At 32.8% G+C, this 71,679-nt stretch overlaps 5 protein-coding genes, 1 long non-coding RNA gene, 1 other non-coding gene and 2 pseudogenes across 7 annotated transcripts in view; 3 read left to right on the top strand and 6 right to left on the bottom strand.

The window, feature by feature from the left end:
• Positions 1-901, bottom strand: part of LOC118039755 (glycine-rich RNA-binding protein) — a 1,022-nt gene extending 121 nt beyond the window's left edge. The window contains exons 1-2 of the mRNA XM_035046550.2: positions 715-901; positions 1-464 (exon numbers count right to left, since the gene is read on the bottom strand). The exon at positions 1-464 is cut by the window's left edge and continues 121 nt beyond it. Coding sequence (XP_034902441.1) covers positions 66-464; positions 715-825 — 510 coding nt within the window. The 5' untranslated portion in view covers positions 826-901 and the 3' untranslated portion in view covers positions 1-65. The remainder of the gene's footprint in view (positions 465-714) is intronic.
• Positions 902-22,226: 21,325 nt separating this feature from the next.
• LOC118039756 (probable LRR receptor-like serine/threonine-protein kinase At2g16250) lies at positions 22,227-28,243 on the top strand. Its single transcript, XM_035046551.2, has 4 exons — positions 22,227-25,042; positions 25,289-25,417; positions 26,389-26,411; positions 27,267-28,243. The coding sequence occupies exons 1-4, from the start codon at positions 23,082-23,084 to the stop codon at positions 27,872-27,874; spliced, it is 2,721 nt and encodes a 906-aa protein (XP_034902442.1). The 5' UTR covers positions 22,227-23,081; the 3' UTR covers positions 27,875-28,243.
• Positions 28,244-28,519: 276 nt separating this feature from the next.
• TRNAQ-CUG (transfer RNA glutamine (anticodon CUG)) lies at positions 28,520-28,591 on the bottom strand. Its single transcript has one exon. It is a non-coding gene; the product is annotated as a tRNA-Gln (tRNA).
• A 3,472-nt stretch (positions 28,592-32,063) lies between these two features.
• LOC118039757 (phenylalanine--tRNA ligase alpha subunit, cytoplasmic) lies at positions 32,064-39,919 on the bottom strand. Its single transcript, XM_035046553.2, has 18 exons — positions 39,634-39,919; positions 39,323-39,448; positions 39,148-39,237; positions 38,077-38,133; positions 37,094-37,149; positions 36,881-36,973; positions 36,358-36,448; positions 35,339-35,376; positions 35,214-35,252; positions 34,650-34,726; positions 34,488-34,572; positions 34,306-34,402; positions 33,723-33,831; positions 33,318-33,389; positions 32,992-33,058; positions 32,789-32,914; positions 32,608-32,662; positions 32,064-32,514 (listed from the first exon to the last, which is right to left on the bottom strand). The coding sequence occupies exons 1-18, from the start codon at positions 39,778-39,780 to the stop codon at positions 32,461-32,463; spliced, it is 1,479 nt and encodes a 492-aa protein (XP_034902444.1). The 5' UTR covers positions 39,781-39,919; the 3' UTR covers positions 32,064-32,460.
• Positions 39,920-44,011: 4,092 nt separating this feature from the next.
• Positions 44,012-45,913, bottom strand: LOC118039759 (uncharacterized). The gene is made up of 4 exons (XR_012169552.1): positions 45,817-45,913; positions 44,649-45,716; positions 44,447-44,558; positions 44,012-44,377 (listed from the first exon to the last, which is right to left on the bottom strand). It is a non-coding gene; the product is annotated as an uncharacterized lncRNA (long non-coding RNA).
• Positions 45,914-47,479: 1,566 nt separating this feature from the next.
• Positions 47,480-48,816, top strand: LOC118039760 (uncharacterized). The gene is made up of 3 exons (XM_035046554.2): positions 47,480-47,726; positions 47,817-47,935; positions 48,512-48,816. The coding sequence occupies exons 1-3, from the start codon at positions 47,578-47,580 to the stop codon at positions 48,529-48,531; spliced, it is 288 nt and encodes a 95-aa protein (XP_034902445.1). The 5' UTR covers positions 47,480-47,577; the 3' UTR covers positions 48,532-48,816.
• A 2,738-nt stretch (positions 48,817-51,554) lies between these two features.
• On the top strand, positions 51,555-53,335 carry LOC118039762 (uncharacterized protein At1g01500-like; annotated as a pseudogene).
• Positions 53,336-53,377: 42 nt separating this feature from the next.
• LOC118039761 (BTB/POZ domain-containing protein At1g63850) lies at positions 53,378-55,539 on the bottom strand. The gene is made up of 2 exons (XM_035046555.2): positions 54,178-55,539; positions 53,378-53,928 (listed from the first exon to the last, which is right to left on the bottom strand). The coding sequence occupies exons 1-2, from the start codon at positions 55,435-55,437 to the stop codon at positions 53,659-53,661; spliced, it is 1,530 nt and encodes a 509-aa protein (XP_034902446.1). The 5' UTR covers positions 55,438-55,539; the 3' UTR covers positions 53,378-53,658.
• Positions 55,540-68,563: 13,024 nt separating this feature from the next.
• Positions 68,564-71,042, bottom strand: LOC118039801 (BTB/POZ domain-containing protein At1g63850-like; annotated as a pseudogene).
• Between the last annotated feature and the right edge of the window lie 637 nt (positions 71,043-71,679).

Here is a 71,679-nt window from a genome sequence, read left to right as displayed (position 1 = left end):
ACCAAACAGAACACAACTAAAACTAAGCTTAAAATCATAAAACAACAACCACGTCTCTCCCAAACCTAATCCCTCCAGCTACCACCTTCAGATCCACCCCTGGAAGAATACCTTGACCCACCATCACCGTAGCCACGGTCACGTCCACCACCATAACCACCACCGCCGCCGTATCCACCTCCACCGCCGCCGTATCCACCTCCACCGCCGCCGTATCCACCTCCACCACGGCTATAACCGCCTCCACCACCTTCACGGCGACCGCCTCCGTAACCGCCTCCACGGCTGTAGCCCCCGCCACCCCCGCCGCCGCTTCCGCGGGATTGAGCTTCATTCACGGTGATGTTACGCCCATCAAGGTCTTGGCCGTTCATTCCATCGATCGCATCTCTCATTGCCTTCTCGTTGTTGAATGTCACAAATCCAAAGCCGCGAGATCTTCCAGTTTCACGGTCATTTATGATCTGCGTACAATTAAAGCCTGATCAGATCTAAAGGTATTATCGTAATAAAGAAAGAAAAATGAACAAATCGATCGATCTTCGAGCCAAAGCACTGAAGATGAACGTACCGATTGGTGGTTAGTGACAGTAACATAAAAGAGAACAGAGAACAGTAACAAATAGTAACACAAACAGATCAAACAGATAATGGATCGCCAGAGCCGAAACCGATCGGGCCGGATCAGATCCGTTTCTGCGAAGGCAAACGGACCTTCGAATCGATGATTTCACCGTACTGGCTAAACGCTTCTTGAAGGGATTGGTCAGTAGTGGCCCATGCAAGGCCACCGACAAAGCACCTGTACTCAACCTCGGCGGCCATTAAAAAACCCTAATATATTTTTGATAAAGACGAAGGATAGTTTCAGAACAGGAAAGGATGAGGAAATGACGAGAGGCTGAATGATGGCTTTATAGATGGAAGCGGGTGCGTACTGCGCGCATTGGGAGTTAACTGGGGTTAAATTTCGAAGCGGTGAATGTGCGAGCTTGTTTGGTTACGAGGGAATCGTTAGCGTCTGGTGTTGAATATATGTATCCTGGCGTTTGCAAAGTTGACTTCTAGTGAGGCTAAATATTAAAAAGCGCTTTTGAAAAATAAAAAATAAAATATACTAAATTTTTCGCTTTTATATGCAGGGTGCTGAAATCAATAGCTATAACATTATATATTTTTTATATGTGCTTTATATAATTTTTTTATTATTAATATAGTTATTCGGGTCAACTTATACATACCTTGACTAATCACACAGGTCTTAAAGTTAACGACCATGTAAATCTTTAGAGGCTATCATATATTAAAAAAAAAAAAATAGTGTTAGCAACCATAAGACTCGAATCTTGAAATCACAAAAGAAGCAAATCTTTTCATTTTAAGCTTTTACTACTAGACCATTTACTAGATAGTTGCTTTATATAATTTTAACACTACATGGATTGGATGTCATATAAAATTAAATATTTTCATGAATGCTATTATTATAGAAAACACTTAAAAGTGTGATATTATAATTATAGATGAAAAACTCAATATTTATTTTTTAATAATTTATTGAGATCTCGAAGGTTTTTGTTTTTGGTAATTTAATCTTAATTAAAGATCAATTGCTTTTGATTTTTTAAGTAATGATGGGATTGAAAGAAGAGAAACCAAGATAAAAATGGCATAAAAAATAAGTGGAGTCCCAATTTTTTAGCAAAAAATATATTTAGATCCTCTATCTTAAAAAATAATATAATTTTTTACAATACAAGTACTTTTAAAATTTTAAAAAATCAATCACGTTACAAAAGTTTATTTTTATTTTTATTTTTTTTTTTAGTCATTAATTTTATAAGGGGAAAGGGAAATTACTGGATTCTAATAATAGAGAAAAAAATAAATGTTAACATCAATTCTAGCTATCAAAATAATTGATTTTTGTGTCAATGAGATTCGTTTAATGATAAGAGTTCCACTTATAAATTTCTTCACCTTTAAATTACATATAAAGAAAAACCATATTTAAACTTAAGAAGTTTTTTTTGTTATGGGTTGATTTCAAGTCTTTATGTGATGTTTTAGGCCATTTATGGGTTTTTGCAGGTGTTTTGGCTCCTTTTCCAAGTGTTTGGGGTCAAATGGGTTGAAAAATGAGTTTTTAGATAAAAAAACATAGACCTTGTTTGAACGGTGTCTCCCGATGCCCTAAAATGACCTTCCACCATGTCATTTGAAGTGTTTTTCAATGTAATCCTCGTTCTTTGGATTTTTAATTTTTATCTCTTGTTCTTTTATAAAAGTTTTAGTGATTTTTAATTTCATCATTCAATTCAAATTAATAGTATTATGTTTTTCAATTTGGTCCTCATTATTTTAATTTATAATTTTTTTCTCAGCCCTTTTGTAAATTTATTTTTCAATTTTACCCTTTAATTACAATGTTATTTTTTTATGCTCATTCTTTTTTTGTCCTTTTACTAAATTAATTTTTCCCCTCAATTTTATCATTCAATTAAATATAAAATTTATTTTGAATTTTATTTTTATTCTTCATTATTTTAATTGTTATTTTTTAAAATCTTTTTGTATAATTATTTTTTTTAAAAAATTTATCTTTAAATATTTAATTGATTGAGAATTGAATTTCATGGTTTTTTGTAGATTTGATGCTCTGAGTTTAATGAATCAAGTCATATATATTTTTTTTAAAGAGAGCTTTATAATCTTTTGTATTTTTGTATCAAGTTATTCAATTTTCTTGATCTGCATTACTAATTTGATCCTGAATTAGTTCGACTCTTATTACTGGAATTCCAAGTTTATTATTATTAGTTTTTTATATCATGTTTTTTCTTCAATCTAGCATCAAAACAATTTAACCCCTTGACGAGCACGTTTACCAAGGCTAGTTCAAACTTCATGCAGTGACTGAATCAAAATATGTATCATATGCACATTCATAGATAATTTACTTTGACATTTGGCGTTGTTAATTAAGTAATTCTCTAAAAGGTGGGGGAAAACTACTATAGCTTTCCCACACCTTTTACTTTCCCCCCATCTTTAATATATTTACTTATTAATATATTATATTATTATAATTATTATTATATTATATTATATAACTGTTTTTTTCTATTTTTTTTTGTTTTTTAATAATTTTTTTTTTTAGATTTATTATGTTATTTTTTTTTATTTAGTTATCAGATTTTTATGATACAGATCCCAACTTTGATGAGTTAATCTGATTTGACGAGTTAACCCATATTTTTTTTTATTTTTTTTTTCATTTAGTTTAGTTTGTCAAAGTTAATTTTCTTTCTATTTAATTATCAGACTTTCATGACACGTATCCTGGCCTTGATGGGTTAACCTGGTTTGACGGGTTAACCCGGTTAATTTTAGGTAAACCTGTTATTTTTTTTTCTATTTAGTTATCAAACTTCCATGACGTGAATCCCAGGTTTTATGGGATAACATGGTTTAAAGAGTTAACTCAATTAATTCAATTTTTTTTTCCTTTATCCATTAGTGTTTTTTTTTTCCTATTGATTTTTTTCATTGTTTTTTTAATTAATCTATTTAATTATTACACTTTTATGACACGACCTTATAGTCAGACCCACATTCAATATTCTTGGGTCCGTTGTTGCAGTCATGCTCACTTAAACTTGGGTCATGCAAGTTTAATGTTATTATTAATATTATAAATATTACTCTTAGATCAGATGTTGCAGTCAAACCTAAGATTTTTGGGTATAGCTTTGCAGAAAAACCCAAGATTTTTAAATTTTAGTTTTTTTTTATATTTTTTATGTAAAAATAATGACCCGCGGCATCGCGCGGGTCATGTAACTAGTAGTTTTATTATGTGGCATGTGGAAACCTCTATCATTAAATTCATTTAGCAACAAAAAACTAAAAGAAAAATAAAACTCTCGGTAATATTTGGGTGGTTATTGCTTGTCATAGCTTGCTTTACTAGAAACGCATCTGATTAATTTATTTTAATTCAGTTATGAAATAATTAATATTATTTCAATAATTTTGTTATTAAAAAATCTAAAATTTAAGAAAATATAAACAAAAAAGCTTAACTTATTAGCGGAGTGAGATCATCAATATTTTATCTGGAATTCACATACATGTTATTTTTATACAGGGTGACACCTATTGAAAATAAATAAAAAATCAAAACAATAAAATCTTCTGTTTTTAATTTTAAAAAAATTGAAAATAAAAAATAGCAAACGGGAATTATAGAGAATACTTGCACCCATTAGTTTTTCATTTGTTGACTTTGTTCAAATTTCAAAGTGTATTATTTTGCTTCATAATGCATAACTCCGCCGCTCATATGAAAAAAAGAAAAAGAAAAAAAAATCACATGACGTAAAGTTACAGCAGCAGCAGGATTTGGTGCCAAAAACAGGAACTAGCTATCCTATCCAGGTTCCGCGTACCCTACCCTAGTCGCAATCATATTCAAATAAACAACCACTTTTGTCTTCTTTTGGCCCGGTAAACCATGGTTAGCGAAACGCGGTGACTTGAGTTAGCGCGCAGAAAGCGTGGGGCCAAGCGGGGTCCACACACGCGCCTGCTAAGGGGACACAGCAACAGAAATATCTACTGATATCTGCAGGCTTCGAAAATATCTAGGGTAAATTTCATTTTCGTCCCCACGTGTCATCAGTGTTTCATTCATGCCTCTATGGCTTTAGAGTTTCTCAGTTTTTCCCATACCTCCCTAAAAGTTAAAGTTTCAATGTGATCCCTGATTATGTATATTATATTTTGTGCTAATATTATTTGATTTTTACGGTTCCATTTTATGATTTTTTCAACGCTCCAGTCTAAGGGATCCAAATTAATATTATAAAATTTATAAGGCTTAAAATATAGTTTCCTAAATATCATACGACATGACAACGGTGCCCCTCCACGCTTGCATAGTTTCTTTGGATAAGAGTACAAGGCTTTAAAGAGCAGCCGACCTACTCGTCGTTTGTGTCGGTTTTTTGTGGTCCCTTGATCATGAACCACAAATATGGCGGTCTTGGCTCAGCGGTTAAAGAGACTTGTTCCCTTCCTCTGTATCCTAGATTTAAATTTCACCGTGCACACCTGTCACCCCCGCGGTGCCTTATATGCTCATTGGGTTTGCAGGATGTTCAGTGAGCCGTGGGATTAGTCGTGGTACGCGCAAGCTGGTCGGGACACCCACGTAAATAATAATAAAATAATAATAAATAAATGTTTTAAGCTAACTTTAATCTACACTTCCAAAAATAGCCTTGCATCGTCCCTGTCAAGAAATTGAAATATAACGCTGATTTCTTTCTAGTTTTCTAAAAATAGTAATAATATCTTTCTTACAATCAAAATATATTAATATCCGCAAATGGAGATTCGAATGATCTGAGAAATTATAATGGTCCATTGATGCATTATATTACAGCCAAGGACGTTGATTGTCTGGGCACAGCTAGTGGACTGCTTGAACAATTGTGGGGGCTATCAAGGGCCTGATGGGCCATGGAGTGAAGCCCACTGTAAATATTTGGACTATTAGCTGGTCGACGACCCGTGTAATTATGAGACCGAAGAAGCCATTGTCCAATAACTGGCCACCCGGGTTGACTTCATTTGGGCTTATGGGCTATTCTGTAATCATAGGCCTTTTTAGTGATGCGGAACATGTATTTAACCTTAATTTAAGTCATGGATCATATAATACACGGGATTGCTTGATGTATGTTTTGATTTCAATGATAGTTAATTGTTTTTTTAAAATATTTTTATTTATTAAAAATATATTAAAATAATATTTTTTTATTTTTTAAAATTTATTTTTGATATTAGAACACCAAAACAATATGAAAACATGAAAAAATATTAATTTTAAAGTGAAAAAAATTAAATTTTTTTAGAATTTTTCTCAAAAGGAAAAAACAATTACTTCTTAGAGATATTTGGAGACTTAGCCCTTATTCATGAATACTAAATCCTTTTTAATCCAATTTTAAATATATCGTCCAATCCCTAACCGATAAATCAATAAAAAGAATAGTTTAATTTAATCATGGATCGTGAGGTAGCCTCATATCCTGGATCAAGTCAGCATTGGGTTGGAGAAAACAATTTATCGAGTGCTGGTTTAAGATTCAACGTTGGAAATTCCAAGTTTTATAATTGTTTTAATTGTCTACACTCTCGCAGTCATTTTAGGTATATTTAGGAGCGGCGTGCCTGCCGACGTTGAGATTCAAAGTCCAAGTTGTTGATTTTATGATTGCTGCTGGAACCTGCAACGGCCGAGAGTGAACATTTTGCGCAAAAAAAAAAAAAAAAAAAAAAACGATGAAGTGCCTTGACCCAGTTATGATGACAACACAGATTCAAGTGTTTGTTTTGCGTTGTTCAATGCAGACCAAAGTGGTGGCGTGTCGCCATTTTCATCTTTCACTGTCAACGAAATTAGCAAAGGCGTGTCATCATCTCTGTTTTTTTTTGTTTTTTAAGCTCGGGTTTAGTTGGATGACATGATTATAAGTTTTGCCTTGCAAGCAATTTTGGAGGACGTCATTGAGAAAATGTCGTCTTCTTCCACACTAAAACTATATATTATATACATATATTTAGACAAATGACCATTTTATGATAATGTTAGAAATATACCCACTTTAATATCTGTTAAGGTTCCGATTATTTTCAATGTGGGAATGATTCAATATAAATTTCACAACTATGACGAGAAGTTGATAGCATAAACATAAAAGAAAATCGAGAATCTATGCTCCCCACCCTTGGGGCATAGCTCTGCACCCAATTTCCACATAAATATTTTTGTAAAGGACTGGAAGAAGATCCAGAACAGAGAGGAGAGGAAATAGCTTCTCAAAAACAACAATCTTTGTTTTTTAATTTTTAGGAGAAAGGCAGGGGAACTAGTCTTCGTCTTCCACGTCCTTTTTTCACCACAAAACGAAGGACATGAGTGTGACTGCATAAATTTTCTCCTTGCTTTACTTCCTCCCAGATTCCCTTCCCACCCAAACAACCCAGACAAGTTATTTTCACTTAACACTTTTAAAAGTATGTTTTTAATAATTTTAACTTTATATTATCAAACGCATGGTTACAAAAGTAAAGGAACGCGTATTGGTGTCCATGATCATGCTTTCTCAGCAACTTCGCAGGGAAAAAACAATCAGTAATTATAGTTTTTTTTTTTTCTCCTCGGTGAAAAACATACTTGTAAACTTCTAATAAAGCTTGTTTGTCTTAGAAATTAGAAATCCTCCTCTCTGAATACTGCTTCTGTTGATTGACATGATAAGTAGGAAGGGCCTCGTAAAACTGTCAAGTTACTTGCCACGAGTTTCACGTTAAAAAAGAGTTAGGCCTAGTTTACCTACGTGTCCTTGCAAGACATGACTTTTCTTTTCTAGTTAAAAACTAGCTAATGATAACTAAAAATAAAATTAAAAGATAAATATAAATATAAATATAAATTAAAATATTTAATTTTATAATATGAAATATTTATTTAGTTATATTTCTCAAATTTATTTCTCAAAATAAATATTTTATTCATTCAGATAATAATAAAAACAAATACACACATAAAATCAATTAAATAAAACAAAAGGAGAAATATATTAAGCAAAATTGCACACCTTAGAAATATGATCTAAAAATAAATTCAATCATAATAAAACATTTATAGATGAATCACAATAATATAATGAAAAACTAAACACATATAAAATAACTAAGAAAAATATTCTAGTAATAAAAAATTAAATACACAAAATAAAAAATCATATAGAATGAAAATTAAATGAATCATAAATTAATAAAATTATTTAAAAAATAAAAGACATTAAAAAAAAGAATTAAAAAAAAAGATAATGATGTTTAGGTGTCATAAGCATTTTCAAGAAAATAAGAAAAACAAATGATTTGTGTTATGGAGCCAATTTCTTTCTTCTTCTTTTTTTTTTTTTTTATAATATTGAATAATAAAATTTAAAAAAAAATGACTGTAAATTTTTTTGAAGTTTCAAGGAAACCGAGTATTTTTAAGGCCAAGTCCATATCTTACCGTATAAGTCTATAGCCCAACATTATGCAAAATTATTGAAAAAACATGTGAGAGGGGCAGAAATATGTTTTTTTTTTTTGGTCGAAAGATGAAGCATTAAATGCTCCGAAAAGATAGCGCCTAAGCAATCCTCTCAGGCCAAAAAGGAAGAAGACACTGAACAGTAACCAAATGACGCGTGTTCTGGTCCTTTTTTTTTTTTTACTGTTTTGGTAAAAAACGATGTCATTTTGTTCAAAATGCCTCGTTCATTTAAATAAAACAATGTTGTTTTGGCTTTTAAGGTTTTAATTTAGGGATTTAGGCAAAGTTCAATTTGGTCATTCTGCTTTTAATTTCTTTCAATTTCACTCTTAATTGACTTTGAACTTTTAATTTTATGCAATTTTATCCTTATCGAACTTCAATATCAGCCATGAATTCTAGCGTCCTTTTCATATTAGTCCTTGATGATCTTGGATTTATGTAGATTTAACCCTTAATTGATCATTAAACTTTTAATTTTTTTCATTTTCATCCCTGATTTCAATTAATTCGGTCTTCAGAGTTTGATGTCTTTTTCAAAATGGCTCTTGGCTTCAAGTTTTTTCAATTTAGCCCTTAATTGACCCCAAAACTTTGATTCTCTTGTGATTTCACACATGATTTGAACCAATTGATTTTGTAAAAATTAAATTTGGTCATTTAAAATTTCAATCTTCTTAATTAAGCTCAAATTGAGCTCTCAAACTTATTGTTTCACCAATTAAGTCCATACCAAAATTAATTTGACCAATTTAAAGTATAATTAAGTCCTTACACCTAATTAAATCATTTAATTGGACTCAAATTAATTTTTAAACATAATTAAACTTTTAATTTGACCCATGATTAAATCAAATTGACTTATTAAAAATCTAATTATATCATTGAACTTAATTTTTATATAGATTTGTCCAATAATTATTTAAGTTGACATATCTATATTGTCTCTCCAGTTTTAGGTATAATGAGACATAATTATGCTCCAAATTTGTTCATAATTTTAGCCCAATGTTTCTGTATGTACTTGGAATCTTCTTCGGCTAGCTTTTGCTACATCACTAGTCCTCTTGCTATTATTATTTTTTTTTTTTAGAGAAAAAGGATAGATTGGGGGAATAACCCACAATATCTTATCGATAATTTTTATTACTGCTACCATTATCATTACAATTATTTCTATTACCATTATCATCATTATCATTATAACAAACTATTATTACCATTACTATCACCATCATTATTGTTGTCATCATTACAATTATTACTAGTATTGTTTTTTTTTTTTTTATTATTATCCATTACTATCACAATTATCATTATCATTACTATTATTATTGTTATCAAAATTACAACCATTATCACCACTATCATAATTATAATAAGCTACTATTAATATTATTAATGTTAGAAAAAAAATAAAAACTTTAAACTTGATTCAAATAAAATAATTAAAAACTATAAAAAACTTTGATAAAATGATCAAGAAAAAAATCAAAAGAAGAGGAATCCAAATTAAAATCATTATTATTGTAATTGAAAAACAAAAAATTAGAAACTTGATTTGAAGGATATAATTGAGAGCAATAAAAACTTTGACAAAAAGACAAAGCAAAAAATAAGAAATTAAAAGCGGAAGAATTGAATCGAAACATATTGTATATACAAATTAGAAATCAATGGTTGATTGAAAATAAATAAATCTTTAACAAAAAGAAAAATAACAAAAATACTAAAATCAAAACTAAAAAGACTAAATTCTAAATACCAATAAAATTAAGGACTCTAGTGCTTTTTCAAGGGTAAGAGAAAGAAACAAATGAGGAAAAAAAAAGTGTTATTGATGATAAATCGATCATATTTTGACTACATGTGCCACCTATTATAGAAGAAAAAATGACAAGGAATAAAATGATATATTGAAAACCTAATTTTTACCACCAGAAGCCTCCACATGCGCCGTCTAACATACAAGGCTCCAACACACCATTATCTTTTCTTGAAGAAAAAAAATATTATTTTAATGTTAAATTATATTATCATCTTTAACCAAATTAATAATTAACAAAAAAACCAAGATAAAAGGAACCTCGTACTCCTATCCTAATGAATTAAATTTCTTTAATATAAGGATACATGTGTAATTGTACCATGTATTAAAAAACAAAACCTAAATATCTCTATCCAAAACAATTAATTAAATACATAAAAATACTTGAAAACAAATCAACAATAACTAATGCAACTTATAAAAATACCAAAGACCCCGATTCAATTACAATCAATTTTTTTTTGTTTTTGTAGCCAAGAATTTAAACATCACTCGACTGTTGCAGTGAGTGAATAAAGTGTGTCTATTATTAGGAAATCACCTTCACCTTTAGCATATTTGTTATAAAAGAATAAACGAGAGCATCGATAATTCTGTCGACGATCACAAGGAGCCAAGAACAATGACGATTTTGGAAGAAAAAAATTGCTGAAAAGATAAGAAGGGAAGCATGGGCCTAATTTTTACCGGATAATAATAAAAAATAATTATCTGTCGGGCAGCCCCTTCCCCCGCTGATGTCACACGCAGGCGGGCACACATGTTGATTGCGTGCAAATCACTTATAACTACTATCTGTGATTAATTTAATTTACTGCTAAGATCTTTCAAGAACTAAAGAGCCGAAAGATCACCCACCTTTTATCAGATGCAAAAAGGTATTACTGAAATATTCAATGATGACGTGTTAATGTGGATCAAAGTTAAAATAAAATAAAGTAAAATAAAAGATGCATCTACTTTTACGTGGGCCTCGCTTGATCGAGTCACAAATCATGAAATATATATTAAAAAAGATTGCCAAACGCTGCCTGGAATCATATCCTAATCAACAAAATACCCTCTCTTTTTTCTTTTTCTTTTTTCCTTTTGTTATTAAAAAAAGACCAATGATCTCAAGTCCACGGCCTAAGAACATTAAACAAATACCGGGGCTGGGCTTATTGAAACTACTTGCCTGGGAGTGCTCAACGGGCAAATAATTGAACGGTCAGGAGGCCTCCATCAAATAGAATAGTTGAAAAGATTGAATCCAATTGGCTATCAATTTCAGCGATTAATGGTAGCTTGACCAGCAAGTGTGATCTTTATGGAAGGTTCTGGGGATCTACTAAAGTTCCTTGTGTGATAATTAAATGTTTGCTTTACTTGGCTGACGCAGGAAGACAAAAGTTTCGTTGCTGTGGTTCCTTTCAAGGGAAATTGAAAGTATCCGTGTTATGTTACGTGTCTAGTATGTTGGTGCATTTTATTTATAAAAGTATTTTTTTTATTGAAAATATTTTAAAATATATATTTTTAATTTTTAATATTAACACATCAAAGCTATTAACAAAATTAAAAATTTGATCTTTTTCAAAAAAATAATTTTAAAAAATATATTTTAATACAAAATCAAACGTTCACATGGTTTGTTAACTTTTCTTTCATTTCAAAACAAACCAATAAAAAAAAAATGGTATTGTAAGTGTGTGTTTGGGATAGAGATACGATGAAATGTGATTAATATTTTTTAAGGTACAATTCCTATAAATCACGCCTGACTAAAAGTAATATATATATATATATATATTTTTTTTTTTTTTCTTATGTTTCCCATAAAATAAAACCCAACCATACCTCACTGTACATCTATTCCAAACACACCTTAAAAATCTGTTTGATATTATAATTGTTGCTATTTTTTAAAGTGTCTTTTACTTGTAATTATATTAAAATAATTTTTTTTTTTTTATTTTTTTAACATCAATATATTAAAACAATTTAAAAATATAAAAAATATATATATTTAAAAAAAAACCATGGGATGTTTTTATTTTTAAAAAGAAAATCAAAGGAGAAAGGGAGATTATTTTAGACAATGACATGACAACCGACAATGAGGGACCCAATGCAAGTGGTGAACCTTAGGACCAAGTCGTGGTTGACTGACTGGCTTGTTGATTTGAAAGAGTTTCATACCCAGAAGCTTTCTCTCTTGTTCAGATTAAGGATGCGATGTTTTGTATTTTGGATATTTACAGTTACTGAGATATCTGTAAGTTCCTTTGAGTTACATGAACTACTTCTTCAAGATTTACAGCTAGTTGTGTCAGGTCATGTTAATTTTAAAATTAGTTCATAAAAAAAAAAAAAAAATCTTCAATCATGTAAGGTCTATTTTATTTATTTATTTATTAATATGGGTATTCAGATCAGCTTTCACTCAGTTCGACTAATTCTACACGCCTTAAAATTAACAATTATATAAGCTTCCAGTAACCATGAGGTTTGTGAAACTCGAATTGATAATCTCTAAAAACAAACTTAAAACCTAATCAATTAAATTACACCCCTTAAAATTAAAAAAGTCTACTTTATTTTCGTAAGAAGAGGGTTTGCAACTTGGAGTCCACAAAAAATAAAAAAACATAATTTATGTGAACTTGTAATTTTTCCATTTTCTAAAGTTAAACCATTCCTTCTTGCTTGCCTAACTTCTTGGTTAGAGTGTGTATGAAAGTGTAGTTATAATTATTTTTTAATGTGTTTTTTATTTAGAAATGAATTAAAATAGTATTTTTTTATTTTTTAAAAATTATTTTTTATATCAGCACATTAAAATGATTTGAAAACACAAAAAAATATTAATTTGAAGTAAAAAAAAAATTAAAAAAAAATAATTTTTTTTTAAAAATACTTTTAAAACACAAAAAATAAACAGGTCTAACATCATGACTTAAATCAAGTATTTTTTTTTTTTAAATCACATTACAAGAAAATAAACAAGTTTGTATGGTTGGCTGGAAATATCCTTCATTGGATGGACAGAATTAAATGTTGATGGTTGTAAAAATGATAATCCGGTCAGACTGGAGTAAGAGGACTTTTTAAGAATAACTTCAGGACTTGCATCACTGGTTTTGCTATCAATAATGAAATCAATGAAAGTGAATGCAAACTATATTCGGTTAGCTAATTTTTTATTGTTTAAAAATTATTTTGACAGGAATCATTGGATTATTAATGACCTTCCCATATATTTATATTCAATATTGTATTGAGTGCACTCTTCCTTGTTTAATTTAAGTTTTAGGATTGTAAGCCCTGATTTTCACACAAAAAAAAAAAAAAAAAGTTGATAAGTCTATTTAAAAGTGTTGTTACGGTTGTTTTTAAAAAAAAATTTCATTTAGAAATGTATTAAAATAATATATTTTTTTTATTTAAAAAAAATTATTTTTGATATTAATACATCAAAATAATTTAAAAACATAAAAAAATATTAATTTAAAATAAAAAAAAAAAAATAAAATTATTTTTTAGAATACAAAAATAAACAGAATCAATCGTATCAACTCTCCACTATCCCTCGCCTGAAAAGAAAAGGTTCCCTCTTCTGTCTGCCGAATGGCCAATTGGATTAATATGGGACATCAGGAAATAATACTAGAATCTAGAATACTAAATTACTAATTAATCATGTAGTTTTAATTCTAATTAATAGGTTGACTTAAAAAGGTTTGTTCCCTTTCTCAAATTTTAAAACTATCATTTAAATTGTGTATTATCTTAAAATTTCTCAAAAAAAATATTTAATTTTATCCATCATGTAAATGGATGTGAAAATATCTCAAAATAAAAAATATCCATAAAACTACTGGGTGTTTGTTTAGTATTTTTGGTATATAATGATTTAAAAAAATATTATTTGTTTAAAAATATATCAATATAAATTTTTTAGATTTTTTTATATTAGTAAATTAAAATTATAAAAAATATTAATTCAATAATTTTTTACAAAATATAATTTTAAAATAAATCCAAACATAATTAAGAAAAAAAACGATAGTTAAGCGGTATACTTTTGGCCGGTGATTATCACATGGTCTTCGTATATCGTACGTTGAATTTTTGTTTTATTGAGCGTGACAGGACGCGTTCTCGACAACTTGGGTGGCCTACTCTTTTTTTTGTCTCCCTCTTGTTCAACTCCCTCCCCCGTTGCAAAGTTTTCCTTGCAAATCCATTTGCTACATTTGACAATTTAAAGTGTTGAATGCAAAAACATATATAAAAAAAAAAATCAAAGTATTAAGTGAGAAGATTTAAGATGGCAAGGAACGTATTAAACGACAAGCAACGTATAAAATTCCACACGTCGGAAACCAGAAGAGTATATACATCAGAAAATTCAACAATTCTAATAAGGTTAAAATTGTTATGGATTTTTCATGACATTTTTGGAATTCATTGTGTGAAATATGCGCAGGAAAACTTCAATTAATTTTTTAATATTGGCAAAACGTGAGAATAATGTTGGAAAATCGTTTGTAAGAAGATAGTGCTAAAGCAAGACATCATGATAAGAAAGTTTGGAAACGCGGTGCAAGCTACTTTTCACCAAAATTTAAATTTTTTATTTTTGTTAATTTTTTTTTATGTTTTGAATTGTTTTGATACACTGATCTCATAAATAAATAAAATATTATTTTAATATATTTTTAAAAAATAATTGCATCTACATAATTTCAATAACTTAGAAACCATTGTACTTTGATTTCTTGTAGAAAAAATATAACAATTAGGATTGCTCAAATTATTATTTTTAATCTATTTTACTTTTATTTTTTTTTAATGGGTGTATGTATTAAGTGATTAAGTGATCATATAATCAAAGTGGAACTTGAATTAATCCCTTCATAACATTTGAGTATTTTTATGTCTGTATAATAAAGCAAGGAGAAATATCTGCAAGTAGAAAATAATGGAATGTTGTGGAAAAACTGTAATGACAAAGTCTTTGTGTTGATTAGCCAGAAAGGAAATTTTTGCTGTTAATTATTATTACAAAAAAACTAAAATTCATCAGTAAAATTATAGTTTTAAGACCCGATCCAGTGGCCGGTCCGGTCCAAGGCCCGAGTTCTGGGTTTTGACCGGGTCACCGGGTCGGCTGGGTCAAATTTTTTATTTTTTAAAAAATCAAAACAACATCGTTTTAGTAAAAAACAAAAAAAATTAAAAATCAACGGGTTTGTAACTGGGTCTTGCCGGGTCAGCGGGTCGTGCCGGGTTTTTCCTTCCTCCGTTTTTTCTTCAACTCGACCTGGCTCCAACCCTAGGTTAGCTGGGTCCTAGGTTGACTTGCCGGGCCGTGCCGGATTTCAAAACTATGAGTAAAACACACATTTTATTGTGTATTAGAACAATAAAATGATACTTTTTTCCTTTTAAAAAAAATGATAAAGCTTGCAATTAGGGTAAAATCATCTTTTCAATGGGATATATTGGACATCAAAACATTAATTGGAGATAAATTAGTTCATACATATTTTTTTAGCACAATAAAATATCTTTGTTGCCCTTGAAAGCTAAAAAATATAAGCCTTTGGTACCAGGGACTTTTTTTAAAAATATTATTTGCTTGGTTGAATTACATTGATGCTCTTAAAAGCAAAACAACCATTAAACTTGCATAAGAAAGTTTCATTTTTTTAATTTTCATAAACATTTAAGTTATGGAATTGCCCTTAAAATAAAAGAATATAAGCATTGTTTCAAGGGAGTTTTCATCTTTCACTTCTGTTTTTTTTTTTTTTTTTTTCCTGGGGTTAACCTAGGGTTGCTTTGATACTTTTATAAAATTAAATATTATTAGAAAAATTGCATGCATTAATGAGTGGCGGCTCTCGTGCCATTCAGGCGGTGCGTGTGGGGCCGTCCAGTTACCAAAATCAATCATTCATGGCAGCATTTGGAGTGATGCATCGTTCTCTTTGTGCTAGTATGATACATATTCGTGGTGGAGACGTGGTTTAGCTTTGATGACTGATTTTTATTTTTCTCTTTCTTTTCTCTCTCCTACCCTAGAAACTCACGCCATCCTTTTCAAAAATTAATTGTGTACTTTATATTTCATTCCTATCAATTTTGGCCATTGTTTTTTTTAATAATATTTTTTTTGCTTTTAATGTTTTTTCCAATTTCACCCTTAGACATTTTATTTCATTTAGTTTTTTTTATCCAATTTGATCCCTATTTTTTTATTGCTTTTTTTTTTGGTGTATTTTACCTTTTTTTTTTTTTTTTTTAAATTTCATCCCTTATCATTTATTTCTTTAATGGTCCTTATTCTTTTGATTGTTATTTTCTTATCATTTTCTTGTAATTGTTTCTCTCAACATTTTATTTCATTTTTTAATCATATTTTGGTCTTTATTTTTTAATTGCTCTTTTTATTATTTTTTTAGTTTTTTTTTTTTTCAATTTAGTCCATCAATATTTTATTTATTTTTATCTAATTTTGGTCCTCATTCTTTTAATTGCTCCTCTTTTTTTTTTTTTGATCATTTTCTTGATTTTTTTCCCTCCACATCTCGAGTTGCGAATTAGTGAAATTAACTCGGGGTGACTTAGGTTTTTTTTTCAATGTTTATTTTATTTATTTAAATTCAATCTTTTTTTTTCTAGGTCATTTAATTTTTTTTAATCCCTATCTCATGTCGTGGATGGTGAATTAGTAGAGTGAGCCAATGTCGATTCGAGTTTTTTCATTGGCATTTTTTTTTTTTGAAAATGGTTCTTTTATTTTCAATTTTATCATTTGAGATTAAATTATTAGGCTTTAAGTTTTGTGATTTTTTTATTTTTCATTCTACGAGGTATCTTGATCTCATATAAAGTATGTATGTTAAGTTAAACTTAGTTAACTTGGGTTATCATCTCCTGTACATCTTTTTTTATGTTAAAATAAATATAACTTGATCCATGGCGTAGCATCAGAAAAAAAAAATCTTCTACATATACTAAAAAGAAAACCTTTTTCACTATAAAATGATAGAATTGGATTTTTTTTCATTTTTTTTTATTGTAATAGTGGAAAATATGTAATTTTTTATTTGTTTTTAGATTCACCAAAGAAATGGCATAATTGATTTTTTATCCCATTTTTTTTTGTTGTAGTGGATACTATACTTGGTGGCAAATCTGTATTTTTTTTTTTTTAGAAAACAAATTTCTTAGATTTTTTTTTTATCTTGGTATATTTATTATTTTATACTTGACCTATTTATTATCATTTTTTTCTTATCTTAATTCTTGTGTAATATTTTTTTAGTTTTACCTTTTTTTCTTTACATTTTTTCTTGAAAAAAAGATATTATTTGTAAAAAGTACATATACTAAAAGCAAACCCTCTTTCAGTGTAGAAATGACATAATTATTTTTTCTTCTATTTTGTTTTTATTATAGCAGTAACAAATCTATAATTTTTGACTTGTTAGAACAAAAACTTAGAATTTTTTTTTATATACTTCGTATATTTATCGCTCTACATTTGGTCTATTTATAACCATTTTTTATTTTTATCTTCATCTATTTGTAATATTTTTTTAACTTTTTTTCTTTACACTTTTTTTTTTGAAAAAAATATATTATTTTTTATTCTTTACACTTGAAATATTTATCACTCTACACTAAACCTATTTATACCATTTTTTTTGTTCTTTTCTTTATTCTTTTGTAATTTGTTTTTGCAATTTTTCCTTTACACTTTTTTTTTTAAAATTATTATACAAAACTAAAAGTAAATTGTGTTTCATTGTAGCAATTATAACATTGTCTCATTTTTCTACTATGTTAAAAATTAATTTGAGATCTTATACGTCTTTATTAATATATATAGTCTTCGCTTTTATTTTATTATATATGTAAGCATCAATTTGTTTTATTCATGATTATATTTTTTACTGGATGTCAGAAAATATGTTAATAACACTTACACATTTATTGTTTTGCATTAGAAAAAAAAAATTATTCGACCCACAATGAGCTGAGTCAATTATATTTTTTACTTAATGTCAGAAAATACGTTAATAACACTTACACATTCATTGTTTTGCATTAGAAAAAAAAATTTATTCAACCCACAATGAGCTGAGTCGAATAAAAACACTAACACTTTTTTTTTTAATCATTTATTGGCACATGTGGTTTTTGATTTATTTAATTAAATGTATGCATAAACTTTTCAATTATAATTATAATTTGTTTTTGTAAAAAAATGTGTTGAAAAAGCCTATAATTTGTTTTTGGAAAAACAAATATTTGACCCGCAAGGAAATGTGAGTCAAACAACTAGTTTTCTTTTATTTCTCAAAAGAAATTCAAGGCAAAAGTGAAACGTCTAATAGGACATATAAAAAATAAAAACTTTTATTGGCCTATTGGCATATAGTGTTAAGTTCGTTGCTTTTGTTCACATATTAATAGAAACTAAGCCCAGTGAAAATAACAATGTAGATGCAAATACTGCTCATCATAATATATATATGCAAATACTATTCACCCTTTCACAAATTACCATGGATTGTAGTAGTTAAAATTTTCAATTTGATCCTCAAACTTTTTTTTAACACAATTTAGCTATTTTAAGCTCAAATTTGCACCCAATTGCATATTGTTTTGGAATGAAGGTTTGGATTTAAACCAAGAGGATCAAATTGAAAATGGCAGGTAAAATAGGTAGTGGCTTCAAACATCATACAAAATTTTTATTTTCATCCTCCATCTTTTTAGTTTTATAGGTGATCAGTCTCTTTAGTTGTCCAAAATTTAATTTTGATATAAAAGTTTATTTTCTTTATTTTTAAGTCTTTATTTTTTGTTGGAAGAAAGAAGAAGAGCGAGAGGATGCTGAACCATGGGTTCGATAGAAAAAGTGGTCATTGACAATGATTCTGATCATCAACGAGGTTAAAATCGGTTTCAATAAGTTTCATTTTATAAGGGTAGTTTTACTTAGGTGTTTTTTTCCCTTCTTATTACCCGAGGAGGCAAATCTGTATGTAGGAATGTTTTTGGGTTTGGGTTGATTTTGGTTTTTAAAGCTTTTTTATTTTAATTTTTTGAGGTAATGATTAGGTTTATCAAGGTGTTTTGAGTGTTTTCTACGTGTTTTAGGTTAGAAATGGGTTAAGAATGGATTTTTTAACTAAAAAAACAGAAGTCTTGTTTTCTAAATGACCTCTTGTCGCCAGATTCTACAAAAGCAGACGAAGACGCGTCGTATGCTCTCTTTGTTTTTTTTATTTTTATAAAAAAATATAGGGTTGTATGCCCCTTTAATTGTTTTTTTTTTTAAATAAAGATATGTTTAGTCATGTGAACTGGGCTGTTATTTTAAATTTCCCAAGCCTATACATGTGGGCTTTTTTTGAGTTAAAAAAATTGATAAAAAAATCATTAAATACAACTGAGTTCATGAGTTGAGTCGTAGGTTTAACGAGTTAATTCGCAACATCCAAACTATTATTTGTTTTTTTAGTTTAATGCTTTTACTGCCCCTCAATTTTTTAAAAATACAATTCTATCATTTGTTATCAATGCTATATTTTTACTATCTTAGCACCATGTTTCTATCTAGTTTTTTTCACTTCTAAAATAAATATTTTAAACAAAAAAAATTATAATGTGATTTATTGTCATATGATTAAATGAAAAAAAATTATTAAATCCGGTGACAAGCATGACTTGTGTTGTGAGTTTGCTTTATTGACTCGAGTCACTTAGTTTTTTTTTTTTAAAGTAAATGCTATTTTCTTATTGATTTTTTTCTTCAACATCGAGTTAATGCATGATTGAACTTTTAAATTTTTTTTTTTTTAAGATTATTTTCATGAATTTCACAAATTAACCCATATTATTCTAACATTCATTGTTGAAATCTATTTTTTTGAAAAATCACATCATTAATACCTGAATATTTGTTTACGCTTTAAATTTTTTTTTTTGTTTTGAAAAATGTACTAGTAAGAACTAACAGATGTGATGGCAGGGAGGGACAAAATTTGCCACTGCGGCCGGTTTCTTGGCCCTAGAACCTCCTTGATTATTCAAGTGATGTCGAGTCGACTCTCAAAAAATGCTCCATAATTAATTCAAGTGATGTGAATTCTCAAAGAATGTTCTTAATTAGCAGAGTCCGTCCACAAGAAAACAGAAAAACAACACCTTAGGCCAGTCTTTTCACCTTCAAAATAATATATTGAAGCATAATATATTGTGCCTGGCTAATTTAAACCCTTCAAAACAGGTCTAGTTCATAATTTCCCGACTTTTTTTTTTTTTTTTTTTATAGTCACCTTCAAAATTGTAAGAAAAACCAATAATGGGTTTAAAGAAGAACAAAAATCTCCTCCGGAAATTCTACTCTTCCATGTAGAAACAGCGGGAAGGCCATTATTCTTTGTTACAGCACAACGCCACTGCTCATTCATGATAAGACAAAAAAGAAAGAAGGATAGAAAGAAAGCTCTTCTTCATGGTTCAGTTCTCTCCAAGGAAGCAAGTACGAGAATATTCGCTGAGCTTTATTCGCAACAGAATCCATGAGAAAATTGACTTGGCTAAGCAAGAGAAATTGCCTCCAAAATAGTATGTTTTAATAACTTCGTATAAGAGTCTCACGAAGAAAAATGGATTGAGAAAAGCCAAGAAGGAAAAGTAGTAGAGATTTATTTTATGTTTTCTCTCTGTTTTTTTCTTAACTAACCTAGTTTGTACTTTGTATAAAACAGTAATTAAATACCAATAAAATATTGATCTAACAGTTAAACACTGTTATATTTTATAAAAATAAAAATAAAAATTTAATTTTTAAAAATCATATTTATTCAAAAAGAATAATTACAAACCCCGAACTGAAGTAATCACATCTTAAAAGAATACAAGAATTACTAGGGGAAGATATGACACATTGGCAATTACTATGGAAGATAAAAGTCACGAATCCTATTTATTTTGAAGGATTAAGATTAAGCACGTGACAGCGATGTAAGCACGAGTGTATATGGAAATCCTCCTGCGTAGCACATCTTTCAACCGTGGGTTTACTCAGGCCACCTACTTTTTGGCAACAATTGCTGCTACATATGCTAACCTCCCTTTCAAATCTTCTGCTTAAACTATTCATCTAATCGAATTGAAAAGAAATTAAAAAAAGTGGTTAAACACCTAAAATGTAGATAAATAAAAATGTTTTTGTATGTGAATTGTGATCCGTGATATCTCTCTTAAACAAACATACTTTAAAACAAAAATAAAAGGGCGCATTGCGACGTAAAACCTAATAAATCCCTTCACATTAACAAGTTAAAGTGCAAAAACATGTGATGCATTTCTTAAACAAATATACTCTAAAATAAAAACAAAAATAAAAACGAAAGGGCACATTACTGCTTAAAACCTAACGAATCCCTTTACATTAACAAGCTAGAAAGCAAAAGTGCGTAGTGCATCTTTTAAACAAATATATTTTTTTAAAAAATAAAAATAAAAGGCCATATTAGTGCTTAAAACCTAATAAATCTCTTCGTATTAACCAGCCAAAGGGTAAAAATAAAAAAAAAATCGCACCACGAATTATGTGTGATCTTGCATTCAATTTTCAACAATCCCTTTTATTGCGAGACGTCGAGATCAAATTGTTTGCCTATGTGTTTTTATTTTAACCGCTGCCACAATAGAACCAGCAGTTCACCACCCCTTTCACTTTCATTTTCCTGACAAGCTACTTTGTATCCAAGATGGAGAATTCATGGATTTTTTTCTTCAACGATAAGCTATTGGGTTCATGGAACTCAAAATACTCGCATGAATGGACGGATTATATGTTTTTTCTTCATGAAATAATACTTCCCCTGTATTTGAACTCTAATGCTTTGAAAAGCAATCATTTTGCTATGTGAATAAACATTTTAAGTCTGATGATCATCTTATCACGAAAATTGCGTACATTGAATAAATCTCATAAATTATTGTATTTTTTTAAAAAATAAGCTTGAAAAACATTTTTTTCAAATTAGCATTACTTAGCCCGTAAGCTCTTGTTTCTATCTTGGAAAAACATCTTTGTTTTAAATGTCACAGGTCCCTCCAACTTTCGAGCCCCCAACCTTACCAAGTATCCGAAGTAAACCTTCCTCGAACAGTTGAGTGACATAAATTCATCCTTTATTTCCTCCCTTAAATTAAAAGACATCCACACACGAAGAAATAAAATAAAAATCACTTCATACATAGTTGTAGAGAGAGAGAAAGGGTTACACGTTAGGATATTAGTGTGTTTGTACCTTTTAGTATAAACTATAAATAATAGAAGGAAGTGCCAGGAGCAGCAGTTCTGAACTTAGCTGGCAAGTGCATGAGTGCCGGAGGTACCAAACCAACACAACCTCAGCACCAACGGACCAGTTTCCCTGAACCACCGGTCCGTTATTCCTGACCCACGAGCTCAGCCCTGGTTCATGCCTCTTCTTGCAAGCTTAAGCCACTATCAATCTTTTGCTTTATGAATTGTCAAAGCTTAAAAACTCAATACCCGAAAGCCCCTTTTGAGCCATCTTTTTTTTTTATATTTCCTTTTAAAGGAGTTTAGAGAGAGAGAGAGAGAGAGAGAGAGTGGTAGTCCACACACAGTATCCTCTTGACCAGCCATGTTTAACTTTCTAATTATTTTTTAAACAAATATTATATCTACATGATTGCTGTTTTTTTTGAAGAAAAAAATCTTTTGTTTCTCCTGTCAAATGTCAACTGAAGAAACTGGAATTTAGAAAGGGAAAGAGGGAGTAGGTAGAGAGATAGTGTGATTCAGATTGGTTACCAAGAAATTTTGAAGAAGATTGAATCAAAACCTTGTGATTGAGGTAAGAGTCTGTCTCTCCAGTTTAGTCTCTTTTATGTTTCTTTATTGTGAGAGAAAAAGCTAGAATGAAACAAACTTTATGGTGTGAGAGAAAGCCAAGAAAAAGAAAAAACATAAAAAACCCACATTTTTGTTTGTACTAATTTATGCTTATTACATGTAAAGTTTGAATCTTTGATATGAAGAAGAGAGTATTTGTATTGGAAATTCAATCCCCATAAGCCATGGTGGATCAAAAGATTGTATCAGCACTAAAGTTTTTGCTGTTGGTGCTGTTTTTTGGGTCTACATTTGAGCAACAACAACAAGAGAGGCTTAGTTCACCCATAGAGAGAGCAGCTTTACTTGAACTAAGATCTTCTTTGGGGTTAAGAAGCAAGGACTGGCCAAGAAAGGCAGACCCTTGTTCAGCTTGGAAAGGCATCAAATGTGAGAATGGTAGTGTCAGTGAAATTAACATTTCAGGGTTTAGAAGGACTAGACTTGGTTCTCAAAACCCACAATTTAGAGTTGATTCTCTTGTTAATTTAACAAGACTTAAATCTTTTAATGCTTCTGGTTTTCATCTTCCTGGTTCAATTCCAGATTGGTTTGGTCAAAGGCTTGTTTCCCTTCAAGTTCTTGATCTTTCTTCTTGCTTGATAAGTAATGCCATTCCAGGGAGTTTGGGGAATTTGACCAGTGTAACTGGTCTTTATTTGCATGATAATAACTTTACGGGTATGATTCCGTCAAGTTTGGGACTGTTGGTGGGGCTTTCAGTACTTGATCTTTCTGCAAACAAGTTTACTGGATCTATTCCTGTGTCATTTCGCTCGCTTCAGAATTTGACAAGACTCGATATTTCTATGAATCTCTTATTCGGTTCAATTCCACTTGGCATTGGGATGCTTTCGAAGCTTCAGTATTTGAATCTTTCGAGCAATGACTTGTCGTCTTCGATACCTCCTCAGCTCGGTGATCTTAGTAACTTGGCTGACTTTGATCTGAGCTTTAATTCGCTGTCTGGGTCATTGCCTGCTGAATTGAGAGGCTTGAGGAATTTGCAGAGAATGCTGATTGGGAACAATTTGCTCGGTGGATCTTTGCCAGTGAATTTATTTCCTGTTCCAAGTCAGTTGCAGACTGTAGTTTTGAAGCGCAATGGTTTTAATGGTTCGGTCCCTGATGTGCTGTGGTCACTACCTCAATTGCGCTTGCTTGATATCTCCGGCAACAATTTCACTGGTATTCTGCCAAATGGTAGCTTGAATGCCAATGCCAGTTCTGCAGAGTTGAATATATCTGAGAATTTGTTTTATGGAGGTCTTACACCTACGCTAAGAAGGTTCCTTCTTGTTGACCTGTCTGGCAATTATTTCGAAGGCACAGTTCCGGATTATGTGAGTGGCAATGCTTCTCTTGTTAGCAATTGTCTCCAAAACCTGTCAAATCAGAGGAGTTTGCTTGATTGCACATCTTTCTATACTGAAAAGGGCCTGACTTTTGATAATTTCGGAGTAACAAACTCCACGCCACCTCCTGCTGGGGAAAACACAGGGAAGAACAACAGAAAGGTCATTATATGGGCAAGTGTTTTGGGAGGAGTTGGACTCATTCTACTTTTGGTGATATTGCTGGTACTTCTACTCTTTTGCATCCGTAAGAGGGGCACTATGACTCAAAGAGGGGTTGGGGTCGGTCCGGTAACTCCAGTTCCTTCTGGGAGCAGTCCACCACCTCCAGGAGTATCAATTGACTTTTCAAGTTTAGGGGACACATTCACATATCAGCAGCTTCTCCTAGCAACTGGTGACTTTAGAGATGTAAACCTAATCAAACATGGCCATTCAGGGGATCTCTACAAGGGAATCCTGGGAAGTGGGATCCCTGTGGTCATAAAAAAGATTGATTTGCAATCTCATAGGAAGGAAGCGTACTTATTGGAATTGGATTTTTATAGTAAGGTTTCACATTCCAGATTGGTTCCCCTTTTGGGACACTGCTTGGAGAAAGAAAATGAGAAGTTCCTGATTTACAAACATATTCCAAATGGAGACTTGTCAAGTTCCTTGTTCAGGAAAACTGATTCAGAAGATGATGGTTTGAAGTCATTAGATTGGATAACAAGACTGAAAATTGCGATAGGAGCAGCTGAAAGTCTATCTTATCTGCATCATGAATGCATGCCGCCCATTGTGCACAGGTACTCTAAAGACTCGCTTCTTGTTATGCTTTGTTCTCTTTTTGTGATTTCTTTTTTGTTGACAATAACTGTGAGATCACTTAACTTATTGTTCCAGTGAGTAAGTTTCCATGCATTATGTAGGAAGATGCCTAGTTACGTGCTTGATATAATCTTTTTAACTTCAATAAAACATGGACAAATTGTAGCACATCTAAAATTCTATTAAATGAATGTCATGAGCTATTTTTCTTTGGTTTCTTGAAGAGATGTTCAAGCAAGTAGTATACTCCTTGATGATAAATTTGAAGTGCGGTTAGGGAGCCTGAGTGAAGTCTGTACACAAGAAGGAGATACCCATCAAAGCAGGATTTCCAGGTTGCTGCGATTGCCTCAGTAAGTGTTGTATTTTAAGTTGTTTAGTCTATTTGCTATCTTCACTTGCATATAACATGTAAACATTTTGCTTATCTGCATGACATGTTGTTTGCAATGAGATTAGTTGTCTCATTTTGTGATCTGTGATGGTGAAAGGTTCTGTATTTTTGTCTTTCCCACCTAGCTTATGGCCATAACTGGCCATGTTAAATTACTTCTCATTTTATTTTTCAACGGTGTTGCTTTTAGTGGGACATTCCATCAAAGAAGTTGTTGACCGCTGCAGTTCTGTTAGTAATCTGCTGATATGAACCTCCTTTGGTTCTCATTGTTATTAGATATGTGGGCAGAAAATGGTGACTATTTATGTAATAAATTTTCTTGCCGCCAACATCAAGTGGGTGATTTTGTTGATCTTTTCCTTTTTGATGGAAAAGTTTCAGAAACTGTGCTGCTAAGGTTTTCTGTAGCATCCTCTTTAATTTTGGGTATGTTGAACTATAAGATGTTCCATAGTTATGATGTAGTCTTCTGAAAACTTGGAAATTTCATCTTATCAACTTTTCTGTCCTTTGGGGTAGCTCTTGATTTTGTAGACCAGGAGATTTCAAATTTCAGCAGCAGACATCTGAGTTGTTTCTTTGCCTTCACATTGTGTAGTTGAGAAGAAGAGTGTCAAAACACTAGCATTTTGTAGTTAAAGATACTTGTGATCTTAGACATGGCATAATTTTATTGTTTAACCACTGTCTTGGTATATTATGAATGAAAAGCATGAGTTAGATTATGCATGATGTAATGCCTTTGAAATTCACGGTGATGCACAACCAGTTAATAATTTTCAGTTGTTATTTCTTTTGCTATTTGTGGTTAGACTATACCTGGTAATATCTACTTGCTGCATCAATATACTGTAAGGAGTATATTGTATGCTTGTGTTTTTTAGCACAATCAAGGTAGTGATTTCAGTGTTTCTTTATCATTTGCAGGTCATTGGAACAAGGTACTTCTGGTACGTAAAGATTTAGCTGTAAAACATCAACAATTTGGTTTTGTTACTTGGCTTCTCCATATTAATTCATCTAGCTAGGAGTAGCCATACGTTGTAGAGTTTGTCATGCACACACCACTTAAAAAGCTTGTTATGAACTTATGATGTTCTACAGCATTTGATTATTAAAAAACTCAGGTTGAGGATTAAATAGCATGAAATATCAAATCCATTCTTGAGACAATAAAATTTCCAATCCAGACCTTTTTAACCATATTGAACTATGAGATGGGTTGTTTATCATTGTAAAACAGTACTTCAGTTATTGATGTGGTTTGTTGTTAACCAGGGGGGTTAGCTCTCTTTAGGTCTCAGGTTCGAATCCTCTTGCCAACAAAATTCTTGGGGCCACAGGCTGCAGGGTGAAAAACACCCTGTGTGAGGCTGGTTCCGGGCTGCAGGGACTTAGTTTGGTGCACAAAAGCTGGTCCAGGATACCCTGCGTTTCCAAAAAAATAAATTGTTAACCAGAGTCTAACAGGTTTCCCGCCTTGGAAAAAGGGATAAAATAACCTGCCGTGTTGTACTTTACCCAGTTGTGCTCATGCAGAATTGCTGTTCATATTAGCATTCTGAACTGTTTGGTGCTAAAGAAAGCATAATTTAAGGAAAATTGCTATGCATGTCTTCTCATTACCAAATCTGAACTTAGTTCCTTTTGAGAGTCGTAATGTCACCAAACAGTCAATTTTTTTGATACATGATCCTTGCATGGAGGAATGAGTTTTCCTCATTTGATTCTGACTAACTATGATATTATATAATTTAAAAGTTCACTAATGTTTCTGAAGTTAATCTTTTCTTGAATATGGCCAGGTTCATTGACAACCACGTGTGCCTACGATGTTTATTGCTTTGGGAAGGTACTACTTGAGTTGGTTACTGGAAAGCTGGGCATTAGTGCATCTAGTGATGCCCAGCTGAAGGAATTTTCTGAACAGATTCTACCATACATTAGCATCTACGACAAGGAACTTCTAATCAAAATTGTGGATCCATCTCTGATCATCGACGAAGATCTGTTGGAGGAAGTTTGGGCAATGGCCATTGTTGCGAGGTCTTGCCTCAATCCAAAGCCTTCAAGGCGCCCCCTTATGAGATACATCCTTAAGGCTTTGGAAAATCCTTTGAAGGTAGTGAGGGAAGAAAATTCTGGTTCCGCAAGGCTTAGAACAACATCTTCTAGATCTTGGAATGCTTCTCTATTTGGGAGTTGGCGTCACAGCTCATCTGATGTAGCAGTCATTCCAACAACCTCTAGTGCCAGGCCAGAAGGAGGAAGTAGTTTTAAACAGTCAGGAACTTCAAATTCACAGGGTAGCGGCCAAAATGGTAGTGGCCACCATTCATCTTCAATGAGACGGCATTCTAGAGAGATTTTCCCTGAACCATCTGATGAACAAGATGTAGAGAGACAGAATTAAAATTAGCACACATGTTTATTTTTCTTAATTCTTTGTCAATAATACAGCAGCCTTCCCATTTGAATGCCTGCTAGTTGGTGCCCCCAGTGCGCTGTCTCTGGTTTTTTTGAGTTGATTGAGGTCTCAAGCCCTTTTGGTATATTTGGGGTGTTGAAGGTGCATATCTACTTCCACAGGAAACGATTATCAATAGTTTTGTTGTGAGCAGCAATGTTTACATCATGATTAATTGGATAGACAAGATTTGAGAAGAGTCAGGAGGCAAGGGGGTGCTTGTGGGGATTATTATGGTCATTTTATGTTTTGACAGCTTGTTTGTAGCTGCAACAAGCTCCCATTTTTATCTTTAATTGATCTTTGTTCATGGCTGCTTCTTTATTTGGTGCAATGCAAGTGTAATTGTCAAGAATTTCATCATTCAAAATCTTCCCCTTTTCAAAAAGAAAAGACAGGGAAGATTTACCATGAACCATTGTTCTCAGTCCCTAGATTGGTTCAACAATACAGTTGGATGGCTCCAGCGGCGAATGCACATTTTGGACACGGATGGCTCGCCTGTAATCAGGTGGAAGAAGCAGACACGGTAATGTAATTAAAAGTAAACAGTGCCTTTATCAAAATTGATTTAAAGAACAAATAAAAAAGAGGTCCCGCCGAGATTTGAACTCGGGTTACTGGATTCAGAGTCCAATGTCCTCACCACTAGACCACGGGACCATTTGTTATAGTGTTTTCAATTAACATCTTATTAGTTGAATGTCCAGGCATTCTATACCCCCCTCTCGCTCCCTCCATTTCCAGTACCACAGAAACTGCAAATCCACCACCACCACCACCACAACAGTAACCACTAACGACAAACCCATCCCCAGGACCCAGAACTCCAAATCCACCCCTCTGCCCATCCACCACTTAAAATCACCAAACCAAGATTGAAACTTTACAGGATTTAATTACACCAGAAGAAAGTTAAACTTCAAGAACCAACCCTTGTAGCTAAAAAAAGAATATCACAATTTCCAGGCATAGTGGTAATTTGAGATGAGAATAAGAATCAACAGAGGAAGAGAGGAAGCCTTTTTGGTATTTTAATTCTGCATATCTTGTTGAATTTATTTTGGCCATTTATATGTATAGACTTGCAACTGATAAGAAATAATAAAAAGATCAGGAATACCGAAAAAAATAAAATAAAAGAGTAGCACTGCGGGTAAAATGACTGGGTCACGGGTCTAGTAGCAGTGCCACTGCTAACCTAACACTTACTAGGTAGTGTTTGTTTTTTTAGATAAAATTATGTTTTTGAATTTTTTTTTTGAAATTTTTAAATTGTTTTGATGAATTAATAGGAAAAATAAATAATATTACTTTAATATATTAAAAAATAAATCATTTTAAAATGGCCATATCATCCCTTCTGCTTAAGAATCCTTGTTCACAAGGATGAAATCTGGATAGCTTTTATTGAAACGCCACTTATTCTTCCAAGTTGCATCTTCTGATGATGCCTCTATCCACTTAACCAGAACTCCAGACTTGGGACGATAAAACGATAATTTCCCTTGCGAATCACACGTCGATCTAAGATATCCTCATGTTATGGAAGGATGAATATTGAAGTATCAGAGACAGGGGGAAGTTAGAACGATGATGGAGGGACTGCCCCCCCCCCCCCCCATCTGCTTCTTCAACAAGCTAACTTGAAATACATCGTGAATTTGTGAACCAGGGGGGTAAAGCCAATATACAAGCCACATAATCGATTTTCTCAATGATTTTATAAGGATAAAAAAAAAAGAGGCGAGCTTCATGGAGGACTGAAAGCTACAGACTCATGTCGGTGGTGGTCTGCTGACTCTGCTTGACATTTCATGCGATTCTGAGCTAGTATAAGGTTGTGGTGCAACTCTCGTAGAATTGCATCACGATCACGTAGGTACATATGCTAGCAGGTCTGGTGGTGGAATTCCATAAACAACTTCAAAAGGAGTCGTCTTGGTGGAGGGGTGAACATATTTATTGTAACTGACCGCCAGCAAAACAACATAGACATTGCTCTAAGGTGCGATTAACAACTTCAGTTTGGCCGTCAGATTGATTGAGGATGATGACTCGAACTCATACATAACTCGGTTCCCTGCAACCGGAACAATGTTCGCAAAAAAGAACTGATAAATACGTTGCCTCGGCCACTAACAATTGATGATGGAAATCCACATAAACGAAGCACATTGGCGATGAACGTCTTGGCAAGAACTGCAGCAGTAAATGGATGTTTTAATGCAACAGAGTGGGTATATTTCGTCAATTGGTCAACCTCTACCATGAGGACAGTATATCCTTGAGAAGATGGCAAAGCCTCTAATAAAGTCCATTCAGACATCAGTCCACATCTGTGTAGGGGTTGATAGAGGCTGAAGCAATCTCGCTGGCTTCATATAATCTGTTTTGAACCGCTGGCAAACATCATACTTTTGCAGAAAATATTTAACCTTCTTATGCATACCAAGCCATAAGAAGCTCTGCTTTATTTGTAAGAGGGTTTTATAAAACCTAAAACGCCCACCCTTTGGTGATAAATGGCATTCAACCAATTTCTTGAAAATTAAAAGTGAAGTGGGATTCAAATAAACCTTGCCTCTTTTAAACCACACACCATCTCGCTCGCTGCAGCAGCTGGTGGTTTAATGGCGGGAGGGACTTTTCTTTCATAGGCCTTCACAAAAAGAATCTTGTTGGACTTCCTTCTGAAGCAGTGGCCACCAATCTGCATGAGGAATTGAGATGGATAAAAACTGGAACTCAGACAAAGAATCGTTTTGGAGGGCCACATGGCACTCTTGTAATAGATGACAGGCAAGTTGCTGAAACATCCTTCTAAAGAAAGATCTTACCCAGAAAATCTTGGAAATTCAACTATTTGAAAGGGCCGGGCTCGTTATAAAAGGGAAAACAAGCGTATAAAAGAAACATGAATCGGGGAAAGTCGAATGTGTTCTCGCACGCTAGGAGAGAGGGAGAGGCAAAATGCAGTGGTATTTATTACAATTATAAAATAAATTAAAAATAATAATGTTTTCAATATTCATTTATTATAAAAGAAGGCACAATTTCATCATAGCATAATTTTGTGTTGATTTTTTTTTTTTTTTTTGCATGTTTTCACATATAGTGTTTGAGAATATTCTTGCATTAAATTAAAATTGATACCGTGAAATAAACATTTAGATTATAATTAAGAATATTAAAAGAACAAGGACTAAAATTAACAAAAAAATAGTTTTTTTTTTTCATTTTCACCATAAAAAAGAAGTGGAAAACTTTACCTTGATCCTTCAAGTTTTAATTTTTGCATATTTGATTTTTATTTTTTTAGAAGAATATATTTTGACCTTAAACTTTTTTTATATATATATATATTTTGATCCTTGAATATTATAAAAGATGAGAGAAAATCACGGAAACAAAGATATTGAGAGAAAAAGTCAATATAAATTAATTCATTTTTAGAGATAGGATTTAATAACAGTTTTTTTTTCCCTCGTAAACATGTTAGAAAAAAGTACATTGAACCATGAAGCTTTTTTTTTTTTTTTAATTTAGTTTAATTCCTTTTCGAGTGATTAGAGGGTGAAAATAAATTCATTGTGATTTCGAAGATTTTGAGTTATTTTTAAGTAAAAATATGTTAAAATTTAAGATTCTTAGATCTCAAAACTCAAACCCACCAGCATAAATAGCCAAAAAGATGCATCAGTGAAAAGAAAAAAAATAAATAAAAGAAGTTTCATTTTTTCAATTTATTTTTTTTAAAAAAAGATTCAATAAAAACAAAATTGTTAAAATAATATATAAACAATTATCCAATTGTGCCATAATTTTTAAATTAATTTTTTATTATTAATTTTTTTTTATTTATAATCTCGTATAGTTATGATTTTATTATTTATTAGAACTTAGTTTTCAACTCATTATAAATTTTTATTTTAAAAACAATGATTTCTATAAAAATATCATAACCAGAAATACATGAATAATAAAAAGTTTTGATTGAAAAAAATACTACTTTCTTATTTCAAACCATTAAAATTTTTATAAATATTTATTTTAATTAGCATTATTTTTTATTTAAAAAATATGCTCCTAATAAAAAAAACATGTTTTCGTAAAAGAGAAAAAAACATGAAAATAAAAAAGAGAAAATTTGCCATGCAATGTATATTTTTTTCTTCAGAATTTAAATAGTTACTTTGATTACAAATATCTATTTCAATCGACACAGAATTAAATAAAATAAAATTTTGAAAACTGCTACGCAGCATAGAACAGGCACACTGTCAGTAGCTATTGCTAATAAAGTACAAAACAATTGAAGACTGGCATAAGATTGGTGATGCCACAAGAATACAGACTGAGCCGTCGTCAATGAAAACACAAGGCCTAGAGAATATCTAATCTAGCCGTCCCCAATCTGATGATTTGAGTTGCTGCAGTATCAGTCTGGTTTCCCCAGGCATAAACTCAACCGAATTTGTTTCTCAAAAACTAAAGATGGAACAGAAGAAAGAGCAGAAGCATTTCGCAATCTACCTAATTCCAATAAGGCATAGAGGGTTTTTCTTGATGAGCCCAAGATCCACCTGCAACGCAAGAATGAATGCTCGTGTCAAATTGTTATGAAGATAGCGTGTGACGTTTTTTACTAGAAGAAAGGGTGAGTACAAAGGCAGTACCTTGTGTCCAAAAAGATCTCTGATATTATTGATCCCATATAATATCATGGTTGGTCTGTTCAAACCATTGGAAGAATATGAATCAATCGATGTGAATTGTGATATCTACTGTTTCTCAAAGACGAGGATAATTTGGACGATTATTCTTTTATTTGTCAAAAGCTAGGATAAAAATTCTCACCTTTCAAGCGAAAGGCCCCAGGCAATAACATTGACATCTTCCGAGAATCCCATAGGACGCAACATTTCGGGCCTGAACATGCCAGAATTTCCAATCTCCACCCATTTCTCGAGGCCTTCGTGATAACTGGCATATATAGGACGGATCAAATTTCCAATTACTTTACAAGCAGTGCCCTGTAAGAGGAATTCATGATTTTATACCTGAAAATCTCCATGCTAGGCTCGGTATATGGATTGTAAGCAGGCTTGAATTTCAGCTTGTCCATGCCTGAGAACAAAATGTGCATTTCGAAGTCAGATTTCAGCTTCCCATGGTAGTAAGCATTCTCCTCCAGCATAACTTGTATACAGGGACTAGTATAACCAGCCGCCTTCATTCAAATTAAAATGAACCCATGCAATCCAACGTACTAGACACTCATACAAAGATCAATCTATCTATCTATCTATATATCCAATTTATGGGGATGGCCCTATTTGATGGAAAGAAGTGTTATAGAAAATTACTTCATAACACATTTAATTACCTAAACGCGAAAAGAAGTCCTGCAGCACTCCAATCAAGTGACCTAGTGTAAGCCCTCGATCACACACCAGACCTGAAACCAAAAGCAGGATTTGACTGTTCATTTATTGACAAAAATCACAATAACCTGAAATTAATGAAGCAGTTGAAAGGCAGAAGCCAAGTCCTTAGTGTCCACACTTAAATATTCTATAGTTCAACTTTTGCAACATGATCAACAGCACCCCATCATATTCACAAACCATGTACTTAGATGTCCAAGAATGGAATCAATTGTATCAACACCAAAATCTGAATTAGTTTTGTTTTAGGACTTCTTGACAGACCAGCACGATATGAGAAGCATAAAAAGCTCTAAAGAACATCAAGAAAAGCAGACTCCATATAATGTCTTAGCTCAACATACCTTCTATCTGGTGGAATTCTGCTAAATGAGTTCGATCAACTGCTTCATTTCTGAAAACTCGATCTATGGAGAAGTACTTTTTTGGGGTAAACGACTGCTGTTTTGCATGCTATCAAAGAAAATTAAATAATTAATTAAATATCTACTATATTTAAGTGAAAAAGGATGGCTAAGTTAACATAACAGAATATCCCAATATTATAAGAAACCAGAATATATTAGTTCACAATACTTCAGACCAACGCGCATGTTTATACTAAGTAGATTGAGGCCCGCTCATTTTTTTAATCTGCAAGATTAGATTTTAAGAGAAAAAAAGTGGCACAGAAGAAAAAACAAGCAAGACCCAAGATTGAAACCACTTTTTTTTCCTTAAAATCAGTGTCAAATAATTAATGACACCAGTTAAGCTTCCCTGGGAATTGTGTTTGCATGAATCAATGAAGAGAGGGCACCCAAGATCAGAGCACAAACAAAAGAAAGCACAGCATAATAACAAATGCATGAGCACAAAATAGTATATTGAAAACCATTCCAAAAGTTAAGAAGATGGATATGTAAGAAACTTAGAATGCATTAACACCTGTGCTAGCGCATAAAGCATCCGAGAAGAAATTGCAGTTGTATGAGTTCGCAAAAGATTTTTGTTTGCTTCCTCTCTTTTCCACTCATATCCATATCTGGAGAATAGGCATTTCATATTTGTGAGAGAATAAGTCATTCACGTAATAGTGAAAAAAATAGATTAAAAGAGAAAAATCATACCCCCTTGACCCATAGCCACCAGACTCATGAACACGCTTCACCAACTCAACATAATCTTCAGGCAGTTGCTTTGTTGTTTCAGGAGCTACAGATTTATATGCCTAACAACTATCAGAAAACCAGATGTAAAGAGTTATGAATAGGAAATCACTTCAAACAGACCTTTAAGAAAGAAGGTATCATGTGAATCACGGGCAGGATGTTGTTGGGGCTGGAACAGTGCATCAAAATTCCAGAAGCTGCAAGTTGAAATGGGAATGCATCGGAATGTTAAGAAGGAGACCACCAAAACAATAATTAATGTTATCACATGAAAGCAAAATGCAGGAAAAAAAAATTAAGACGTCACTTTTTTGGCTCAACAGACCAAAAGAAGAACAAATAAGTTGCATGCTCGCCATCTAGATTACTTTCCATCAAGCATACACCTTCTGCTAACATTAACTTCTTCTAAACAGAACCAATTTTCCATGGTTACAACATCATTACAGAATTAATATATTTAGTAGAGATAATAGGAGAATCCTGTATCAAAACATTTAGTAATAAACCCAGAAGATGAACAAATCATAAAGAATATCTTCAAACATGTGGAGGAAGACAAGGTATCCACTCAAGAATGCATAGTTAGCTTTAGTTTCATGAAGTAAAGCTTCAAATGCTAAAGAATTGACAATTAACAAAATGGAATGATGCTGTTTATAAAGAATGAGCAGAAACAGCTACCTGCTCTCAACATATTTATTTGTTGGCATTTCCTCAAAGCTGCAGCCAATAGAAGACCAATGCAAAAATGTCAAACAAAGAAAGACCACTGAAAGTAAAACCAGAACACAAAGAACAGGTCTTACTTCATTAGACGGAAGATGTTTTTAATTCGTTCTTTCACCTAAAATAGAAAGGAAAACAAAAGGCAATACTTGGATGAACACTTGCAGCACTGTAGCAAAACTTACATCATGTGCATAGGGAAAAATAAACTCTATGGCATCAATGTCAATCAGTTCTGAATGAAACTGAAAATTGCTATTCACTCCCAAGCAAGCAAATTTCCAACAAAAACAGAACTATCACAAAACTCTTCCAATTCTGTTTCTATGAATGCATACATACGATAGATACATTATTCCTTCAACTGAAATTCAGTGCCAATGCCTTTTTAAAATCTATCTTGTAGTGGTGGCTATTGTTTAGATCAGCACAAGCAATGTGAACAATATTCCAATAAAATCTTTATCTGACAAGCAAAAATTAACTTGATGCCAAACCCGAGTCTTAACAGTAAACTCAGATATAAAATTTGAGATCTGAAACATGAGAAGGTTTTGACTGATTATGCAAAAGTTTTAGCATTAAGCTAATGAATAATGCTGACACCCAAGCACACCCACCCAAACTTCAAGCCTAACTAAAACAAACATATGAGCAACTAACGTTGTGTATAATGGCAATATTTCAAGATGATGAAAATGGCAGTCTCAATCAGTCTAGACACTGAATCCGACATTTATTTACAGGACAACCTGTTGTCAGTATCAATTGACCAATCAAATTACTATGCAACACAAAGAATTCCTTTTCCTTGAATATAGGGTGTTGCAATTTCAAATTTGTAAATATTCAAAAAATCATTTTCAGCAAAATTATGATATCCTTCAATATGGTAACAATTTCATATAGGTGTTTGTAACTTAAAGGTCAAATTTCTCACTGAAAATGATTGCAAGAAGAGACTTTTTTGGTGTGTGAATAGCAATATAAATTCCACAATTGGTTGCCCCTACAAATTTCATATCAATTAAGAGTCTAATATTCCCTAAACATAAAAAGGAGAGGAAGAATGTTAAAATAAGAATAATGTTATTCTTGCCTTGTTGAGCGGGTGAAGATGGCCACTTTCAGGTGGTGGACCTTTGGCACTGAAGTTGTACTCTTTGAACTCTATATTCCTCCAATCACCCCTAAGCATCAGATAAATTTGTCAACAGGATGCAATGAATATGCAAAACCAGGTGAAAAGTGGCTAAAAACAGCCCCAATGTGTTAAAGTTATTGTGCACAAAAAACCCCTGCAAACCCCAGCATATGTCAATGAAATGAACTGGTTGGCATCCAGAAACAATTCATGAACGCAATCAGAGCTGTGAAAGTTGGTTAAAGCATGCTTAAATTATAATGATGTTTCCTATGCATATCCTGCACTGTTACTGCATCCTCTAAATGGTATGCTTTTTTCTCATATGCTGCAACCACAGTGGTCTATCAGTGACCCCAAATTCTTCACCAACATACCCCACAATTCATAATTGAGGCAAACTAAGGAAATAGCAGCCAACAACTCAGATTTATGATCAACACTATATCAGCATACCCATGTGAATATAGGAGCATACCCCAGCAGATGTTCTCGAGTCAAATCAGTTGCAGTTCTCCTTCTTGTTGGAGCATAATCAGGACCTCTTTTAACTGAGTAGCCCTTCCAGGTTCTAGAGCACAATTCATAAGTTGTAAAACACCAACACCACTGATGAAAAAGTTTCAACCTTGTACTAAAGACAATATGAGAACCAAAAAAAAATAACACGAGCAAAAGGTAAGATCATTACTGCAGAGCAGTAAGCTTTCTTGTTTTCAGAGAGTTGTTATCATCTTTGCCAGGTTCCTGAACAAAAACAAATAATAATAAGTAAATCAAGGGACAGAATCAAGATAAAACCACACATAACTTATGAATACAGAACGGGGTATGCCTGTGTCCCCCAACTGTTAGCAAAGATGGACCCATACCAACTTCAATAGTCTCGGATATGCCCCCTAAGCTGTAACCACTGCATGAAGGCCCTTTTCAAGTAAACAGTCAACAAGTATGTCGGCTGTTCCGGATGAAAGCTACATCGCAGTAATGAATACAACCAATTAAGTCGATAGCAGCTAAGTGCCAAAGAGCAGGTCTTCCCATCTAATAGACTTGCTCCGGGGAAGCTCCCTACTCGTTACCGACTCAAACCTTGAAGCCAGTAGCAAGCTCAATACCAATATTCGAGTCCTATAGCCCGACCCCTAGGCATTTACCAAACTGGGACTCAAGTGCTAGCTTATGTGAATTTGAACTCATTAACAGGGTCACTTCACTTCAAGATTGTTGATTCACAAATTGCATGTGACCATTGAACCTTACTAAGCTCATTTCCCCTATACTAAACACTATACGATTGGTACCTGAACGAATTCACAATCAGTGGATTATCATGTGGTATCCAGTTACTCGGTAAGACAAGATGGCAATGGTTGCCGCGTATGAACAAGTATAAATGAGGGCTGATGGGCCCCATTCTTTATGCTGCTAACTCTCAGTTTGGTCCTACTTCTATTTAGCAAACAACCAGAGGAGCAGCTTAGCAATTAAATATGAAAATAATAGGTATGATACAGAGGTGAAATAGTGCACTCCCCCAAATCCCTTAAAAGAGTACCCCTTCTTAGCCACAGACCATACCCATGAAGACAATGTCAATCTTGCCTGCTGGTTACTAAGATGTATTTTGAAAAGCATATGTAATAATAAAATACATTATACACTATAATGCACCTGGCCATCTTGTATCCGTAAAAGAAGATCCTTCACTCTGTCTTCAACATGTTGAACCTATAACAAAGAACAAAAGGAATAACTATTATTAAAGAACAATATGCAACTTAAGATAAAGTAAAAATCTCCTGAATTAATATATTTAGGTTTGTTTGTTTTGTAGAAAATATGTTCCTGTAAAACATTTTCTAATGCTTGGTGACACTTATGAAAGGGAATAAGAATTCAATTTTCCCTTTGCCTCAATATCAAGCTAATCCTTATGACCCACCTCAACCACCTTGTAAAAAAACCATTATCACAACCAGTTTCTAGGCATTTAACATTCTCAGACCCACCTCCAGCACCAACAAACCACCATTTTCAGGTTATAAGGAATCTCAAAGGCTCATCTCCATTGCAAATAATCACCTCTACAACTTTTGAAAACTTACATCACCAACTATACACAATTCCCACCATGGATAGATGGGAAATTATAAAAGGCATCCATGAAAATGAAAACCCCTGTCAGCCCAGATATTAAATGCAAAACCCAGCACTGTGACCCACTTCACCATAGATTTTAAGTGGTTACTCACAATTTTGCAAAAGGCAGCATATTTTATCAACTGGCAAGACAGAACAGCCAAAAGGTGGAAAGCAAGTTTCTTCTTTTGAGACCATAAAAACCAGTTCACGAGATTTTTTATATTGTGTGTGTAGTCACTAGACATGGATTTCCAAAAGAATGAAGAGGACTATTTGAGTATTCTTAGGCATTTATACGTCTAAGCTTAATTTTTACTTTAAACAGAAAAATATTTTCCTTTACTTGTTTTCCTTCTTTCCAACAAAACCAGGAAATTGTTCTCCCCAATGCAAACATACTCCTTTTCCTTCTTTCAAACAAACCAGGAAATTGTTCTCCCCAATACAAGCATACTCTAATAATCATCAAGCAGATAAAAATAGAATACTTATTTATACAAAAAAAACATCATCACCGACTAATCACAGGACCAGATGACTAACAATTAAGACTGATTTCACACAAACACAGCAGAAAAGAGAAAATCAAAATTCTGTTACCTTCCTAGATATTTGATTTCCCATTTGCACCCATTTATTCTTTGCAGCCTGAGAACACCCTATTTTGAAAACTGCAGGATCTAGCAGTTTCTGCATCAACAAATCCAACAGCCAAAAATCAAATAAAAAACTGAAACATTGAAAAGAAAAATTAAGAGCAATCAATTATAACAACCTGCAATTCTTCTTTCGAAATGCTACCCTCCTCTGGTACAGCCAAGAAGAGTTGAACTTCAGGTGATCCTTTTTCAGCATATTTTCTACCCTCTTCAGTGAGCACCAATGTTTCTCTCTTAATATCCTACAAACATCATCAAACGCCCAATTAATCAAATAAATATAACAGTCATAACCACACTGGTCATCTTTATTATTGACAAATCCAAAACCACACTAATTTTCACCTTATCTAGTCTACAATTACAGCATAAATATTCAAAAAAAAAATTAAAATTCAAAACCCTAGAAAACCCTAAATTTTGGAACCTGGGCCTCAATGTAGCGGAAACCGTGGAGGCTTTTGATGACATTAATAACGTCGTTGTGATCGAGTCCATTATCAGTAGCGAACTGGCCAGAATCGGGGATTTCTTCGTGATTCTCTAAGTAACCTAAAATCGCTTCCTCTGCCATAATGGCGATTTCCTTCTATTTTTGCGTTGTGTTGTGGTGCGTTTGAAAGGGCTTGGAATTTTATTTTATTTTGTTTTAACCTTAGCCACCAAGACACCACTCCGTTTCATTTTTCTCCGCTGGAGGAAGGAAAGGTTAGAGCTGCTAGGGTATAGAGAGTGGGCTTTGTAAGTATATTTGTTTTGGGCCTTCGTGCTGGATTTTTTTCCAGAGGCTCGCTGATCGGTGTTTTCTCCTCCTTTGCTATTGTTTTATTTATTTATTACAATAAATGTTTATTTAGACCCTATTTGTTTTCATAATAACTTTTATATTCAATTAAAATTATAAAATTATATTGTTTGGTTAGCATGTCACCACACTTTTTAACTCATGAGATCCATAATTTCTATATTCCAACCACAAGTTTAGCAAAAGCAAGTTTGACTTGCTTATGCTGAATATTAACCACAATTGCACAGTATGCACTAACATTATGAGACTATTGAATTTTTTATTGTCTAAAATAACCCTTTCATTGCTTCACGTATCTCCTCTCTTATCCATCTTTCTGCCCTTCTTTCCTACATATCTTTCTCTCTATTGTTCTTGCCTTTCAGCCTCTTCACTCCCAAACTTTCACTTTCTTACCGATTCTCTTTTCAATTGTAAGATCTTGTAGTCATATTTTTTAATGTCAACAAATCATTCAAACACTCAAAAGATTATTCATTTCCAACTCAAATCCTCATCCTAAACTCAATACTATATACTTAGATTTGCCTTCGTCTTTTTTTTCTTCTCGAGTTTTCATACTTCTTTGTAACCTAGAAATTGTTGACAACACGTTGTAATTGATGCAATCTTCGAGGTAATTTTTTTCAAGAGGATATTTCAAAAACTTCATGTAATTAAAATTTTCAATATCATCCAAAATCATTCATTTCTTTTCTTTTTTTTTTTTAAATTATGCGTTTTGTTTTGTTTTAGGAACCTTAGGATCTAGCATCTTTTATTCCTGGAAAGCACAAAAAAATATCAATTCTTACTGTTTCGATACATCTTAGACTCCAGGGTTGATGATCTTTTAAATCTTTTTTTGTTTATATGTGTTTAAAGATTAGCTGAACATGGCAAAAAATTGAAGATATGTCCATGTTTATGTTCTTACTGCATGGTCATTGTATATAGACATATTTGTATTTTTTTCATGTTATAAATTGGCATTTTGGGTTATTATGCGTACGTAAGCATTTCAATGTCAATAATAACATAATTATTTATTTCTCCTCATGGAAAAAAAATTAGGATATCATTCGGAATAAGGTTATCTATTCATGTTCTTTTTGGTGATTATGCAATTTACTGATATCTTATGCTTTTATGTCAAAACGAGATGCGTTGCAAAACTCCATGAGTTCGTTTGCATGTTAAGAGACATTATTTTTCTTGCTTGTTTTTGTTTATGTGGATAATCTTGCAATCTCTGATATTTTTTCTTTCACATATGATTTATTAAATGTACAAATTACTTAAGTTTAAATGCATGGATTGATCATAAATATTACTTTTGGTTTCACATTAATTGTCATTTATAGTGGCGTTGAAGTCCATTTTCATGACTATTACATACCATTGTTTATGGTGGGAAGGTGATTAGTGCTTAAAAGTGAATTTTTATCAAGGTTTATATCATCATTTTGCATTGTCATTTGTATCAATAACTCCCTAACTAAAACATGTTTTATAATAACATACCTAATAATATAAGATACCTTTAATTTATAGTAAATGTTCATCTTAAATGCAGGCCTATCACATAAATAAAAGGATTTATTGATAAGTTTAAATATTGAAATTGAAAGGACAAAAAGAGGGTCAAACTTAGAAAAGAGATGTTGGAGTAATCCAAAATAGAACACTGTTCGGTAATTGGATCATATCTCGAGTTCTAGATGTCCAAATGACCTTAAGTTTTTGGATAGATTCGGTAACATAGGCCTATAACTTTCATGTGGAGTCCAAGATTTTAAAAGGCCGTTTTCAAGTCCAAATTATAGCAACAACGGAGAAGTCCGAATCTGTCTTGTAACCCAGACATTGTTCAGTGTTTAGCCTACATCTCGAGTTCTAGAAGTCCAAATGACCTCAATTTTTTTTCCAGGAAAGATAAGACAATTTTCTAAAAATTTCATGACTATAGGTGGTTCCAGTTCCGATGTTAGCAATGATATTTTATTCAGACAAGAAAATAAGGATTTTCACCAATTTAAAAGTTGATCACTCACTCAACAATTAGTTATCAAATCAATAGTTTTAAATTTTAGCCTATAAAAGGAGGTATTTGCCATGCATTGAGGGGCTTGGTGGTTCAGATCAAGAACTTGCTCTTGCTCTCTCTCTTATATATATATATATATATATATATATATATATATATATATATTGTAATTCTTAAGTTTTGTTTTTATTAATACCTTGTTTATGCTTTTTATTTCCTTTCCTTTACTTAGTTAATTTGTATCTTATTTATGTTCTCATTTTGTTTATTTATGTTTCTCTTATTCATTATGTTTAGCTAAGTTTATTATGTCAAGGTAAAAATGTTACATAATGGTGTAAGAATAAATATGGTGTAAATTTAACATAGACCTTAATGTTTAATATTAACATGTCTTATCTTTTTATCTTACTAATGCTTGGCACTCTCATAGCCCAACCATATGGTATTACCTACACCTATGATATGAAAGGAACTTGATTTGTTGTTAACATAAGTTAGCATCATAAATTTCTAACAATATTTAAAAGTTTGATGTTACTTAAATAAGATAATTAATATGATCATGTTAACAATTTATAATAAGCTATTAGTAACAAATCATCCGATTGAAATCTCCTTTGTGTGTGGTTTCCAGTTAAGTAATAAGAGTTTATACTATACTTGTTTGAAATACTATTAGTGAATCCTCTAACCCTGACATTTGTTTTTATTATTGTTTAATCCTTACATTAATCTTTCATCTCAAAGTTCTCATCAACTTCTTTACTATTACTACTACTACTACTACTACTACTATCACTACTAGTCACCACTACTACTACTCTTACTATTATTATTATTATTGTTGTTGTTGTTGTATTGTTGTTGTCTATAATTTATACATTTAACCTCCATGTGGTTCGACCCTGGTCTTGCTGAGTTATTTATTACTTCGACACTCCTGCACTTGGGAGAAGACATCAATCTTTTAGTCGTGTCAAAAGGAAACTATGTATAATTAATTTCCAAATTGAAACTAACAAACTGGGCCTATATCTAGATAGACTTTGCAAAAACTATTTTTGAACCTAAAGGATTTCTTATAACTTATTTGTGACACTAATGTTGTAGAGTTCTTTTGTTTCCAGTATTATGGTTAATGTGTGGATGTGCTGGTTTATGTGGGATAACTTTAACATCCCAATAAAGTATTAGACTAAATTTTTTTCCTTTAATAATTGGTTTTCTTCTTTTATAACTCTCATTTCTAAACTTGCAAATGTTTTTTTTATTTTGTTATCTTCTTTTAATAACTTTATTTATCACAATGGTTTTATGTTTATGCTTGTCATTTGCAAATATCAGCAGCATCATATTATAGCTCGTCTTCAACAACCATATTATTTGGGTTATATACTGGTAGAAGCTTAATACATTATGGTTGGTCATTCATTGATAATGTGCTTTTGTAACATAGTTGATCTTGATTTTTTTTTTCCTTTTAATTATTGTTTTCAAAAACTTAGATCAATCCATATGTGAATTTTCACTTGCATTGTAAGAGAAACTTATTTGGTATTACTATTAAATCCGTAGCATTAACTGCAGCAAACACCTTTTATTGTCAAGTAGCCATTAGGAATTATTGCTTTCAAAAACCAAGATTGCTAATGCATTCATACAAATTAATGTGTTGTCATAACCTTTTGTTATATTGCATCTAGGAATTTAACTTATTAATTGTATGTTAGAAAAAAAAAAAAATTTAACTAAGAACATGAAAGATTCCCAATCACAAGATAAGGCTTATTGAACTATAGAGATATAACACATATTTTGTGATATTTATATCAAAGCAATTAAGAAAGGAATGCGACCAAACACACATTTTGACAAAGTTGGATGAAAATATGTTATTAATTGCTTTAAAGAATAGATCAATAATGCATTAACAAAACACAATTGAAGAATAAGTGGGATGACAAAAAAAAAAAGATTGGAGAATACGGAGGAAGTCGATTTTCAAAACATGAGTTAGTTGGAGTCCTAAACTTGGAATAATTTCAACCATTGACGAGTGATGGAAATCTAAAATAAGGTTTGTATTTTTTTTGAGCATATGTACAATTACTAGAAACTCTTTATTGTTTATTCTTGCAATTGTTATGATTCATTAATATCTTTATTTTTTCTCGATGTAGGAAATATGAAGAGCTTAAAAGTTTAGGCATTCTGGTATTAAACTTGTATTGTGTTGTAAATACAGTAAAGGCTTTTAGATCTTAGGTTCTCTGCAATCTCAATTTCCCAACGAACTCCATTATCAAGTAGCTTTTCTTTGTCGTACAAGAGCTCCTGCAACAATAGTGAATGTTAAGAAACCCTTCCGTTATCAAAGTAGGCTCATGGTGAAAGGGATGCTACCTCGTGAGTCTCTGTTGTAAATTTGAAGTTTGGTCCTTCAAAAATGGCATCAACAGGGCATGCCTCTTGGCAAAATCCACAATAGATACATTTTGTCATATCAATGTCATACCTATCGAATCCAGAGTCGTAAGAATGGACGAGATGGGGGCACAGGAGGAGAAGAAAACGAGGAGCAAAGGAACAATGATAAATCTCTCACCTAGAACGTAGTCCCCCGGCTTCCATCTTCTCGCTCCTCAGCCTCGATGGTGATTGCCTGTGCAGGACAAATCTGGCAACCAACCAGGCATCATGAGAAAAGAACTGAATGCAACTATAAGACTATCCAATGAGAGATGTCAACAACTCATAGAGATTAAGAGGGTATAGATGGAATGCTGCTACTTTCTCAGATAAAACAGAAATAGGGATTTAAAAAAATATTACCCAGAACAGAAATGCACACCCCCAACCCAAACAGTAAACATAAAACAGCTGCACAAATCAAGAAGCTACCAGCACGTTTTCACACTAGTAAACACAATCTAATTGGATGTATGCTCATCAAAGGATGCAGTCAACATGAAATTTCACTAGTAGAAACAAATAAAGCATTAAATTCCAGAGAATACAAACCTGGAAATGCAAAAAGGATGTAAAACTTTTGACAGCTTAGATAATGTAGTAGCATTTCTGAGAAATTTAAGTGGAATTGCAAAAATATGACACCAATTTCCAAGTGCTCCATAGACCTCATGTAATCACAAATAAAAAAACAATACGAGAAAATTTTGTCAAATTTTGAGGCTAATCAGCTCAAGTAAAATACAATTTGTGTGCGCACCTTGGTATAGTTTGATAATCTCCAACCAGAAGAGTGATTGAACTAGGGGCTGGATATAATATGAGAATTCAAAACTAACAAGGTAAATCCCCCCCTTTATTGCTTCACACAACAATGATATTTGTTTAAGAGAGTAAAATAAATCTTGAAGCCTTACAGCTTCACAGAGTTTGCATGCAATACAACGTTCCTCCCCAGTATGATATCGTCGGAGTGCACGCTCACCATGAAGACAAGGGCTAAAGGACCTTTCTCAAATGGATAATTGATCTGCATAAGAGAAGATATTCCTGCTATCATCACTCACCATTGTCACATTATAATATCTGTTGGTGTATGATGAGACACTTACGGTAACTTTTTTCTCAAAGAAGTACATGAGAGTCAAAGACAAACTGCGAACCATTTCAGTAAGAAACAGTGTGTTTATGCTTCGCTCAAAAACTGTAATTACTCAAGAGCATTAGGACCTTTTGTTGTATCAGACAAAAAAATGGAGTTAAACTGAATTCAAAACACAAACTTCAAGGATTGTATACATTACCAGATCTCCAGTCCTTTGAGATCTCCTTTGCAAGCTCCTCTCTTTCTTCATCTTCGACAGTAGCATATAAGAAAATTCGCAAGAGCCATAAATATCTGAAGCAAAGCATGAACACACTATATAAACAAGAAAGGTCCCATTAAAGATGCAGGCAGTTGTTTTTGGACTAGAAACATAGAAGGAATAATTGTTTGTCACCCTCCAAAAAAAAATCTTAAAACATTAATAAAAAACACTCTCAAATAATCTCATGCATGTCATGTAATAAATTTTAACACAAATGATTTACAGTCTTAGCTTGTGAGCATCACTGATAAATCTCGATAACATTTTTCACTCGTCCAAGAACACACACAAATAGTATATATAAATATAAATAAAATAGAGGGAAGGGAACAGGCAAACCTTTTTTGGTGGAATATAAGTGGGCACTAGATTTCAGTGCATATTGGTTTGAACTTTGCAATGCTTGTCCTGATACAGCCTGCAGACCCAGAAAAGCACAGCAAAGTAATATTACTATAAGCTAACTCATAAATCAAGCATGCAAAGCATGAACTGTCAAGACCAAAATCAGCAGCATGAACCAAATCCTAAGAGCTCTTCTGAAATACAACCAATATTTCATCACCCATCGGTCAGCAATTCGAAAAATAGTGAAACAATCTTACGAGTTGCTTATGCATACCCTCGGTAACATTAAAAACTTTCCATTCTCTCTCTCATTCAATGCATACACAAGTTCAAGCACACAAATAATCTCATCCAGAAATTCCAGCATCTTAGAGTAAAAACACAATGAATATCGATCAAAATAAATTGTTTTCTACCGCCACAACAAGGCGTCATCTTCGCATCTTTGACATAACAGCATATATGACAAAAAGAAGTCATCTTCGCACCTAAATCAATTCGCTTAAACCTCTTCATAGATGGAGAGGAATTAAATTTATTTTATTTATTTATAATCCTGACTTATTAACCAAATAACCTAAATCATCATTTTTCACCTTATATTATTCATTTATGAAAAAAAGTTCAGAAAAAAGAGAAAATGAAGATTAGATTCGAGTCACAGGTATTGAGAAGTTTAAGAGTCGAATGTGCAATCCAGATTCCACTATTTTCTTCATTTTCTTGGCAACCAAACAGAAAGAGGTAATTGGGGCTACAAGATTCTTACAAGCTGACGAGCGCGAAGAGCATGAAGAGACTTGCGAGCTAATATCGCAGCCATTGATTCCGAGGTCTTCCTCCTCCTCTTCGGGTGCGATTTGTTGAGTTAGCAAAGGAAGTAAACTGAGACCACCAAAACCACCTGATAATCTCGAGGATTCCGTTCACCTCAGTTTTTTCACATGCATTGGAGTCCGGAAATGTAGCAAGGTTGTATTTAAAATATATAATTTTTAAAAATATATTAAAATAATATATATTTTTTATATTTTTAAAATTATTTTTTATATTAACACATTAAAATAATTTAAAATTATAAAAATATTAATTTTAAATATATATTTTTTAATTTTTAAAAATACGGTTTCAACTGCATTTCACGTTAACACGTCGGTTCATTTTTCACTGAAACGGTGCGGTTCTTAAACTGTCAAAACGCTGCGTTTTGACCTCAACAGAAGTAACGCTCCTCCTCTAAACTCTCGCTATGTACGAGGTAGGGTTTAAGTTATCACTCACTCCTCTTCTCGATTTTAACCCAGTTACTGAACTCACTCGGCTTCTCTCTATCGTGAAAAACCAGAAATGGCGTCGTTTTGCAGATCGGCAATGACGTCAACCACAAGGTCCCTGGCATCTCTATCCAAAACGGCAGGTCAGAAAACACTAAACGCGAAATCCATGTCTTCTCCGTTCACTTCAACACCAACACGAACTATCCTTGCCACTTCAAGGTGAATAATGTATTCTTCTTTTCAATTCAAATTGGGATTTTTTTTATAAATTTCTTAATTTATTTTTTTGTTTTTGCTTTGGAATTGTAGGATTGTTTCAGTTTTAGGGAGTGTGGAGTCGTTGATGCCACTCCACAGTGCAATTGCAAATGCTAGACTCAAATCTAGCATCGCTGTTGATTCTTCTTGCTGGAGCTGGCTCTCTCAAGGTGAGTTATTTTTATATTTATTTCTTGAAGTTTGTGTCTTTTTTTTTTTTTTCCATGTTTTTTTTTCTTTTATTATTGTTTTTATCATTATGAGAAATACCATGTATAGTCAGTCATGTCATATGTCAAATTTATGTTGGGCCCCTGCATGTTTGGGCACTGTGAGGGTTGCATAGTGGTTATCAGGTGGCTTCTTCATAGGCAATGAGAAGTCACCGAGATGGCGTTGAACCGACCTAACTTGGTGTGATTGTTTACTGATGTGTAGTGGGAAATGGATTTTTTTCGAAACTAATTTGGGTAATTGTGTGCGTGCGTGTGTGCAGCACTTGGTCTTGCAAAGCATGTATTCGAATTTCGGTCTTCTCTTATTATATCTCCTAATAAAACCAGATTGTGCATATATGAGTTTTTGGCTAGTGTTCAATTGTTACAACATTTGATTAATATCGAAATAGGATTGTTTTTATGGGTTTTACTTTGGTTGAGTTTTTTAGTACTGTTTTTTTTCTACCTCTTATTCTGCATTGTTGGTCACCTCTGACTCGAATCGGTTCCTCTGCTGCATTGCAATAGGGCTTGCTACACCGTTGTGACACAGCCTGCTGGGATGGTAAATGTGAAAGGAAACTGAATCCATTTTTGAGTCTTGAATTCTTTCTCCTTGTAATATGAAAGCATATGCAAACTTGTTTTGGGCAAAATGCTGTTATTTTCACCTTTTGCTGTTGCCTTTCCCTTCCCACATCGCAAAGAGAATGGATGACTTAGACTTGTCATCTTTTGCTTGTTTGTTTAATGGATTCATTGAGCTATAATGTTATGTACCAGTTAATGTTGTATGAAGAAGGGGTCTGGTAATGCCATTTGTTAATTTAACCGTTTGAAGTCCTTCAAGCAGCATAAAACATTGATTTGATTGGGATTTTAACTTGTCCTGAACAGGACTTCTTTTTACCAAATTATCTGGTTTCAGTTACCATTCGAGGGATTTGTAGAGAGTAACTGTCTCTTATAGTGAAGATGAAATGTATGTGAAATTAGAATCCCTTAATTGAGCAACCACGAGATGTAACTCAAGCTTCTGCCAACGAGACATAACTTTGTTGTTGCTTGTTTTCAATATGGAAGGGAAGGTTAATTCCCCCGGCATAATCTATCAACTCAATCTTTAAAACTTTTTTTCAGCTGTTTGTTTTTCCATCTTAGCTCTGGTGTGTGGAGTAGAGATCCCTGGATAAGGTTGCCCTTGCAAAAAATTATATCAAATGCTTCATATAACTTATACTATGTTACAACGTATACTTTGCATGTGGGAATGACTGTAGGATTAGTCATCCTTAAGTTTCTCTTCACCTAGAACTATAAATTAAGTCATTCGATGAAGATGGAATATTCAAGTCATTAGATGAAAGACTGAAATTGGGGGCAGCATAGATGATCTGTTGATCCTCGTAGTCGCTTATGTTGAATTCTTGTTGTCATGTTCCCCACTGTATGTGCCAAGCTAACTTTTCTTCTGCTCTACACTTATGTTTTCTCAACATTTTTTAAGCTTCATGTTGGACAAAATCCTTTTCGATTTTTACATTTCTCCAGCTGCCGAGTTTCTTCTATCGTGTCTTCACTGGCATTTCCTAGATTTCGCAGTTCCTCGGTGACAAGGCTGGGTCATTTCAAACCAAATTGGGCTGCATTTGAGCGGTTTTTTCTTCCCCTTATGTTGGTTGGTCCTCTTTGCATCTCATTTCTTTCATTGCTGCTGCTTGATGCAAGTCATTTCCATTGTTGGCCAGGATCATTTGGTTGTGTGTGGGGTTGATGTAATATCGATGATGTAATCATCTCCGATAAAACTTTGGTTTAGTTTTTTAGTTCTAAGTAGCACCTGCTCGCCTCTTTCTGTGCTCGAGCTGGCTTGATTGGAGCACTTCTTTCATTGGGTTCACCGTCCCGTGTTTTCTTAGCACTCGAGTGGGCACATAACCCTCCCTTGTCTAAACGCGGTTAGAACTTAAATTTGACTATCAACTGTAAACAGGGCCAGTAGTTTGAATCAACTTTTTTTCATCCAGAAACAAATCACAAATGTCGATTGAGAAACGTGATGGGGTTTCATCCAGAAACAAATCACAAATTATTATTTTATTTAATAAGCACCTCATATTCATACATCTTTTGGTCTGCGTGCATTAATTTGTCAAATTCATAGCTTGATGATAGAACTAGATGGAGGAAAGTCTGTTTTGAAAGGGAAAGTCTAGGAACCTAAAACTTGTTTTCTACGTTTTACACCTTGCTGCCAATGAAGGGATTGCATGGCATTTCTCAAACAGGAGGCCAGGCCGCTAAGTAAACTCGGAGTCCTTTTCCAATCCACTATCAATCACGGGTAGTATCGAAGTTTTTTAAATAAGAAATTATTTCTAAATCTTGTGATCCCAATTAGTTAAAGGCGCCCCTAGTTATGAATAAGTAATACCAGAAATTCGAAGTTTCCCTTAAAAGGATTAAATGCCAAGTTTGTCAGGTTTTTTGAGGACCAGGATTATGAGCAGTGGTAATGAGGCACGATTCATTCCAGCTAACGTTTTCCCAGCTCCTGGCAACTTTATCATGCAAAGGGAGTTGTGTCCAGCCATGTTGAAGACGGATATGAAGCAGAAGATAAGAAATAGTGTTACACGAAAAAAGATAACACCAAAATCACCATTATATATTTGCCATATGATTGTCCCATCCTCGTTAAAAAAACCATAACAAGGAAAATGGCACCTATGATTGGTTTAAAGATCTCAATTTTAATCATAGAAACATATATAATCAAGAAAGAATTAGATTTTTTTATATAGGAAAGGATTCGCAGCAGGAAAAAAAAAACCCGATGCGGCAACAGAGGATCCTCAGAGAAGAGAACCCTTGAAATCTCAACTTGGAGGTAGTGGTTTTGTGTCGTACATTGTTATTACCTCAAAATAACATTGAAGTGAAGGTTGGGGAAGAAAAGGTAGTGGATTCAGCGGATCCGACGATTTAGAATGCAGATATATTCTTGAGTGAAGCAAGAGATAAAAGGAACTAGTCTCACAGTTTCTTAATAGTCGAAGATTCACAAATCTTAAATCTGAAGCCAAATAAAACAAAGAAAGAGCATGCACATCCCTTGCAATTGCACCGGCCTTGTGAGCCTGCTAGCCCTCTCTCTCTCTCTCGGATAGGATCTGAAGAAGAAGAATATCAGATACAGAGTAACCCCACTCTTCCCCAACAATATAATCATAGCCTTGGAATAGCTACAACCACCCTTGATTTGCCACTTTGCTGCCCTTTGCTTTTTCAATTTGATCACCTGAGTAGTTATAAACTTATAATATATAAATCAAATCAAAGGACAACCTATTTTTACTAGTTGTTGAATTTGATTACCTGGATTGTTCTTTTTTTTTTTTTTCCCGGATGAGCTCTATAAAAATTGAAAACAAACTACACAAACATCCAACATTGTTTTATCATCATTCCTTTGGATTTTTCTTTGGTTTATTTTCTCATCTCTTTATCTTTTTGCTTCTGCAACTTATCTCAGTTGTCCCCACTTGGGCTTTACCTTTTCTTTAAATGCTTTAATTTCTTACAGGAAGTTGAAAGGATTCTTTATGGTTCAGGTTGGTCCGTTAAAGTCTTCTGTCTCCAAAGGTTTCATTTACTTTTCAGTTTAGCTTCTCTCCACCTACTTTTCAGGTGCTCTGATTTCCTTATGGTCATGGAGAATTCTTATGAAACATCTAATTGAAATGGGCCTACAGAAAATGGCCATACAGTTGTTAGGCACGCTCCTTGTCAACCCAGATCATTACCCTGGCTTGATTTAAGAGTATTCTATGTTCGAGTTAGCAAATGTGAGATTGATGGCTCAACTACCGAGCGCCTTTCCGTGAACCATATTCCATTATACCCTGATACTCTTCTTGAAGTAAATGGTGTTAGAACTTCTATCAACTCCAGCGGTGCATCGACCACTCTTGGGAGGGATAGATTGGATAAGAAATCTGAAGAAGCCACATTTGTCAGCACTGATAATACAAGGATGACTGGGAGTGTGAAGTTCGAGGTTTTTGACAAGGACGTCCTCATTCTATCTGGTGCTGTAGATTTGTGTTCTAGCAATGGTTTTGTAGAGGGATCGGGGAACCATGACCAGAGGTGGAGAATGAATTGTGAATCAGACATAACCATAGGCACCGGCTTCCTGAAGGCTAAACAATTTATGGGTCCAGATTCAGAGATGCCAACAATTGAGGTCTACATTGCAGGATCTTTCCCAGGCACTCCAATTATCTTAACCAAGACTTTGCATCTTGGTTTTCACAAGGAACAGATGAGAAAGGGGATGCTAGATTCCTTACCAGAATACGAGGCAACTGAAAGCCAAGAAGATGCCCCTTCCAGGCTTCCTTTACAGGTATACCTTAATTTCATCTTGGATTTCTAGGAAAACTATGTGCTTTGCTTTCAGAATGTTTACTTCTGTTTTGTTTTTTTGACTTTGCAAGTTCTTTAGCGCTTTTCACTCTATTCTAGTTGCTCTACTGACATAAACGGATATGATTCTAGGCTCTAGAATGTGTTTTTTAAGTTAAGAGGATAGTACATAAAAGTCTTCTTTTAGAATCCTTTTTTCTTTTCTGATAGCGTGTTTATTCATGGTAAACATAAAATTGTGTGAATACCTTAACATTAAAAAGTTGAATCACTAAACTATTAATTTAAGCTAATCTCTTTGAAGAGTTATATGGTTTTTCCAGGGGGTGTCATCGTGTGACATTCCTCCCTCATATCTCAAGCAGGTGAACGCAGGTGACTTGCTAAGCTTCAAACAGGATCATAAGATGATAATTATGCATAAAGATCTGCTGGTTTTTTAGAAAAATTAATAATGTTCAGAGAAAAATGGTTGTTTAAAGCTGTTATAGCTTCTTCTAATGACAGTATTCATCTTGGTTCTTAATCTAGAACTAATAGGGGCTTAACCTGGCCCACTGGTAGCTTTGTTTACCTTACAATTTGTGGGCATTCATATGCTTGAAAGATTGTCGCCATGTTACAACCTGTTCTGTGTTATAACTGCAGTGGGGATAGGAATTCCTCTGTTTTAGTCTTCTTTAGTAAGTTGTGTTGCGATCGATTGTAGAGATTTTTTTATGATTTGAGCCTGATACCATCTAAGATCAATACATTATCCTCATTTCTTTCGAGTTATGGCCCCTAAGCACTCTGTTTTTAATTTGCCTTTTGAACTCTGCAGTTATCTGAAAACCCGGAGTAGAAATCACAAGACAATTGAATATACTACATCAACAAATTCAAATTGCTATTAGCAACCTGAAAAACACAAGCGTGCATTATTTGGTCTTAATGGGCTGGGATCACATTGCCAAATGAGAATTTACCAACACATGTTTGTATATTTCAGAGAATTTAACAAGTCTTCAAGGAGAATTTTGCAAACAGCAACATTTTGATCCTACAGCACTAGTTAGAAGTCATTTGGCCCACTGGTCACTTTAGCTCTCAAGGAGAGAGGGAAACATACAAAACCAGATCAGGGCATTTTGCCGAGGATGGTCCGCGGTGGAATTCTATAAACACCAGCCTAATATGTACATTTCACAGAAACGCCTATACCTTTGTAAATACGCAGCATGGCAGGAGCAACAGTTCATCTGTCACTCTTGTGGTTGATTTGTTGCACGGCGGAACCAAGTGTTGAATGCGGTGACTAAGTGGGGGCAATCTTCAACATTTCGAGTTGAGAAGCTGAGACACTGCTGCAACAACACTTGTGCATCTGACATGGGAAGTGTGGAGATAATTCTTAGAAATGTCTCTTCCAGCTCCAGGTACAGTGATTTATGACTTGGTAACATAGAAGAAAATGCACTGTCTTTGCATACAATCAGAACAGGAAGCCAATCCTTTACAAGCTTCATCCTCACCTGCAAGCAAACGCTCAAATTAATGAACCATCTGTGCTCCTCGTTAAGGATTTCACAACAAGAGATCTTTGTCGAGCCTGCTAAGCACAGACAGGCTCTAACACTCTTTTGTTAGAACTAAAAATTCAGCTTTTGGAGAAACCAAAAACAATTCAAACTTCACGCATCCAATCCTTGACGGATTGCTTATTTTAAAGAATTGGTGGCAGTGATCACAAAATAATCGAAAATAAAAGCCAATAGTAATACCTGTCTAGCGGCCAAAATGGTCCCAGAAGCAACAGCATTAGCAAGCCTACAAGTGCAACGAAGCAAAACAGCAGGAAAGCCCGGAACAATATTCCTCCACGCATCATCCCGGAAAGCCCTCTGCAAATCAGCCGTAAAAGAATCTTGCTCACTCCACTCCTTCACCGCACTATCCGCCACTCTCAGCTCAATCATCCTCTCCACTAACCACAACAAATGCTTCCCATTAGTCATCGCTGTATGCAAATTCAACCTCTGTATCGCTTCCGTCTCATTATGATCCCCTCTAAAATTCGGACTCGAATACTCCTCAAGCGATTCCTTCACAATCTTCAAACTCGTCTCAAACGCCATCTCCAAAACCCTCCTCGCCGACTCCCTCGATGAAAAATCCCTCAACAACTTAGCCACAAACGCTTTCACAAATGCCATGTTCGAACTACTATGAATCGCAGCCAATATCAAACCATGAAGCATTTCCTCACACGAATCATATTTCGCCGGAGAAACCCTAGCTAATAGCTCTTCAGACTCCTCCTCGCGTAAATATGGAATTAAATTAATCACGCGCTTCTCTTCCTCTTCACTCCACGGCACAGCCTCAAGATACTTAACGCAATAATCCGCACACTCATCAAACAACAACTTTAACGCCACAGGCAAAATATCTAGAGCCGCCGCAGCAGAGTTAATCACATTATTGAAATCGTTCGTATACAGCAATTTTAAAACGCTTAGATGGACTTCGATCGATCCAGGAGCGACGCCTAATTTTAACGGAATCAAGTACTGGTCGATTTTATTTTCAGCAGAATCGGGATTTTCCTTGGAGTGCTGCCATCTGTCGGATAAAAGGGCGGAGAAATACTGAGAGCGGCGGAGGATGGGAGAATGGAGGTAGATCTGGACATTGGATTGGTTATTATTGTCAATTGAATAAACTGAATCCAAGTTAATGATGGGGGCAGTGGGGTCCAGGAAGAGGCGGAGGATGACGTCAGCAGTGTTAACGTCGTTGAACGGGGTGGTGGTGGTGGAGGAGGAGGAGGGGGCGGTAGAGAGGAGCGGATGGGAGGAGGTTCGGCGGAGTTTTTTGGAGTTTTCGGAGATGATTTTGTCAGGAAATGAATCGATTAAGGCGGCGGTGGAGGAGAGGCTAGTGGATTTGGAGGCTGTTGAGCGGAGGCTAGCGGTTGTGGATACGGTGGAATGGCGGTTGTATGGCACGCGTGGCCTTTTCTTGGAGGTGGATGGGATCATTATCGAAAAGTTTCTGGATTAGGGAAGATTTTTTTTCTTGGTGCAAATAGGAAGATTTGGTTGGCAGTGGAAATTTTTTAAAGCTTGCTGGGTGGACAGGTGGCGTGGTGATGATATTTTTTTTCATAAATTGGCGAGCGGGGAAACTACGTAGTCGGTGTTTCTTGTCGTTTACTGGAGCAATTGGTGAAAACGTTAGAGTGCGAGCGCCCTCATTTTACTAAACTACCCTCTTTGTACTAAACTGTGGGCTATTGCTTTGGAAGTGTACATCCATGATACTCCCCCAGTTTCGTTGTGCTTGTATAAATTTTCTTAAAATATAATAAAAATTAATTAAAATATCTGTTTTAAAAATATTATCTCACTTTTATTTTCAACTATGTTTATATAGTTAAATTTTATTTTGAATAGATTTTTAAAATAATAGAGAGAATAGATGAGACTATATAATAATTCTACTTTTTTTTTTTACATACATAAATTAAAATCATAAAAAAAATATATCCCTTAATATGGGACCAAGGAATTAATAATCATCAACTGATAATTAATTAGATACTTGAGTGGACTGGCATGGGAAGTTGCCAGTCAAATTCTCTATTAATTTCTTTGGTAAATTCTTCTGGAAACGCTACCGTGCTGAGTTGGCAAATTCAGCAGTTGATTAGGATTCTAGTGCCCCTTCTCTATATCACTATCACTACTCAGCATTCATTAGGACTCTCTCTCTCTCTCTCTCTCTCTCTCTATATATATATATATATATATATGCGCACCTTCTCTTATCCCTATATATCACCATAGGAACTTCAAGTTTCCTGCAGATTTTGGAGTTCCTTTCTTCGTTTTTTTGGTTGTTCTCTAGATTAATTTGACTGCCAAAACCTATGGAAAGTCTGATCCTGAATTTCAAAGACATGCCTAAAGAACAAGGAACCCTGGCTCAAGTTTTGTCCGTCCAAGAACAGGTGATTGATCGAGAAGAATCTGAAACTTCTCATCAGGAGTTACCCCTCAACTTCCCAAATCAACAAACGACAAGCCGCCACGAGTCTTCTGTATCTGCTGGGTTCGAGGGTGTAGCAGAACCCTCTAGCAGTGAACCAACTACTGAGAAGGATGAGGATTGTAGTTCCTCTAATCATAATGCGGCTATTGCTACTCATGCCATCTTATTGGAATTTGGTTTTATTGGGTTCGATTTGAAATCTGGGATGAAAGTTGATCAGTTTCGTCCTCCAACCAGACCTGTCTTCAAACGCATTCACGATGTGGTATACTCTTCCAGGGCTCTTGCTTCCTGAAAACGTCGACGTTGCTGAATCGATTTATGTGAAGGTACAGTGTTCAGAAGATATCGTCAATGTATGTGGATCTTTGACCAAGGGTGGCTCGGATATACACAGGGTGTGTTTGAATGGAAAGGGTTTTGGACGCACTATAAATTTGTTGAGAGCAAATTGTGAAAGGAACTCTTTGATGAATGACAATGATAAGAATGAAGTTCGACAGCTAGAGAAAGTTCTGAAGGATGGACTAGCTTTGCCGCTGTTAATAGATCTTTGTGAGAAGACCGGTATGGCTCCTCCTCCATGCTTCGACCGCCTCCCAAGAGAGTTGAAGTTAAAGATTATGGATTTGCTTTCCCTCGTAGATGTTGGTAGAATGGAATGTGTTTGCTCGGAGCTGCGGTTTTTGTCCAGGGCCACTCGTTTAATTTATCATAGATTCCGGCAGGATATGATGCCACCACCAGAAAAATACGAAGACCAGAAAGCAAAAATTCAGCTGTTCATGAGAATAATAGAAGTGAGGAACATGATGAAGAAAGCGATGTCAAACACATCCATGGAACAAGAAAAATAGAACATTGTGCTGTGTTCTCCAACTCTATTCTTTTGCTGCTGTGGGACAACATAGATTTTTTTTTTTTAATTATTTTTTTTCCCATTAAAGTTGTTAGTGTGTGTTTGCTAAGCCGTCCCGCTTTAACAAATTTATAATAGTTAAATTTAAGGTGCCAATAAATTATCATAATTAATATTTGAATTCGAAATTAGGAACTAAAAAGAGTATTACGTAGTGGTTATTAGGCGCCTTTACTATGCAATCTTGTACCTTTTTTTTTTCTTTTTTTTTTTTTATTATTTTGATCATTTTAAGAAATATTATGTCATTGGTGAAACATATTACATGTTCATGCACTGAGTGTTACATAGTGGTTATTAGGTGCCTTTACAGAGACCATGAGAAAATATGTTTTCTCAATTTTTTTTTAGCCTTGATTTATTTTTTCAAGCAACATAAAGTTTAGGAACATCTAAATAACACTCTCCTTGACAAAATAAAATTTTAAATCAAAACATAAAAATTTTAAATTAAAGAGATCAAAGATGAAAATAAAATTTTTTTAGGCCAAAAACTTAAAAAAAAAAACGTTATGAGCGCTTAAAATTTTCTTATAATGTTCATAAACATACAAGCATGTATTTGACAGAATTGAAAAGCTTGCACACTCAAATAGAAGAAATTGAAAATCTAGGTCGCCAAAAATATAATCAACTCAATTATTCACAGTAGATAAGACCGCACCATGAGATGAAAACCTCAATTATTCACAAGCTGTGGCTGTAGTTCATGATCAGCATGAGGTAAATAAAAACCTTTTTCTTTTGCATGGCGAGGCAGCCTCATCCCATTACCTCATATATCCCAATTCCAATTTGCATCCCATGCGTCATCTCATGTATCAAAAAACTCATCTAGCTTTTTCATGTACAATCCACTTTCATGAACCAGAGTTGATAGTTTGGAATTCGCCTGGGCTACTACGTAAATTTCATTTATATTTAGTAAATCAAATATATGTAGTTGCATTTCTTTTAGCAACTTTGTCAAATAACAAGGGGGAAGTAAACCAACAACTTTGCATATTTCAAAATGCAATGGGTATAATAGCTTATCTCTAACGAGTTTGAAAAACTGTTCAAGGTAGTCAACCACCAAAGTGGCCATTTCCAGATCCCCTTCATCACATTCAACAAAAGCCAGCATCTTAAAAGTCCTTTCTAACTTTAATGATTCATTCGCATTGAGGAATATCTTGTAAAAACCAGCTGGGTGATTGAGCACATATCCAGCCACAAGAAATTGGTCTTCTTCTTGTTTGAATTTCAAGACAACCACAAGATTGAACGTGTTAGGCAACGTAAACAACTAAAAATAAGGCTCCTCCTGCTTAAAACCGTAATCCAGGGCAACGGCGAAAATAACCAAGACAGCCAGATGTTTCACTTCATGATGATACCTGGCCAATATAATTTTCAAGAAACCCAAGGTTTCTTGAAAGTTTTTGTTAGCTGGCACTTCAAGTTCTATTATACTAGCTTTAACTCCGCTGGATATATTGAAGTCTATCTTCTTCTGATCACCATTGAAACACAGAATAACTTTTTTTATGGTCATTAGGATTCCCAAGTTCTGCAAGGTATTTAGTTCCTGGTGAAATACATTATTCATTTCTTGAAATGTTACAAGGCTTGGGAGGTTGACCTTCAGTGGGTAGCAACCCATGGCCTCGAGGGCTCTGATCTTGAATTCAAAAGGATGCTCCTTTTCAAGGAATTGCATTGTGAGGATTTTGAAGGTTTCTTTTGTGAAAATAGGTTTCTTGATATATAATATCAAAGGCAAAATTGTGTGTTAGAATGAAGAGCTTTTTTGAGTCTTGAGTTTTCTCTCTTTATAATATGTCAGCGTATGCAAACTTGTTGATTTTGGCCAAAACATTGTCATTTCACCTTTTGGTGCTGTTATTGTCCCTTCCCCAGCCCCAATGAGAACTAAAAACTAAAAAACCTTGGCCCAATAAGTCCTCCAACGAGGCTTCTTCTAGGATACCCAGTTGCGCTTTTGCATTTATAGCTTTTGTACTGTCACAACTCAATCTTCAAGACTTTTCGTTGCACATCTCAGTTGTTTGGTTTTCCATCTTAGCTCGCTTTGGTGCGTGATATCAAAGCCAACCCTTTTAAAATATTTTTAAAGTATTCATTTAATTTTTATTTTTTTAAATACCATTTATTTTATTTTAGATTATCTATATGGTTCAATTTATTTCTCCTTTATTGTTTCTTCACTTTTAAATTTGATCATTTTTTTTTTATTTTGTCTTATTTTTTTTTAATTAGATTATTTTTTCAATTACATTCCTTCATATTTTACATTATTTTATTAATTTAATAAATTTTTAAATTGTATCCCTCAATATTTTTATTTCATTCTTTTAATTATTATTTTTAAAATTACTTCCCTCAATATTTTATATTATTATGTTAATTGAATTTTATCTTCAATTACATCCGTCAAATAATTTAGTTCATTTTATTTTAATATCATATTTAATCTTATTTTTTTCATTATTATTTATTTTATTTTTAATCTTTTTTTTATCAGAACTTTCATTTTTCATTTTAACCCTCAACATTTTATTAATCGGATTTTGTTAACCTTTCAGGTCACCAATTTGAAATATTAGGCTAGATTGGTTTGGATTTTTTTTAGATCCTTTCTTACAAATGATTTTTGCTAATATTATCGTTCTACAAGATTATCACTATCTTATATGTTAGGCCATGAGTTTCATGTGTTAACCTAGTTTTGATCTAGACAATATTTTTTTTTAATTTATTTGCTGTTGTTGTTGGTATTATCTAATTTTTTATTATATTATCAAATTAAAACAATGTTTAGCCTAATTATTAAAAAAAAATATTTTTTCTAAAAAACACAATTGTCTAACTTAATACAGTTCACGGTATCTTACGAGCCACCAATCTAATATATACTCTCTTTTTTTCATATAAAAAAATGAGACATGTGTTGACTAGTCTTGCTACACGTTACGAACATGCAAGTTAGATAGCTGAATTAGTAAGAGCGAGAACAAAACTTGGTGCTTCATGGAGGGGGGAAAAAAAAGAGGGAGAGGCCAAACTAAGTGAATTACCTTGCAACTCGGTGATTTATTCTTAATCCTTAAAGTTCACAAAAAAAATCATCAACCCTGCCAACGAATTCACAAGAAAAAAAATCAGATTAGTGTGATTTATTTGGTAAAGAAGTTATGTGTTGACTAGTCTTGCTACACGTTACGAACATGCAAGTTAGATAGCTGAATTAGTAAGAGCGAGAACAAAACTTAGTGCTTCATGGAGGGGGGGAAAAAGGGAGAGCCAAACTAGGTGAATTACCTTGCAACTCGGTGATTTATTCTTAATCCTTAAAGTTCACAAAAAAAATCAACCTTGCAAGCGAATTCACAAGAAAAAAAATTAGATTAGTGTAATTTATTTGGTAAAGAAGTTATTTTAGGCACATGCATTGGTTTATCTCTCTTTTGTTTTCGTAACTCAATTTATTTTATATAAAATATTTTTTTTAAAAGTATTTTTCTATGTTTTTTAATATTTTTTTAATTAATTTTTAAATTTAGTTCATTCAAAAAAAAATTTTCAACTCCTAGAATATTTCACAAATAATAATAAATAATAATAATAATAATAATAATAATAATAGTATTAGTATTATAAAATTTTATTACTATAGAGAAAACATAAATTCGTTTTGAAGAGTAAAATCAATTATATTCATCATCATTATTATTAACTTGATTTTGACATGTGTTATCAGACCAAAAAAACTTGGATTTGGAAGATTTGCCTGATCCAAGTTGCTTGGAAATAGCAGGGGTGCAGATTCAAGTCCTTGGGTCCTGAGCTTTCAAACCCAAGGCTTTTGGGTCCGCGTCAGCAGTCAATGATCTTGGATCCTGCATCCTCACTCAACTGTAATGGGTTGGGAATGTAACTAGACCCAAGGCTTTTTGGATCAGCATGTAAGAAGTGTCCAAATCACTTGATCTGGTATTACAGCCAGATCTACTTAAACTTGGGTAAGGTTATTGATATTATCATTAGTTTTATGCTAATTAAAATTTTTAGTATTAAAATATTATTATATTTATTATAAATAATTTTAATTTTATTATTATTAACATTAAAAATATTATTATTTGTACTATAAATATTGTTATTAATATTATAATTAATGTCATTGATATGAAAAATATTATTATTTGTAGTGTAAAGATTATTATTTTTAGTATGATTAATACATTTGTAAAAAATATCATTAATATTGACAAGTTAGGATTGATTTGATTTTAGTAATAAAATTAAAAATTATTTTATTATTTTTAATAGATTTGAAAAAAATATATAATTATTATCGAAGAAAAACTATAAATCTTATTTGAAAGGATTAAAAACTATAAAAAATGACACATAAATTTAATATTATTAATAGATAATATTTACATAATAATTAATGATATGGATATTTAAAATATTATTACAATAGATTTAATATGAAAAGTAAAGTTGTTGTTGTTGTTGTTGACAACCACTACCACTGCCACTAAATTCACCACTACAACTACAACTAGATTTTAAAAATAAATATTATTACTATAAAATAAAAACAATAAACTTTCATGCATCCAATCCTTGACGGATTGCTTATGTTAAAGAATTGGTGCAGTGATCACAAAATAATCAAAAATAAAAGCCAATAGTAATATCCTGTCTAGCGGCCAAAATGGTCTCAAAAGCAACAGCATTAGCAAGCTTACAAGTGTGACAAAGCAAAACAACAGGAAAGCCCGGAACAATATTCCTCCACGCAGAGGGCTTTCCAGGATGATGCGTGGAGGAATATTGTTCCGGGCTTTCCTGCTGTTTTGCTTTGTCGCACTTGTAAGCTTGCTAATGTTGTTGCTTCTAGGGATCATTTTGGCCGCTAGACAGGTATTACTATTGGCTTTTATTTTTTATTATTTTGTGATCACTGCCACCAATTCTTTAACATAAGCAATCCGTCTAGGATTGATGCATGAAAATTTATTGTTTTTATTTTATAGTAATAATATTTTGTTTTTAAATCTATTCCTATAATAATAATAATAACTTTACCCTTCATAATAAATCTATTGTTTTTTTTATTCAATATTAATGATATTTTTTACAAATTTATTAATTATCATATTAATTATAATAATCTTTAGACTACAAATAATAATATGTAAATATTATCTATTAATAATATTAAATTTATGTGTTTATGTTTTTATAGTTTTTAATCCCTTCAAATGAGATTTATAGTTTTTCTTCGATAATGATTATATATGTTTTTCAAATCTATTAAAGATACTAATAATAATTTTTAATTTTACTCCTCAAATCAAATATATCATAGCTTTTCAATATTAATAATATTTTTTACAAATGTATTAATCATACTAAAAATAATAATCTTTACATTACAAATAATAATATTTTTAATATCAATAACATTAATTATAATATTAATAATAATATTTATAGTACAAATCATAATATTTTTAATGTTAATAATAATAAAATTAAAAATTTTTATAATAATATTTTAATACTAAAAATATTAATTAGCATAAAACTAATAATAATATTAATAACCTTATCCAAGTTTAAGTGGGTATGGCTGCAACATCAAGACAAGTGATTTGGATGCTTCTTACATGCTAACCCAAAAAGCTTTGGGTCTTTGGGTCTGGCTGCATTCTCAACTCATTATAGTTGGGTGAGAATACAGGACCCAAGATCATAGAGTCCTGACGCAGACCCAAAAGCCTTGGGTTTAGACTCCTTATCCAATTGTCTTGGGCCAAGGAGAGCTGCAGGATCCAAGGACTTGGGTCTGCGCCTCTGCCACTCCTTAAAAAACTTGAATCAGACACACCTTCCAACCCCAAGTTTCTTGGGTCTGGAAGCACATACCAGAATCAAGTTAATAATAATGATGATGATGATAATTGATTTTACCCTTCAAAACAAATCTATATTTTTTTTATAGTAATAAAATTTTATAATACTAAAACTATTATTATTATTATTTATAATTATTATTATTATTATCTGTAAAATATTATAGGAGTTGAAAATTTTTTTTTTGAAAGAACTAAATCTAAAAATTGAATTATAAAATATTAAAAAAAACATAGAAAAATACTTCTTAAAAAATATTTTATACAAAATAAATTGAGTTATCGAAAACAAAAGAGAGATAAACCAACACATGTGCCTAAAATAACTTCTTTACCAAATAAATTACACTAATGTGATTTTTTTTCTTGTGAATTCGTTGGCAGGGCTGATGAATTTTTTTGTGAACTTTAAGGATTAAGAATGAATCACCGAGTTGCAAGGTAATTCACCTAGTTTGGCCTCTCTTTTTTTTTTCCCTTCCAAGAAAGCACCAAGTTTTGTTATCTCTCTTTCTAATTCAGCTATCTAACTTGCATGTCCGTAACGTGTAGCAAGACTAGTCAACACATGTCTCATTTTCTTATATGAAAAAAGAGAGAGTATATATTAGATTGGTGGCTCACAAGATATTGTGAACTGTATTAAGTTAGACAGTTGTGTTTTTAGAAAAATAAAATTTTTTAATAATTAGGCTAAACATTGTTTAATTTGATAATATAATAAAAAGATTAGATAATACCAACAACAACAGCAAATAAGTTTAAAAAACTATTGTCCGGATCAAAACTAGGTTAACACATGAAACTCGTGGCCTGACATATAAGATAGTGATAATCTTGTAGAACGATAATATAAGTAAAAATCATTTGTAAGAAAGGATCTAAAAAAATCCAAACCAATCTAGCCTAATCTTTCAAATTGATGACCTGAAAGGTTAACAAAATCTGATTAATAAAATGTTGAGGGTTAAAATAAAAAAATGAAAGTTTTGATAAAAAAAATGATTAAAAATAAAATAAATAATAATTAAAAGAATAAGGATTAAATATGATATTAAAATAAAATGAACTAAATTATTTGAGGGATGTAATTGAAGATAAAATTCAATTAACACAATAATATAAAATATTGAGGGAAGTAATTTAAAAATAATAATTAAAAGAATGATATAAAAATATTGAGGGATACAATTTAAAAACTTATTAAATTAATAAAATAATATGAAATATGAAGGAACGTAACTGAAAAAATAATCTAATTAAAAAAATAAAGAAAAAATAAAAAAAAGGATCAAATTTAAAAGGTGAAGAAACAATAAAGGAGAAATAAATTGAACTGTATAGATAATCTAAAATAAAATAAATGGTATTAAAAAAATAAAAAAATAAAACTTAAATGAATACTTTAAAAATATTTTAAAAGGGTTGGCTTTGAAATCACGCACAACCAAACCAAAAAAGTGAAGATTGAGTTGTGATAGTACAACTATTTTTTAAACCAAGCACCAAAAGGTTGACAACGTGACGCATACGCTGACATATTATAAAGAGAGAAAACTCAAGACTCAAAAAAGCTCTTCGTCTAACACACAATTTTGTCTATGATATTATATATCAAGAAACCTCTTTTTCATAAAAGAAACCTTCAAAATCCCTATAATGCAATTCCTTGAAAAGGAGCATCCTCTTGATTTCAAGATCAGAGCCCTCAAGGCCATGGGTTGCTACCCACTGAAGGTCAACCTCCCAAGCCTCGTAATATTTCAAGAAATGAATAGTGTAGTTCACCAGGAACTAAATACCTTGCAGAACTTAGGAATCCCAATCACCATACAAGAAGTTATTCTGTGTGTTCAATGGTGATCAGAAGAAGATAGACTTCAATATATCTAGCGGAGTTAAAGCTAGTATGATGGAACTTGAAGCGCCAGCTAATAAAAACTTTCAAGAAACCTTGGGTTTCTTGAAAACTATACTGGCCAGGTATCATCATGAAGTGAAACATATGGTTGTCTTGGCTATTTTCGCCGCTACCCTGGATTACAGTTTTAAGCAGGAGGAATCTTATTTTCAGTTGTTTACGTTGCCTGACACGTTCAATCTTGAGATCGTCTTGAAATTCAAACAAGAAGAAGACCAATTTCTTGTGGCCAAAAAATTGAATATAAAATTTTAAATTAAAGAGATCAAAGATGAAAATAAAATTTTTTTGTAGGCCAAAAACTTAAAAAAGGAACATTATGCGTGCTTAAAATTTTCTTGTAATGTTCATAAACAACAAGCATGTATTTGACAGAATTGAAAAGCTTGCACACTCAATTAGAAGAAATTGAAAATCTAGGTCGCCAAAAATGTAATCAACTCAATTATTCATAGTAGATAAGACTGCATCATGAGATGAAAACCTCAATTATTCACAAGCTGTGGTTGTGGTTCATGATCAGCATGAGGTAAATAAAATCTTTTTTCTCTTGCATGGCGGGCGACCTCATCCCATTACCTCATATATCCCAAGTCCAATTTGCATCCCATGCGTCATTCCATGTAGCAAAAAAACTCATCTAACTTCTTCATGTACAATCCAGTTTCATGAACCAGAGTTGATAGTTTGGGATCCGTTTGGACTACTAAGTCAATTTCATTTATGTTTAGTAAATCAAATATACGCACTTGCAATTCATCTAGCGGCTCTGTCAAATAATAACAAGAGGGAAGTAAACTAGCAACTTTGCATATTTTAATATGCAATGGGTATAACAACTTGTCTCTGACGAGTTTGAAAAAATGTTCAAGATAGTCAGCAATCAAAGTGGCCATTTTTGGATCCCCTTCACCACATTCAACAAAAGCCAGCATCTTAAGAGTCCTTTTTTTCCTTTTTGACTTCAATGATTCATTCGTATTGAGGACTATCTTGTAAAATACAGCTGGGTGATTGAGCACATATCCAAGCACAAGAAATTGGTCTTCTTCTTGTTTGAATTTCAAGACGACCCCAGGATTGAAAGTGTCAGGCAACGTAAACAACTGAAAATAAGGTTCCTCCTATTTAAAACCGTAATCCAAGACGATGGCAAAAAGATCCAAGACAATCATATGTTTCACTTCATGATGATACCTGGCCAGTATAATTTTCAAGAAACCCAAGGTTTCTTGAAAGTTTTTGTTAGCTGACGCTTCAAGTTCCATCATACTAACTTTAACTCCGCTGGATATATTGAAGTCCATCTTCTTCTGATCACCATTGAAACACAGAATAACTTCTTGTATGGTCATTGGGATTCCCAAGTTCTGCAAGGTATTTAGTTCCTGGTGAACTACATTATTCATTTCTTGAAATGTTACGAGGCTTGGGAAGTTGACCTTCAGTGGGTAGCAACCCATGGCCTTGAGGGCTCTGATCTTGAATTCAAGAGGATGCTCCTTTTCAAGGAATTCGGATTTTGAAGGTTTCTTTTGTGAAAAAGAGGTTTCTTGATATATAATATCAGAGGCAAAATTGTGTGTTAGAATGAAGAGCTTTTTTGAGTCTTGAGTTTTCTCTCTTTATAATATGCCAACGTATGCAAACCTGTTGATTTTGTCTAAAACATTGTCATTTCACCTTTTAGTGCTGTTATTGTCCCTTCCCCAGCCCCAAAAAAGAACTAAAAACTAAAAAACCTTTGTAAGATCCCACATCGAAAGCGAGTATAAGTCATGCTCACCTTGACTAGAAGACGCGTTTTGGGGAAGTCAGGCCCCCGGTGGGCTTCTTCTGTAAGAACAACGGCACCCAAAACGGACAATATGCTAGTGAGTGGGTGTTACATTTGCAGAGCCGAGGACGGCTCGTCTTAAGCCCACATCGAAAGCTGTCCAAAGCCAGGCTTATAAGTGCATGCTCACAACTCACGTTTTGGGAAGTACGGGCCTTTCGTTGCACATGTCAGTTGTTTGGCCCAATTTTCCATCTTTTGCAGCTCGCTTTGGTGCTTTAGATATCATTTCAAGCCAACCTTTTAAAATATTTTTAAAGTATTCATTTAATTTTTATTTTTTTATTTTTTTAATACCATTTTTTTATTTTAGATTAGTTTTTATTTCTCTTTAGTTACGTTCTTCATTTTATTATCTTTTTTTTTTATTTTATTTTTTATTAAACGTTTAATATTTTATTTTTTTAAATTGTATCCCTCAATATTTTTATATCATTTTTTAATTATTATTTTTAAATTACTTCCCTCAATATTTTATATTATTGTGTTAATTGAATTTTATCTTCAATTACATCCCTCAAATAATTTAGTCCATTTTATTTTAATATCATATTTAATCCTTATTCTTTTAATTATTATTTATTTTATTTTTAATCATTTTTTTATCAAAACTTTTATTTTTTATTTTAACCCTCAACATTTTATTAATCGGATTTTGTTAACCTTTCAGGTCATCAATTTGAAAGATTAGGCTAGATTGGTTTGGATTTTTTTAGATCCTTTCTTACAAATGATTTTTTCTAATATTATCGTTCTACAAGATTATCACTATCTCATATGTTGTTGTATTATCTAATTTTTTTATTATATTATCAAATTAAACAATGTTTAGCCTAATTATTAAAATTTTTATTTTTCTAAAAACACAACTGTCTAACTTAATACAGTTCACAATGTCTTGCGAGCCACCAATCTAATGTATACTCTCTCTTTTTTTCATATAAGAAAATGAGACATGTATTGATCACTAGTCTTGCTACACGTTACGGACATGCAAGTTAGATAGTTGAATTAGTAAGAGCGAGAACAAAACTTGGTGCTTTATGGAGGGGGGGGAGGCCAAACTAGGTGAATTACCTTGCAACTCGGTGATTCATTCTTAATCCTTAAAGTTCACAAAAAAATCATCAACCCTGCCAACGAACTCACAAGAAAAAAAATCACATTAGTGTAATTTATTTGGTAAAGAAGTTATTTTAGGCACATGTGTTGGTTTATCTCTCTTTTGTTTTCATAACTCAATTTATTTTATATAAAATATTTTTTAAAAAGTATTTTTCTATGCTTTTTTAATATTTTATAATTAATTTTTAAATTTAGTTTATTCAAAAAAAAAATTTCAACTCCTAGAATATTTCACAGATAATAATAATAAATAATAATAATAGTATTAGTATTATAAAATTTTATTACCGTAGAGAAAACATAAATTTGTTTTGAAGGGTAAATTCAATTATATTCATCATCATTATTATTAACTTGATTCTAGCATGTGTTTTCAGACTTAAGAAACTTGGGCTGGAAGTATGCCTGATCCAAGTTGCTTGGAAATAGCTGGGGTTGCAGATTCAAGTCCTTGGGTCATGAAGCTCTCCCCGGCCCAAGACAATTGGGTAAAGAGTTCAAACCCAAGGCTTTTGGGTCCGCGTCGGCACTCAATGATCTTGAATCCTGCATCCTCACTCAACTGTAATGGATTAGGAATGCAGCTAGACTCAAGGCTTTTTGGGTCAACATGTAAGAAGTGTCCAAATCACTTGGTCTAATATTGCAGCCAGACCTACTTAAACTTGGGTAAGGTTAATGATATTATTATTAGTTTTATGCTAATTAATATTTTTAGTATTAAAATATTATTATATTTATTATAAATATTTTTAATTTTATTATTATTAACATTAAAAATATTATTATTTGTACTACAAATATTGTTATTAATATTATAATTAATGTCATTGATATTAAAAATATTATTATTTTAGTGTAAAGATTATTATTTTTAGTATGATTAATACATTTGTAAAAAATATCATTAATATTGAAAAGTTAAGATTGATTTGATTTGAATAATAAAATTAAAAATTATTATTATTATCTTTAATAGATTTGAAAAAAATATATAATTATTATCGAAGAAAAACTATAAATCTTATTTGAAAGGATTAAAAACTATAAAAACGACACATAAATTTAATATTATTAATAGATAATATTTACATAATAATTAATGATATGGATATTTAAAATATTATTATTTGTAGTCTAAATATTATTATAATTAATATTATTAATATAATAATTAATAAATTTGTAAAAAATATCATTAATATTGAATAAAAAAAACAATAGATTTAATATGAAAAGTAAAATTGTTGTTGTTGTTGTTGTTATGCTTATTATTATTATTATTATTATTATCAGGAATAGATTTAAAAACAAAATATTATTACTATAAAATAAAAACAATAAACTTTCATGCATCCAATCCTAGACGGATTGTTTATGTTAAAGAATTGGTTGCAGTGATCATAAAATAATTGAAAATAAAAGTCAATAATAATACCTGTCTAGCGGCCAAAATAGTCCCAGAAACAACAGCATTAACAAGCTTACAAGTGCGACGAAGCAAAATAGCAGGAAAGTCCGGAGCAAAATTCCTCCACGCATCATCCCGAAAGCCCTCTGCAAATCAGCCGTAAAAGAATCTTGCTCACTCCACTCCTTCACCGCACTATCCGCCACTCTCAGCTCAATCATCCTCTCCACTAACCACAACAAATGCTTCCCATTAGTCATAGCTGTATGCAAATTCAACCTCTGTATCGCTTCCGTCTCATTATGATCCCCTCTAAAATTCGGACTCGAATACTCCTCAAGCGATTCCTTCACAATCTTCAAACTCGTCTCAAACGCCATCTCCAAAACCCTCCTCGCCGACTCCCTCGATGAAAAATCCCTCAACAACTTAGCCACAAACGCTTTCACAAATGCCATGTTCGAACTACTATGAATCGCAGCCAATATCAAACCATGAAGCATTTCCTCACACGAATCATATTTCGCCGGAGAAACCCTAGCTAATAGCTCTTCAGACTCCTCCTCGCGTAAATATGGAATTAAATTAATCACGCGCTTCTCTTCCTCTTCACTCCACGGCACAGCCTCAAGATACTTAACGCAATAATCCGCACACTCATCAAACAACAACTTTAACGGCACCGGCAAAATATCTAGAGCCGCCGCAGCAGAGTTAATAACATTATTGAAATCGTTTGTATACAGCAATTTTAAAACGCTTAGATGGACTTCGATCGATCCAGGAGCGACGCCTAATTTCAACGGAATCAAGTACTGGTCGATTTTATTTTCAGCAGAATCGGGATTTTCCTTGGAGTGCTGCCATCTGTCGGATAAAAGGGCGGAGAAATACTTAGAGCGGCGGAGGATGGGAGAATGGAGGTAGATCTGGACATTGGATTGGTTATTATTGTCAAGTGAGGAGCATGAAGAAGAAGAAGGCGATGTCAAACATATCCATGGAACAAGAAAAATAGAACATTGTGCTGTGTTCTCCAACTCTATTCTTTGCTGCTGCGGGACAACATATAGTTTTTTTCCCTTAAAGTGTTTTAGTGTGTGTTTCTAAGCCGTCCCGCTTTAACAAATTTATAATAATTAAATTTAAGGTGCAAAGAAATGATCATAATTAATATTTGAATTCGAAAGGAAGTAAAGAGACTCTGGAATCTTATTCTTATTTTTTTGTCTTAATTTTTTTTTCCATTATTATTGTTTCGATCATTTTAAGAAATATTATTTGTGAAACATATTGCATGTTCATGCACTGTGAGTGTTACATAGTGGTTATTAGGTGCCTTTACAAACACCATGAGAAAATATGTTCACAGTAGATACGACTGTACCATGAGATGAAAGCCTCAATTATTCACAAGTTGTTGCTGGTGTTCATGATCAGTCTCCATGAGGTAAATAAAAACCCTTTTCTCTTGCATGATTTGTTTTTCTAGTTACATTTCGATTTCAGTTTGTTAAAGAATAACAACTGTAGAAAGTTGTTGGAAGAGAAAGGATAATTATTTTCCCTTCTTCAGCTCACAGCAATTAGGCCTCTCAGATGGTTTTTATTCTCCTTCCTTTCTTTTGGCCTTCCAGCCTGTCATGCAGAAGAGGTTGTTTATCATTCTTTTCGCGTGGGAGAGCATGACTAAGCAGCCCTGATGTGTGTGTGTGTGTCTATATATATATATATAGGTCTTCTTCTCTCTTTTGTAAATTAAGAAAAACAGTAAATAGTGACCTGATGAAACCTTGAAACAAAACTCTCTTTCGTTCTCTAATTTTCTTCCTTACTTTTATCCTCTGCAACCTCTAGCATTTCTTTCACAGTTTTCATTAATTAGCTGGGTCGTCGTCGTCAGTTTTTTTATCAATTACTGCTACAAATCAAGTGATATTATTAGATCTATTCATTAGTCCAAAAAATTGTCTACTCTCATTATTAAATTGCTCAATCATTGATGCTGCATGCTGGTGCTGGTGCTGGTGGCCGGCCATGCCAGCTCTGCTCAGCGATCCCCTTTCTTGGAGGAAGCTCTAATA

This window comes from Populus alba, chromosome 4 (genome assembly GCF_005239225.2).
Source record: "Populus alba chromosome 4, ASM523922v2, whole genome shotgun sequence".
Lineage (NCBI taxonomy): Eukaryota > Viridiplantae > Streptophyta > Magnoliopsida > Malpighiales > Salicaceae > Populus > Populus alba.
Note: the sequence above shows the minus strand (reverse complement) of the source record. Positions and strands in the feature narration are given on the sequence as shown.

What these genes read in the sequence shown, in the direction of transcription:
- LOC118039756 (XM_035046551.2), top strand. Translation starts at nt 23,082, where the DNA reads ATGGTGGATCAAAAGATTGTATCAGCACTAAAGTTTTTGCTGTTGGTG. An exon ending in ATGCCGCCCATTGTGCACAG is followed by an intron (nt 25,043 to 25,288) that starts GTACTCTAAAGA and finishes GGTTTCTTGAAG; the next exon opens with AGATGTTCAAGCAAGTAGTA. An exon ending in ATTGGAACAAGGTACTTCTG is followed by an intron (nt 26,412 to 27,266) that starts GTACGTAAAGAT and finishes GAATATGGCCAG; the next exon opens with GTTCATTGACAACCACGTGT.
- LOC118039757 (XM_035046553.2), bottom strand. Translation starts at nt 39,780, where the DNA reads ATGGCAGAGGAAGCGATTTTAGGTTACTTAGAGAATCACGAAGAAATC. An exon ending in GAAATCAAATATCTAGGAAG is followed by an intron (nt 38,134 to 39,147) that starts GTAACAGAATTT and finishes TCTTTGTTATAG; the next exon opens with GTTCAACATGTTGAAGACAG. An exon ending in GAGATCTTTTTGGACACAAG is followed by an intron (nt 32,515 to 32,607) that starts GTACTGCCTTTG and finishes CTTGCGTTGCAG; the next exon opens with GTGGATCTTGGGCTCATCAA.
- LOC118039760 (XM_035046554.2), top strand. Translation starts at nt 47,578, where the DNA reads ATGGCGTCGTTTTGCAGATCGGCAATGACGTCAACCACAAGGTCCCTG. An exon ending in ACTATCCTTGCCACTTCAAG is followed by an intron (nt 47,727 to 47,816) that starts GTGAATAATGTA and finishes TTGGAATTGTAG; the next exon opens with GATTGTTTCAGTTTTAGGGA. An exon ending in CTGGAGCTGGCTCTCTCAAG is followed by an intron (nt 47,936 to 48,511) that starts GTGAGTTATTTT and finishes GCATTGCAATAG; the next exon opens with GGCTTGCTACACCGTTGTGA.
- LOC118039761 (XM_035046555.2), bottom strand. Translation starts at nt 55,437, where the DNA reads ATGATCCCATCCACCTCCAAGAAAAGGCCACGCGTGCCATACAACCGC. An exon ending in CCATTTTGGCCGCTAGACAG is followed by an intron (nt 53,929 to 54,177) that starts GTATTACTATTG and finishes GTTTGCTTGCAG; the next exon opens with GTGAGGATGAAGCTTGTAAA.